This window comes from Ascaphus truei, chromosome 20 (assembly GCF_040206685.1).
Source record: "Ascaphus truei isolate aAscTru1 chromosome 20, aAscTru1.hap1, whole genome shotgun sequence".
Taxonomy (NCBI): domain Eukaryota; kingdom Metazoa; phylum Chordata; class Amphibia; order Anura; family Ascaphidae; genus Ascaphus; species Ascaphus truei.
This window is the reverse complement of record NC_134502.1, coordinates 8,334,998-8,407,086: the sequence shown is the minus strand read 5'-3', so window position 1 is coordinate 8,407,086 and position 72,089 is coordinate 8,334,998. Positions and strand designations below refer to the sequence as shown.

General features: G+C 48.5%; 1 protein-coding gene across 2 annotated transcripts; it reads left to right on the top strand.

Moving 5' to 3' along the window:
* The first annotated feature begins 34,260 nt into the window (after nucleotides 1-34,260).
* LOC142471291 (uncharacterized) lies at nucleotides 34,261-49,046 on the top strand. 2 transcript variants are annotated; one of them, XR_012789387.1, is made up of 2 exons: nucleotides 34,261-34,746; nucleotides 35,565-35,755. XR_012789387.1 is itself a non-coding variant. In XM_075578124.1 (2 exons), exons 1-2 carry the CDS (start codon nucleotides 34,707-34,709, stop codon nucleotides 48,325-48,327), a joined length of 1,176 nt encoding a protein of 391 aa, XP_075434239.1. In that variant the 5' UTR covers nucleotides 34,261-34,706; the 3' UTR covers nucleotides 48,328-49,046. The 2 variants fall into 2 exon arrangements, 1 of the variants encoding a protein (XP_075434239.1); XM_075578124.1 differs by lacking the exon at nucleotides 35,565-35,755 and adding an exon at nucleotides 47,192-49,046.
* The last annotated feature ends 23,043 nt before the right edge of the window (nucleotides 49,047-72,089 follow it).

Below are 72,089 nucleotides of genomic sequence, written 5' to 3'. Positions count from 1 at the left end.
GGTGGCACAATCAGTCCCTGCATCAGCACCGGTGGCTCAATCACTCCCTGCGTCAGCACAGATTACTCAATTGGTCCCTGCTTCAGCACAGGTTTCTCAACTAGTCCCTGCTTCAGCACAGGTGGCTCAATGGGTTACTGCTTCAGCAAAGGTGGCTCAATCAGTCCCTGCTTCAGGGCAGGTGGCTCAATCAATCCCTGATTCAGCACAGGTGGCTCAATGGGTCCCTGCTTCAGTACAGGTGGCTCAATGAGTCCCTGCTTCAGCACAGGTGGCGCAATCAGCACCGATGGCTCAGTCTCTGCTTCAGCACACACAACTCAATTGGTCCCTGCTTCAGAACAGGTGGTTCAATCGGTTACTGCTTCAGCACGGGTGGCTCCATCGGTCCCAGCTTCAGTACAGTACTTGCTTCAGCACAGGTGGCTTAATCCATCCCTGCTTCAGCACAGGTTGCTCAATCGGCTCCTGCTTCAGTACAGATGACTCAATTGGTCCCTGCTTAAACACAGGTGGCTCAGTCTCTGCTTCAGCACAGGTTGCTCAATCGGTTCCTGCTTCAGCACAGGTGGCTCAATTGGTCCCAGCTTCAGTACAGTCCTTGCTTCAGCACAGGTGGCTCAATCCATCCCTGCTTCAGCACAGGTTGCTCAATCGGCCCCTGCTTCCACACAGATGACTCAATTGGACCCTGCTTCAGCACGCACAGGTAGCTCAATCAGTCCCTGCATCGGCACAGGTGTCTCAGAGGCTCTCGGTTTCGCATGGTTGCGAGGGGGGGTTGGGTAGGAGCGTTAATGCTGGTATTGCCCAGCAGTGTTTTTACAGTCCCAGAGCATAGTTTGCATCATGCGGGCATACATCCGGTTATCATATGCGTGGGCAGCATGCAGGTGGAGGGTATACAATTGTGTACTGTACGTTGGGCTACGGATGTTAGAGGGAGGTATACGCGCAGGGTGTTAGCATGCGTTGACTATACAATTGTTATCATAGGTGTCGTACAATGTGGCAGCATGTTTAGGGCAGCTTGTTTTGGGCAGCATGTTTTGGTCAGCATATTTTGGGCAGCATATTTGGCACCGGGTGGGCATGGGGGTTATACAGTTGGTTTACACCAGGTTGCATGGGGATATAGGCTGCGGTGGAGCAGAGGTCGCACCATGTGGTATGGGGGACACGGTTGTTTAGCTTAAGTTTGGGGACATGGGGTGGATATGGTTGCGAACGTATTCGGTGGTTAGCCGCGGACTGCGGCATGGCTAACGGTAATGTACTACAATGGTGGTTTTATATAGCTGTATATATATATATATATATATATATAGGCATAGGCATAGTGATGCCAGAGCCGGCAGGGGTGTATGTATATGCGTGCATATGTATATAACAAAACAGAGGTAGTTATATGGGTAGACGTATGTTATGTAGGTAGATATGTGCGTGTATATATAGATATGGGGAGTTAGTTATTATATACAGGAGTCAGGCGAGATAGTTATTATATACGCACTGCAGGTGAGACGGTGGTTAGGCCTGGTGAGGGTATGTTACTTTTGCGGCACCAGGCACACAGGCTGGGTTATCACTGGCCGCACCATGAGTGGCATGGCTCGCATGTGCCAGGGGGTTATGCACGTACTCGGTGGCTAGCTTTGATTGCATCAGGTTTTTTCATGGGCATTGTACAGTATACGGTTTGCAGCTAGCGATCCCCAGTCATATGGTCCAGCACATGTCGTAGCTTACACCCTGGTTATTCGGATGCCCTTTTTGTCCAGCACAGGGCCGCATGGCCCAGGTATAGTACAGGTACTCCCACTTCCTGTCCAGCACAGGGCTGCATGGCCCAGGTATAGTACAGGTACTCCCACTTCCTGTCCAGAAAAGGGCTGCATGGCCCAAGCATTGTACGGTTAATCCCACTTCCTGTCCAGCACAGGGCCGCATGGCCCAGGAATGGTACTGGTACTCCCACTTCCTGTCTAGCACAGGGCCGCATGGCCCAGGTATGGTACTGGTACTCCCACTTCCTGTCTAGCACAGGGCCGCATGGCCCAGGTATGGTACTGGTACTCCCACTTCCTGTCTAGCACAGGGCCGCATGGCCCAGGTATGGCACGGGTACTCCCACTTCCTGTCCAGCAAAGGGCTGCATGGCCCAAGCATTGTACGGTTAATCCCACTTCCTGTCCAGCACAGGGCCGCATGGCCCAGGAATGGTACTGGTACTCCCACTTCCTGTCTAGCACAGGGCCGCATGGCCCAGGTATGGTACTGGTACTCCCACTTCCTGTCCAGCAAAGGATGACCAGATTTTAAAAATGAAAAACTGGGACATTTAAAAAAATTTTTTTTTTATATATAACAGTTTATTTATTGTAGTACACTTATACTTTACTACCATTAGAGTGTGTGTGTGTGTGTGTGTATGTACACCTCACTAATCTAACAAAAAAACCCAGATGTGAATGATTCTGAACCCCTAAACCAGTGTCAGGATGCCCCCTCTTCACAATTTCTAAAGCAGCAATCCCGCCTGGGATCTTTCCTGATCCGCAGTGCCTCAAGGTACTATACTGGAGGGGAGGTGTTCCCTACCTGTCTTCTGAGGTCTCCCGTGTGAAATTTGAGTCAGATCTGGAAGAAAGCAGGGTAGGTTACTTCGGTGTAGGTATACGGCAGTTAAGATAAGACAGAGGGCGAGGGAGACAGGGAGAGAGGGAGGGTGGGCGAGAGAGACAGGGAGGGTGAGGGAGGGAGACAGGGAGGGTGAGGGAGGGAGACAGGGAGGGTGAGGGAGGGAGACAAGGAGGGTGAGGGAGGGAGACAGGGAGGGTGAGGGAGGGAGAGACAGGGAGGGTGAGGGAGGGTGAGAGGGAGGGTGAGGGAGGGAGAGACAGGGAGGGTGAGGGAGATTGAGACAGGGAGGGTGAGGGAGAGTGAGACGGAGGGTGAGGGAGAGGGAGACAGGGAGGGTGAGGGAGAGTGAGACAGGGTGGGAGACAGGGTGGGAGACAGGATGAGACAGGGTGGGAGGGTGGGAGACAGGGTGGGAGGGAGGGAGACAGGGTGAGACAGGGTGGGAGGGAGGGAGACAGGGTGAGACAGGGTGGGAGGGAGGTAGACAGGGTGAGACAGGGTGGGAGGGAGGGAGACAGGGTGAGACAGGGTGGGAAGGAGGGAGACAGGGTGAGACAGGGTGAGGGAAGGAGGGAGACAGGGTGAGACAGGGTGGGAGGGAGGGAGACAGGGTGGGAGGGTGGGAGACAGGGTGGGAGGGAGGGAGACAGGGTGAGACAGGGTGGGAGGGAGGGAGACAGGGTGGGAGGGAGGGAGGGAGACAGGGTGGGAGGGAGACAGGGTGGGAGACAGGGTTTTACAGGGTGGGAGACAGGGAGACAGGGAGACAGGGAGACAGGGAGGGACACAGGGAGACAGGGTGGGAGGGAGGGAGAGAGGGAGGGAGGGAGGGTGGGAGGGAGGGAGACAGGGTGGGAGAGGGTGAGACAGGGTGGGAGAGGGTGAGACAGGGTGGGAGAGGGTGAGACAGGGTGGGAGGGAGGGAGACAGGGAGTGAGAGAGACCCACACCCACTGACACACACACACACACTGATACACACACACACACACACACACACTGATACACACACACACACAGATACACACACAGATACACACACAGATACACACACACACAGACACACACACACACACACACACACACACACACACACACACACTGATACACATACACACACACACACTGATACACATACACACCGCCCGCCAGCCCCTGCACCGCCCGCGACCGCGCAGCAACCACTGCCCGCCCCGGAGCCCATCTCCCACACCAAGGGGACAGGGGGAAGTGAGCGCCGGGGGGCAAAGCTGTGAGCGACGGGGGACAAAGCTGTGAGCGACGGGGGACAAAGCTGTGAGCACCGGGGGGGCAAAGGTGGGAGCGCCGAGGGGCAAAGGTGGGAGCGCCGGGGGGGCAAAGGTGGGAGCGCCGAGGGGCAAAGGTGGGAGCGCCGGGGGGCAAAGGTGGGAGCGCCGGGGGGCAAAGGTGGGAGCGCCGGGGGGCAAAGGTGGGAGCGCCGGGGGGCAAAGGTGGGAGCGCCGGGGGGCAAAGGTGGGAGCGCCGATGGGCAAAGGTGGGAGCGCCGGGGGGGCAATGGTGGGAGCGCCGGGGGGGGCAATGGTGGGAGCGCCGGGGGGCAAAGGTACAAGGTGGTACAAAGGTAGGCGCAATCCCCGCTACCACCTCCTATTACCCCCCCCTGGCTGTTACCCGGGACAGAAGGGGGACACTCACCGCACACAGAGGAGCCGGGAGCGGGAAGACACGTGTGCTCTGCACAAAGCGGAAGTCCCGCCCCCGGCTTCCTCTGACCTGCCTGCAACCAATCCCCTGCGGGCCGGCCGGCATTCTAAGTCCCGCCCCCGGCATCATCATTCATCCAATCCCATGCGGGCCGGCCGGCATTCTAAGTCCCGCCCCCGGCATTCTCCTTCATTCAGTCCCCCTGGCAGCATTCACACACACACATAGAAAATACATACCGGCCGCCGCATTCTCCTCACCGCCGCTGCCCCGCAAAACCGGGACCAGGGACAAAAACCGGGACGGAGCTAAAATCGGGACAGGGCAGAAAAAACCGGGACTGTCCCGGCAAAACCGGGACGAATGGTCACCCTACCCAGGTATGGTACTGGTACTCCCACTTCCTGTCCAGAACAGGGCCGGATGGCCCAGGTATGGTACTGGTACTCCCACTTACTGTCCAGCACAGGGCCGCATGGCCCAGGTATGGTACGGGTACTCCCACTTCCTGTCCAGCACAGGGCCGCATGGTCCAGGTATGGCACGGGTACTCCCACTTCCTGTCCAGCAAAGGGCCGCATGGCCCAAGCATTGTACAGTTAATCCCACTTCCTGTCCAGCACAGGGCCGCATGGCCCAGGTATGGTACTGGTACTCCCACTTCCTGTCCAGCACAGGGCCGCATGGCCCAGGTATGGTACTGGTACTCCTACTTCCTGTCCATCAAAGGGCCGCAGGGCCCAGGTTTGGTACGGGTACTCCCACTTCCTGTCCAGCAAAGGGCCGCATGGCCCAGGTATGGTACGGGTACTCCCACTTCCTGTCCAGCACAGGGCCGCATGGCCCAGGTATGGTACTCCCACTTCCTGTCCAGCACAGGTCCGCATGGCAAATGTACAGCACAGGTCCGCATGGCCCAGGTAAGGTACTGGTACTCCCAATTCCGGTTCTGGGTAAGCACTGTCAGGCATGCACAGGGAAGATGGGCTGGTTATGGTACGCACTCTGTCAGACAGGGCGCATGGCAGTTGGTACGGGTACTCCCACTTCCTGTCCAGCACAGGGCCGCATGGCCCAGGAATGGTACGGGTACTCCCACTTCCTGTCCAGCACAGGGCCGCATGGCCCAAGCATTGTACGGGTAATCCCACTTCTTGCCTAGCACATGGCCAAAATATTACCCATCCCCCCTCCCTCCCCCACAAAAGAAGGGGTTACACCTGCTATCAAGTTGTTCCGTGTATCAATGATAACATTATCATTTCATGTTTCTTTCAGTCAGTTTTTGTACTTTGTTCAAGTAACATTTCGGTTTTCGTCCGGATTGGAACCACCTCCGCCGACCGCTCTATATTCCCTACACTCACACGACAACCCCATAGACGGAACACATCCTTTATTCACTCAAAGTTGGAAGCACAATCCCACGTCGCATAGCGCATCCATAAGAATGTCTTTCATAGACAAAATCATGCAGCTGCAGGCGGATGCGCGAAGCAAGGAAGAAGGCTGGTTCTAGAGGCAGCTGTTAACGCTTATGCGAGGAGCAGGGGACGGACAAGGTCATGTGAACGGACAAGGTCATGTGAGCAGACAAGGCCATGTGAGCGGACAAGGTCATGTGAGCAGACAAGGCCATGTGAGCGGAAAGGACAAGGTCATGTGAGCGGACAAGGCCATGTGAGCGGACAAGGCCATGTGAGCGGACAAGGCCATGTGAGCGGGCAGGAGTGGTGGAGCAGACAAGGCCATGTGAGCGGGCAGGAGTGGTGGAGCGGACAAGGCCATGTGAGCGGGCAGGAGCGGTGGAGCAGACAAGGCCATGTGAGCGGGCAGGAGTGGTGGAGCGGACAAGGTGGGCATGCTCCCACATGCGAGGACGCATGGCCCTCATCAAGTGATGAGGACACCCCCAGCCAGGTAGTGCGCCATGCGGCAGGACAAGGAAACGGAAGGGAGACACCGCAATGGCAGGACATAAGTCCGCAAGCAGGACGCCGACTCACTTCAATGGTGCCAGGAGGCATGACGACGCTGAGGTTTCTAAGACCATCGCCCGTCACGGAGGGGCCGGCGGGCAGGCTTCCCCATTCTGTAATTTCAGGCAACAGGGAGGCGGCGTCCTCTTCAGGGTCGGCTCAGCTGCATGCGGCTGAGGCGCGGATACCATCACCACACAGGGTCGATGATTGCGCGTCGACAGCACGTGGACAGGCGAGATCCTCTAACAGACGGTGGGGCGAGGAGTCGGCCTGTGCGGTTCCCGATAGTTGGCCCGCAACTCAGGTCAACCCACAGACAGGCAAAAAAGTGGCCAAAGAAAGGTAAGCGGCCAGCGACACCTGACAAAGGGGTAGCCAACGGGAGTTCCCCGCGCAAGAGGCTAGCCGTGTCAACACCTCCTTGTGTGGTAGTGGGCGAATCCCCCTTGTGTACGGGATCACAGCTCATGGAAGCAGCATTGTCGTCCATAAGGTAAGCCCTATCCCCATTAGTGGCGCACCTCGACGCACGGTCAAGGGCGGCAGCGGGCTCAGGGGGTTACATTGGAGCGACAGCACCTGCGCCGGTAGAGTCGCCAGCGGCAGTCGTAACGCCAGCGATAAGCTAGTCTTGGCAACGCTAATCGCGTCAACAACAGCGATAGCTCCGTCAATAGCGACAGTCATAACGCCAGCAGAAAGGGCGGCGCCAGTTGAAGCGACACCAATAGCGCCAGCAGTAGCAATGACGTCAGCCGTGGGTCCCCCGTAGGCCGTTAGCAACACAGCGCAAGGGACGTTAGGGCAGGTGGAATCACCATCTTTCCCTTCCTCAGGCGGCATCTGCTTCAGAAGAGCCGGCCGAGGATAAGTGGATGCCCAATGCGGCATATAAGGTCTCTTACACATCCAAACCTAGCTCAGTGGGCATGCATTTGCTTAAAGAGGTAATGGACAAGATTTGGGCCGGGGAATATATGGAGATACTATCTCTGCTTCCAGGTTACGGGGAACGGGGAAGCTTTGGCTAAGTCTACAAAGAAGGGGGAAGCGGGGAAGGAGGACGTGGAAAAAAGGCATTTCCCACACACCTTTCGCAATTGGTCAAAGGCCTTTGTTATCCTGGCCGGGGTAATTAGTGAGAAGGAACCGCAGGCGTGCGCCTCACTCTTTACATATGACATGATCGAGGAAGCGCACCACGTTTACGGGGGAACGGGTTGGTGGACATATGACGAGCGCTTTAGGCAGTCATTAGGGGCCCAAGAGGACACGATAGCGTGGAACGTCAAGGATGTCGACCTTTATTTGCAGTTCGTGTCTGGGGGCGGGGTCTGTTCGAGGGAACGGCGCCGGAGGTAGGGGCGCTTGGCGGAATAATGTACCAGGGGGTGGCAAGTCACCACGCAGCAACCCAGACGTCTGTTGGCCGTTTTACCAGTCCAACTGCACGTTTGACAACTGCTGTTTCCAGCACATCTGCGCCTTTTGCAGCGGCCGCCACATCCAGGCGAAGTGCTTTAAGAGGGGTGTTTGCAGGGGGAGGGACGCGGTATGGACGTTTGGATGCGAGGGCGGTGACGCCAATTTGGCACCGTGGCTAGCAAGGTACACCAATGGGGAAGCAGCTCAGCTACTTTTAGCTGGGTTCAAAGAGGGGTTTAGAATCCTGTTTGAGTATCAAGCGGGATCAGAAGTGATACAAAAAGAGGATGGGGGAGCACAGTTTTAGGAAAAAAGGTAGTTAGTGGTGTGTCCAATATGGACTGATGGTGAATGTAGTGGAAGACACCTCTGTTTGAGGCGGCAGTCTATATAGCGGACTCCATATATTGGAGGTGTGCAGACAGTATTGTGTGTATGTGGGTGGGGAAAATAAAAGAATAAATAAAAAACTTACACGGCCTTGTGTAAGTTCTATCCCATCAAGGTTTCTTTGGATTGGTTTTCTTCCTTATGGGGTGTTTTCGTCTGCGGTCGTCGCTTCTCTCTTCTTTGTTCCTTCGGCTTCCTTTGTTCAATCGGTTTCTCCCTCCAGGGGTTTTATCCTCGTGTAAATGAAAAGATGATTAGATCAATACATATATGTAGCAGCTGTAGTGTAAGGGAGGGTAATGAAACAATAGAACAGTAAACCGTTGCAATGCAATGGTGTAAATAAAACACTCACACGGGCCAATGTGAGTGACCGCTTATCAAGGTATCTTGATGTTTCCTGATTAGGGGATTAATACAAAGTGTCAGATCAGAAGTGAGGCGGAACTTGAAATCGGTCAGGACACACGGTAACATAGCTAGGGAGAAAGTTTGTAAGGAAGTCGAATTGGGGAGGCTGGCTGGCCCCTCGATTCCCCTTCCTTGCCCAATCTCAGGATATCCCCGTTGGGGGTGGTTTTGGGGTTGTCCCCAAGAAAGAGGCGGGTGCGTATAGGTTGATACAACACCTATCCTACCCCGAGGGGTCGTCAGTGAACGACGGTATTGATCGGGAGTTGTGTTCGGTGATGTACGCAAACTTCGATCAAGCAGCAGCGCTCGTGGAAAAGATGGGAGAAGGGGCTCTAATGTCAAAACCCGACATCAAATCAGCCTTCAGGCTCTTGCTAGTTCATCCTGAGTTCTTCCACTTTCTAGGCTGCATGCTCGAGGGCCAATATTATGTAGATTTATGCTTGCCGATGGGATGTGCGCTTTCTTGTTTTTATTTTGAGACATTCAGCACCTTCCTAGAATGGGCGGCGCGAAAAAGGGTACACGCAGCAGGGGCAATGCACTACTTGGATGACTTCCCTTTTGTCGGAACCAGGGGCTCAGTTATGCACTAGGTGGCTGTTCGAATTTTAAGCCTTGGTGCGTGAGTTTGGCGTCCCATTGGCCGACGAAAAGACGGTGCGCCCGACAACCACCCTTATATTTTTGGGCATTGAGATGGACTCGGTGAGGATGGAGTACGGGCTCCCTCCGGAGAAGCTGGCCGCCCTAAGCAATCTTCTCCACGAATTCATGGCCCTCAAGAAAACCTCATTGAGGCATTTCCAGACACTGCTGGGCCACTTAGTATTCGCGGTGCGCGTCATGCCGGCTGGAAGGGTGTTCGCTAGACGCCTCTCCGCAGCAACGGTAGGGGTAAGACGCCCAAACCACTTCATCCGGGTCACCACTGAAATCCGGAAGGATTTGGCGGTGTGGCTGCGTTTTTTTAAGGGACTATAACGGCAGAACCTTGTGGCGAGGGCACCCAGCCAACAACACACAGAGTTACAGTTGTTTACAGACGCTTCAGGTTCAGTCAGTTTTGGGGCTTACGTTAACGGGGCGTGGTGCGTGGATCAGTGGCCACACCGCTAGAGGGAGACAAAGCTCATTATGTACTTAACATTCTTAGAATTGTTTCCCTTGCTCATCGCGGTGCGTCTGTGGGGTCACTTATTCGCGAATAACCAAGTTACCTTCTGGACTGATAACATGCGGGTAGTGGAAGCGGTGAACAATTTTGGTTCACGCTCCCCTCCAGTGCTGTCCCTTCTGCGCAACTTTGTACTTTCATGTCTGCAATTGAACATTGTGTTCAAGGCTCGACATGTTCCGGGTGTTGCGAATAACATGGAATGGAAGGGCTCTGGCGCAACTGCGCTTGACAAACTCCAAACAGCCCCGGATGAATTCAACAAAACGTTATTCGCACAAAAACACACTAGGGCTACACCACGATCTCCCCCTCTACGCATTTCACCCTCTAGTATAGGGCTTCGTCACTCCGAGACGAAGCCCTATACTAGAGGGTGAAACGCGTAGAGGGGGAGATGGTGGTGTAGCCCTAGTGTGTTTTTGTGCGAATAAAGTTTTGTTGAATTCATCCGGGAGCTGTTTGGAGTTTGTCATGCGCAGTTGCGCCGGAGCCCTTCCATTCCTTGTACACTTACAGAAGGCTGCACGCGGAAGCTGATGAACAGAGGAGAGCAGGACCCAGACCGGAGTTGTTATTAGGTAAGGGTTATTTTATTTCCCTCCCACCCCGGTCATTCTAGTGGTCATAATAGCTCCCTCTTTCCCAGCCTAAGTGACTATTTGACACCATAGGTGCCACTACTGACTACCGAAGCGCAGGACAGTTTTTTCTTGGGGTTGCGCATAACATTGCTGATTCTTTATCCCGGCTACAGATGGCGCCGTTTCAGAGACTGGCACCCGAGGCGGACCTGAATGGCAGTCCTTGCCCGGCAGACATGTGGGAACTGGCGACGACCCAGTGACCACGTTAGTGCGATCATCGCTGGCGCCGGGTACGTGGCAGGCCTATTCGGCAGCGTGGCGCGATTACCAAAGTCTGGCGGGGAATTGGGTCTGGACGTTTGCATTGGCCTTCGCAGCATTGCGAGCCGGAGAGCTGGTGTGCGCATCGCGCAAAGGCGCAAAGGCGAGGGAGGCATGCGGTTAGAGGATGTAGTGTTAGGGGAAGGATGGGTAAAACTACATTCAAAGGTCAAAAACAGACCAGCAGGGGAGGGGAGCGTGGATTTCTCTGCTAGGGCTACCAGGGACCACTTTTTGCCCAGTGTCCGCGCTCAAGGAATACTTGGTGTATATATGGCAGACGGGCAGGGTCAAAACTAAATCACTTAGCACTACAGAATGCACAGCTGTCAAATTCTTTTTGGAGTCGTGCAATTTGATAGAACCAACACAAATTGATTTTTTGCTGCGATCCATAGAGTTTACACTAACTCATAACTATTTTTGTTTGAATCTGAATTTTATTTACAGATACTTGGTACCGCAATGGGTACCAAGTTTGCCCCATCTTTTGCCAACTTATATATGGGGTGGTTGGAAAAACTCATCATCGCCGAGATATCTCCTCCACAGTTGATTATGTGGAGGAGATATATAGATGATATTCTCATTATCTGGGATGGCGACGAGATCTCTCTTCTTGACTTTATTTCACAGTTGAATATCAATACGTTTAACCTCCATTTTAGTGGGGAAAACAGTGATACAGCAGTGCATTATTTGGATTTCGAAATTTTCATTGAATCAGAGCAAATCTGTACCAAAACTTACTTTAAGGACACTAATGTAAATTCCTATATCCATCCTTCCAGTTGCCATTTTAAACCTTGGATTGCAAATATACCTTTTAACCAATTTGCACGTTTAAAGAGAAATTGCACCAACGATGGGCAATTTCAAACTCAGGTACTCTTTCTGAAAGAAAGATTCATACAGAAGGGTTATGATAAACATCTGATAGATTGTGCTATTGATAAAGTTAATCTCGTCAAAAGAACTAATCTATTAAAAAATAAGAAAAAAAGAAGATCTAAGAGATCTGACTTTAGGAAGGAAGTCGATACCCAGATTTCACAGGCTGTGACAGAGTCTGTATCTATAACAGAGGAAGTCACACATGCTGGTCCAATACAGAGTGAAAAATTTCCAGTGTTTATCACTCAATTTAATGATAAACATAGGGCCATACAACAGGCCATCGCTAAACACTGGAGGGTTCTATCTTTGGACCCTGTGCTGGGTGCTCAAATCTCGTCCAAACCTAAGATTGTGTATAAAAAAGCTCAAATTTTAAAAGGAATAATAGCCCCTAGCCAACTAAGGTCTATTTCCAGCCATGAGGGCACACTGAGATCTTATTTAGAATTAAAGGGCAATTATAAATGCAGCAAATGCAAGATATGCCCCAACCTGCTGAATAAAAAAGATGTTGTTTCCTTTGCCATAAAACGTAGTTTTAAAATTAATCACTTTATAAATTGTTCCACTACCCATGTGGTTTATGTACTCCAGTGTAAATGTGGGTTACAGTACATTGGCAAAACCAAAAGGTGCATGAAAGTTCGTGTTATGGAACATATGAGAAATATTAAAAATGTGCAAAAATTAATTGATAAACACATGCCCTTAACCCACCTTTTAAAGCATTTCCATGATTGCCATCAGTGTGACCCAAGTGGCATTTCTTTTATGGGCATTGAAGTTATTACTGCTAATCAGCGCTTAGGCAATAGAGAATGACGTTTAACTAGAAGGGAACAATTTTGGATTTATACCATGCAAACTAGATTTCCACATGGTCTTAATGATTATATAGAGTTGGTTCCCTTCCTTAAAGAATAAACCATCAGGTGATGAAACTGGGGTTTCTTGTGTTTCAAAGTTTTAAAGTTTTTATATGTGTATAAATATACGCTTTTATTTTTTAAACATGATATGTACATGATAGTTTTTAGCGAGTGTTCTACGATTGATATTTAGAGGCATAAAAAGTCATTTTTGTGTTATACATAGAACTCAGTTATTTTTATCAGTGTTAATTTGATTTAGAATCAGGTTTTAAATTATTCTTGCACACCATAGGAGATTTCATTGCCATTCACCTGACTACAGCTGCATTAACTTCATTGCTACAGTAAGTGTTAGACTCATTGGCTGCGGCTCTTCACTTAAACTCCAGGGACAGCGTCATCACGTGACCTCATGACGAAGCACTACGTGCGAAACGCGTAGAGGTCACGTGTGGCTGTGGAGTTTTGCAGTCGGAGGGAGCAGGTCTCTACACTTCACTTCCCTCCTTCCAACAGGGTATGTACTCAGACCGGTCCGGACCCCCTCTGTAGTGCTAAGTGATTTAGTTTTGACCTGTTGTTATCCCCCGCTCGTACTGGTGTTTAAACCAGTCATTCTAACACTATTTACTTTCGTTTTGTTTTTATTATATACCCATCAGTAGACCTTGTCTATTGTCGTATCACCCTTTTTTAACAATAAAGTGTTCATTATCCCTCAGTGCGCCTGCCTGTCATTTGTTTTTCTTGCTTGTGAGCTCCCCTTGTGGGAGCTCATCTTTACAGGGGATGTGTGGTGCCCCCGACTAACGGCTGCAAGAGGGACTATTTACAGTGAAATCCCTAGCGCGGAACGTCACTCCTGCTTTTATCAGACGGGCAGGGTCCCCTGCTCCTCCAGGCGGACGGGGTACAGTTATCTAGATTCAAGTACCTGCGGGTTTTCTGCATGTGCCTAAAACACCAGGGTCTAGACGAGTCACAGTACGGGACGCACTCGTTCCGCATTGGGGCGGCAATGGAAGCATTGCGCGCGGGGCTATCAGTAGCAGCGATACAGAAGATAGGGCGGTGGAAGTCTAACAGATACCGGTCCTACATCAGGCCTGCACTATCTGGGATTTAGCGTACTCTCATAAACCTCCACCTCCTTTATGCCTTCGCAGATGCCGCAGACGCATGAATAATCGGGGACTCGCTCATACACTGGGCAGAGAAGCGAGCAGTCAAGCGCCCATACGGGACAAACCTTGGGTTGTGAGCGGAGCAGGCAAAGGTGTTATGGGGGGGAGGTAGGGGGCTGCGGTGGGCTCAGTTGCTCCCGCGGCTAATGGTGATGGGAAGGGATAAGAAGGCGCCACAGATCCTGGTCCTCCACGTCGGGGGCAATGACCTGGCCGCTCGACACTACTTCAAGCTGGTCAACGCGATGAAGCATGACCTAGCGCTCATACTCGCCCATTGGCCAGGAGTACAGATCGTCTGGTCGGACATAGTTTGCAGGGCGGTATGGAGGGATGCACGGGCTCCACGCGCCATTGACCGACGTGGTCGAAATTGAACAAGATGGTGGGGAAATGTGTGACGCTGTGTGGGGGATGGCAGATCAGCCATCCCGAGTTCGACTACAAATCAATCGGCCCGATGGCGTACACTTATCTGAGATAGGGGCAGACTTGTTCAACAACGATTTGCAGGAGGGGTTGGAGAAGGTCCTAGCGCTTGTCCTTGCCAGATGGGCTCGCCTGGGGGTAGAAGTGAATGGGCGGGGTCAAGCAACGTGACTCCCGGGAACCCACTCGCGACAACGGTCGGCTCTTTGGGACTCGGCCGGGTACGGGGGCAGCAGGGCAAGGCCTGGCTGACCCCCTGACATTAACACATTAAGTGAGCACTCTGGCAGGGACTAGCGCTTACTCCATTATTGTTTAATAAACAAAGCCGCTGCCTTTTATACCTCCAAACCGAGTCTGTTGTTACTTGTCCGTTATATGAGGGTACCCGAGGGGGGGGGAACCCTCACAGCCTCCCTGGTCATGTGATGTTACATACGTCTCAGCCTTACTCCTATCCCGACTCTGAGGTCGCTCTTTAGCTCAAACAGAGAGAGAGGAGAGGGAAATGTTATTTAAATGATGCGTAACTGTGAGGATACACCAATCCAGCTCTATAACAGCCCCGTGTTTCAGTGTCTGGGTGGGAGGAACGCCAAGGTTAGGTATAACTTAAAGGAACAAAAAAAAGAGGCACCGGGGTGTGGGGTGATCAATTATTTTAGCACCAAAGTGGCCACGATGGTGATTGAGAGATCAAGTGATGCGGTGGGTGCAAAAACTGTGAATTAGGGAATTTACGATGGGAAAAATGAAGGACATATTCGCCCCAGGTTAAAACAGAACGTTTGCCGATTGCCGTAAAAAAGATATCTATCTCTGTATACAAAAAAAATAATAAAATAGATTAAAAAAAAAAATGTTATAGGGCAGACATGTATTGGTCCAAAATAAGCAGAGTGACCACTAAAGCTATGAATAGTAAGTAGAACTATAGCTTAGGTAAAGTCGAAGTAGTAGACGGTCACTCTGACGCGTTTCATCCCGACATGGGACTTTGATAAAGTCCCATGTCGGGATGAAACGCATCAGTGTTCCTGTCTTTAATGTTCAGCATTCTGTTTCAATAAGGCTGACTTTATACTCTAAAGCTTGGCACAGTTCAAGGGAGCAGTGACCATCTACTACTTCGACTTTACCTATATCTATACTGGATGGAGCACGCAGGGGTCTCACAATTTTAGCAAGGAGGACATTTATTCACCATTCCAGCGCAAGCGGAGGCGCCATCCGTTTGAATCCTGGGACGCGCCAGAGCGCATTGCATGCTGGGATACAGCCGGGGTGCAGCCATCCATCAGCATTGAGTCGGTGTCTTCACCACTGACGAGCACGGACCGGCTGCGGGGGTAGCGAGGACACTGGTAGGGTAAGGGCAGCAGTCTGTGTAATTTACTTTGAGCTTACAAGCGGCGTGCCTGCGGACATGTCACCTTGTACCTCTAGCACTCGATCTGCATTCTAGCCCCCGTACCGGTATTCAGTCCCCATACGCTACCCTTTATCTATCATTCATTACCTTAATATACTTGCAGTGAGACCCCTTCCCTTGTGGACTTTGGCATTGGTTGCAGGTCTTGCCAATTACCTACACATGGTTTTGTTAGCATCGGATTCATTGGGGTTTATTCCCCATTTTTTCCATATTCAGAACTATAGCTTAGAGTATAAAGGTGGGGTAGTAACCTCAATGAGAAATAGCAATACCAAACCGCTATATTACATACACACACACACACAGTAAACCAAGTCAGTGCACCACCCTGAGGAAGGTCCCGTAACGATGGAATTTTGGGACTCTTACACCTAAAGGCCTCAATACTGACTTTGATTCAGCTTGTTTTTTAGGTAAATATATAACAGCAGAACAAAGTTCTATAGAAACGGTGCTAAAACAAAAATGGGTAACCAGTTGCATAAACAATAGATATTGATAAGCTGCTTGTAGAGAAAGAATAATCAAAGCGACATTGAGTTTCTCAGACACGTGATAACCACAGGTGTATGGCTCACATTAAAGGAGGTGTAAATGAATGTCCCGGTTGATAGTACGCGGAAGAGTAGAAGCGCTGTGTGTAGCGTGAAACACGTAAGACTAGAAGCGCTGTGTGTAGCGTGAAACACGTAAGAGTAGAAGCGCTGTGTGTAGCGTGAAACGCTTAAGAGTAGAAGCGTGTGTGTAGCGTGAAACGCGTGAGTAGAAGCGCTGTGTGTAGCGTGCAACGCGTAAGAGTAGAAGCGCTGTGTGTAGCGTGAAACGCGTAAGAGTAGAAGCGCTGTGTGTAGCGTGCAACGCGTAAGAGTAGAAGCACTGTGTGTAGCGTGAAACGCGGAAGAGTAGGTTTTTTATTCCGTCTGCACCATGTCGTCAATTTTTCATTAAAGACCCTTTTACTAGTACTACGCTGTAGCCCCGGACATGTATTTTTTGCACGGCTGTGCTCCGTTCTTCCTTCCTTCACCGGATCACTTGTTTTATAGGTAATTGACCATTGTAACCCTGTGATTTTAGTCCTTACCTGTATATTCCCCCTCAGCTCTCTCACCTCTTTTAATCATGAGTTTTATATTGCGTTTGAATAATTTTAGCCCCTGTAGTGGGTTTTAGTTTAATTGTGTCCTGTAAATCCATGATCTCCTATGTTTTAGGCCATTTGATAGTATTAGGTATGGGTGTCCAGTTCTCTGTTCCTATGTCCCTTTTGGGGACTCCCATATGTCTCAGTTTTAGGGACTCTTTCAATTGAGGTTCTTAGGCCATGAATAGCTGCCTCAGGAATGATCATTATTAAGTCCAGTGGGTCTCTCCCACCCTCTCTTATTGCCGTCCTTGTGTATGTATTGGGACAGTTTATAGTCTTAGGCGTGTGTTATTTGTAACAGTTTTTGTTACTTCATTAGACTTATTTTATCAGGGTACGCCTTTGGGTTTTATCGATAGGTGTTCCCTTTAGATTTCCCTCCCCCCCTCATCACAGAGATTCCCTCTCCCCCTTCATCACAGAGATCCCCCCCCCCCGCAGTCACAGAGATTCCCCTCCCCAATCACAGAGATCACCCCCCAGTCACCCATCAGAGATCCCCCACCCCACAGTCAGAGATTTCCCCCCTCACGCAGTCACAGAGATTCCCCGCTCCCCCCCCGTCACAGAGATTCTCCCCTTCCCCCCCCCCGTCACAGAGATTCTCCCCCTCCCCCCCCCGTCACAGAGATTCTCCCCCCCCCTCCCCCCCCCGTCACAGAGATTCCCCCCTCCCCCCAGAGATCCCACCCTCAGTCACAGATATTCCCTCCACCCAATCACAGATTCCCCCCTCCCCCCTCATCCCAGAGACCCCCCCTCAGTCACAGAGATTCCCCTCCCAATCACATCAGAGATCCCCCCCCCGCAGTCAGAGATTTCCCCCCCCCCCAATCACAGAGATTCCCCCTCCCAGAGATCCCCCCTGATTAGCACTCCCGTGCTGTCAGTTTCCATGGTAACGGCGCTAGAGGCTTTTGCATGTCTCTCTCCTGTTTGATCTCACTGAGCCGCCGTACTGGGGGTGTCACTGCTGTGATTTTGTTACGGGGGGGGGGGGAAATATTACCAAGGGGACCGGAAGTGGGCAGAGCAGACAGGAAGTGCCCCCCCGGAGTTATCACTGGGTGAGTCTCTGTAACAGGAAGGATAATATAATATGAGGTGGGGGCCGGTCACACGTGGGATGAGGTTGGGGGGGACAGTGGGGGCCGGTCACCCGTGGGATGAGGTGTGGGGGCCGGTCACACGTGGATGACGTTGGGGGGGACAGTGGGAGCCGGTCACACGTGGGATGAGGTGTGGGGGCCGGTCACACGTGGATGACGTTGGGGGGGACAGTGGGAGCCGGTCACACGTGGGTTGAGGTGGGAACGACGACAGTAGGAGCCGGTCACACCTGATGCGAGTTGTCCCGCTGCCAAGACAGTTTTTTTGGGGTGAGGGGGCTTGCTCTATATGAGCGGGAGCAGTAAAGTCCGTTATCCTTGTGTGTGTGGTTTTGTGCTATGCGGGGTCTCTGCGTGTGTGAGGTGTGTGTGTGTGTGAGAGTCTGTGTGTGTGTGTGAGAGAGAGAGATGCTGGGTGTGTGATATGCTGCGTGCGTGTGAGATACTGTGCGGGTGTGATGCTGTGAGTGAGATGCTGTTTGGGTGGGTGTGTGATATGTTTTGTGGGTGGGCGTGTGATATGCAGGGTGGGTGTTGGGTGAGATGCTGTGCGAGTGAGATGCATGTGTGTGTGATGCTTCGGGAGTAAAGTCCGCTATCCTTGTGTGTTTTGTTTGTGCTATGCGAGTTCTGTAGGTGTGTCAGATGGTTTGTGATATGGTGTGTGTAATGCTGTGTGCGTGTATGATGCTGTATGTGAGATGCTGTGCGTGCGTGTTTGTGTGAGATGCTGGGCGGGTGAGTGTGATGCTGTGTGAGATGCTGGGGGGGGGGGTTGGTGGGTGTTGGGTGAGTGGAGATGCTGTGCATGTGAGATGCTGGGCGTGTTTGTGTGAGATGCTGGGCGGGTTGGTGTGTGTGGGTGTGAGATGCTGGTTGGGTGTTGGGTGAGTGTGTGCGAGATACTGTGCGTGATACTGTGCGTGTGTGTGATATGCTGGGCGGGTGTGAGATGCTGAGTGGGTGTTGTTGGGTGAGTGGGAGATGCTGTGTGTTTATGTATGCAAGGTGCTACTCTAGGAGCAGCCGATGGAGCGCCTGTCCCTTGGGAGCTCCACAAGGAGGGAAAGGAGAAAATCTGCAGCGCGTCCCCCAACAAAATGGAAGTCTTGAGGGCTGTTAAGGTTGAATGGGCATGGGTGGGAGAGGAGGGGCCAGCGACGTCATAAAAGGGGCGGGGAGAGACATGGAGAAGCTCGCGATTGGGCGCAAGGGGAGACAGTCACCGAAAAAAATGAAACAGTGACTACCAAATTTTTGGCAGCACTGTCGCTTTGTCGCCGTCGCGTGCATTATAAGCGCATGTGACGGCGACAATGCATTTGTTTTGCTGCAACGGTAGTATAAGCACAGCCTAATACACCAAACTCAGCCTGGGATCAGAGGCCTGGGATGCAAGGGTAGTCGGGTCCGGTTCCGAGGTCGAGGCAGGCAACAGGCAAAGGGTAGGCAGCTCTGAGGTCGAGACAGGCAGCAGGCAAAGGGCAGTCAGGTCCGGTTCGGAGGTCGCAGCAGGCAAAGGGTAGTCGAGGTCGAGGCAGGCAGCAGGCAAAGGGTAGTCAGGTCCAAGGTCGAGACAGGCAGCAGGCAAAGGGTAGTTAGATTCAGTTCCAAAGGTCAAGACAGGCAGCAAGCAAATCAAAGGCAACAGAGAGCTCAGACAGAACAAGGTATCCAGTACTTGACTACTTTGCACGTGCAAAGACAAGTTGCCACTGCTTGCTATTTAAAGGCCAGCGGCAGCTGCTGGCAATGAGCCAGAGAGAGGCTTACTTCCTGTCAGGGGGGAGAGGGGGTGTGTTTGTCCGTGTGTCCGACCTGTCGGCACCAGAGGGCAGGATTTGCCAGGAAGCAAGATGGCCTTGCTTGCTTCAGTGTGCTTGAAGTCACTTCATGTTGGTGAGTGAGGGCAGGATTTGCCAGGAAGCAAGATGGCCTTGCTTCAGTGTGCTTGAAGTCACTTCATGTTGGTGACTGAGGGCAAGATTTGCCAGGAAGGGAGATGGTCCAGATTGCTTCATTGCAGTGGCCATCTTAGGTAACAAACAGATCCCTTATAGCGTTTTGTGCGCGATCGCATTTTATCAAGGATAAAGCTCTGAACCCAAATCCAGCACACACACACCCTGTAAGCTCAGAACCCAAACCCAGCACTGCTAAAGCTCTAATGCAGGCCCTCATTCTCTCCCTTCTCGATTATTGTAACCCACTGCTGTCCGACCTTCCTGCCTCTCACCAGTCTCCACTACAATTTAACCTAAATGCTGCTGAAATTCAAGGGCCACCTTGCACCCGACTTCTTACACCATATGTAGGTGATTCGTGCAGAGGGTAAAACAGGAAATGTATATTAGGGAAAAAATATAGGCTTTTCATTAGCAGAAAATCTAGCTTATGTTTCACCAAAATAAACATGAATACAAAAAGGATGGGGGAGCACAGTTGTGGGAAACAGGCAGTGTAATGTATCTAGTAATTCACCCTTAATAGGATATAGCGGTTAGACCCTGAGCAAGCGTAATGGCTCAGGTGGCTGATAACCAATCTTAAAGGGTAAACATACATAAATTGTGTATGTGTGGGAAAAGGGTAAAAATAATATAATATAACTTACACGGCCCTGTGTAAGCTCAGTCGCTTCAAGGTTTCTTTGGGAGTCCAGTTGATCTTGCAATGATGCTTTTCTCTCTGTAATGTGCGTTCTTCTTGTCGTGTATACTGCTTACTTCGTTGGTTCAATGTTCCGCTCCAGGGGGATTTCCTCTCATATAAACAAAAAAGAGGATAGGATTAAGTCATATGTATATAAAACGTAGATGAGGGGGAGGATGGGGTACAAATAGATCATTGAAATAAAACAGTATAGTTTAGCACTCACACGGGCTAATGTGAGTGTATTCTTATCTTGGTATCTTGTTTCTGCCCATTAGGGATGTAACCCAATTGGTAGCAGATGGTGATACAGGTGTGGGGACAAAGATATAAAGTGTATATACAACACAATACTCACACGGGCCAGTGTGAGTACACACTCCTAGCGATTTCTTTGTGCTTCTAGTCCTCGTGTAGCTGAAGCTGAAGATGGGTTAGGCAACAGAATATAAGACACTATGGTCTGGAGGGTAAAAAACTAACTTTATTAAAAAACGAAATAAAAGTATAAAAGCAGAAACCAAAGGCTTCTGTGGGGAAGTAAAAGCAAGGGGTGGTAGGGTGGTGTATAGTAGTAGTGGGTCTCGCCTTCCGCGTCCGGATGGGGAGCTACAACTACACCCAACTACACCTCTGCCGCGCGCAACATGAAAGATGGCGACGTCCAGTCGCATTAGAGACATGAGAACGGGACCGCACCCCGATCAGGATTGGATAATGTTTCCATAAAAAGGACAAGGAACAGTTGGTCCTGATCCACAGAGCCTGAGGAAGTCCAGTTCCGGACGAAACGCGTTGCTCTTATTGAATCAGAGACATTTCACAGCACACCACAGAGGAGGCAGAGGTGTAGTTGTAGCTCCCCATCCGGACGCGGAAGGCGAGACCCCCTACTACTATACACCACCCTACCACCCCTTGCTTTTACTTCCCCACAGAAGCCTTTGGTTTCTGCTTTTATACTTTTATTTCTTGTTTTTTAATAAAGTTAGTTTTTTACCCTCCAGACCATAGTGTCTTATATTCTGTTGCCAAACCCATCTTCAGCTTCAGCTACACGAGGACTAGAAGCACAAAGAAATCGCTAGGAGTGTGTACTCACACTGGCCCGTGTGAGTATTGTGTTGTATATACACTTTATATCTTTGTCCCCACACCTGTATCACCATCTGCTACCAATTGGGTTACATCACTAATGGGCAGAAACAAGATACCAAGATAAGAATACACTCACATTAGCCCGTGTCAGTGCTAAACTATACTGTTTTATTTCAATGATCTATTTATACCCCATCCTCCCCCTCATCTACGTTTTATATACATATGACTTAATCCTATCCTCTTTTTTGTTTATATGAGGAAATCCCCCTGGAGCGGAACATTGAACCAACGAAGTAAGCAGTATACACGACAAGAAGAAGAACGCACATCGCAGAGAGAAAAGCATCATTGCAAGATCAACTGGACTCCCAAAGAAACCTCGGAGCTTACACAAGGCCGTGTAAGTTATATTATATTATTTTTACCCTTTTCCCACACATACACAATTTATGTATGTTTACCCTTTAAGATTGGTTATCAGCTACCTGAGCCATTACGCTTGCGCAGGGTCTAACCGCTATATCCTATTAAGGGTGAATTACTAGATACATTACACTGCCTGTTTCCCACAACTGTGCTCCCCCATCCTTTTTGTATTCATTGCCTATAAGGGTCCTGGATAGATCCTGCTGGGGTTCGGAGTCACAGGAGGACATCATTTGAAAACCACTCTCAGGCAGTATCATACCCCCCCTTTTTTCTACATCTCCGTACATACGACAAGCTCCAAAGAGATAGCGCCCGGGTTTCTCTCCAAACAACCAAAATAAACATACATAGCGCCATGTGGAGTGCTGACTAACACAAGAACTTATTCCCTATCTGTGGGTTGCAGGCTCAGCCCCTTACCAACAATAACACACATTCAGTGTGAGGTCAGTTTTACCTGTGGGCCTCCTTGCTGGAATAAGGGGGCGAGAAGTACATGTGCAGGGCGGTCTCTCTGTCAGTGGGGCAGGGTGGTCTCTGTCAGTGGGGCAGGGCGGTCTCTTCAGTGGGGCAGGGCGGTCTCTTCAGTGGGGCAGGGCGGTCTCTCTTCAGCGGGACAGGGCTGTCTCTCTTCAGCAGGGCTGGCCGGTTGCTTCCTGGATCAGAGATTCCTGAGCACCACAAAGCTTTAGACTTATAAATGGTCTCTAATGAGCCAGCTGAGCTAATTAAGAGAGCCTGCCCTGATATTAACCTGCTCAGTGCTGGGCTCAAGCTCTGTACACAGGTTTCCCGGCAAAGCTATTAGGGAAGGCACCCTGTCACAGGGTTATTGTGTGACAGTATGTAACTGTGCTCTGTATATATTGTATTCTCTCCTGTAACCTCCTGCTGTCCGGCCTTCCTGTCCCTCTCCTGTCTCCCCTACAATCTGTAACTGTGCTCTGTATATATTGTATTCTCTCCCCTCTCATGTAACCTCCTGCTGTCCGGCCTTCCTGCCTCTCTCCTGCTTAAAACCCTCTCCTGGCTTCCTATCAAATCCTGCATCTCACACTCACTTTAATACACTGCTCTATCCCTCCTTACATCTCACCCTAATATCTCACTATGCACTCCTCTACTCCTCCTTACATCTCACCCTAATATCTCCCTATACACTTCTCTGCCCCTCCTTACATCTCACCCTAATATCTCACTATACACTCCTCTGCTCCTCCTTACATCTCTCCCTAATATCTCACTATACACTCCTCTGCTCCTCCTTACATCTCACCCTAATATCTCACTATACCCTCCTCTGCCCCTCCTTACATCTCAATCTCATATCTCACTATACACTCCTCTGCCCCTCCTTACATCTCACCCTAATATCTCACTATACACTCCTCTGCTCCTCCTTACATCTCACCCTAATATCTCACTATACACTCCTTTGCCCCTCCTTACATCTCACCCTAATATCTCACTATACCCTCCTCTTCCCCTCTTTACATCTCACCCTAATATTTCACCATACCCTCTTTACATCTCTCACTATACACCGCACTTCTGTAATTCCCTTCCCCTCAATATCCAACTAGCACCCTCTATATCCACCTTTTTAGACTAATTTTAACAACTTCCTCTGTAACGAAGCATATGAGTAGCTCCGTGACTGATACTATACATCTCATACACCGACCGTGGCCCCTTGCAGACACACTTACCAGAACACCTTCCTACTGTCTCTGTACGTTCTTCCTACTTACCACTTAGATTGTAAGCTCTTCGGGGCAGGGACTCATTTTCCTAATGTTACTTTTATGTCTGAAGCGCTTCTTCCCTGTAGGCGGACGGTCACGGAGCGAGACTGATTATAGTGAAATTAAATAAGCCTTTTATTGCGCCTGTTTCCTTAACATCAGGAAACCATCCAAACAAGGGGTAAACAAAGCTTCTATTCACTTGGGAGTATTTCTAGTGAAATACCATGCAGTTCACAACTCCCTTAGGCCTCGGCCATGTTTACTGCTTGCTGGCGGAAGCGTGCTGACGCGTGCTCCCGCTCAGCACTGAGCCCCTACAGCCGCAATTACAGCGGCTTTAGTAGGGGCTCGCCTGCGCTTCAGCAAGCGCGGGGAAGCGCAGGTCTTAGGGGAATTTAAAATTCCCCCGCTTGCCGGTGCGACAGGCCGGTCACGTGAGCGGTTCGCCCAATGAGGGCAAACCAGCTCCGTGACGTCACTGGCCCGCCCCCGGCCAGTGACGCGCCCGCCCCCGGCCTGACCCCTGACGGTCTGTCCCCCTTCTGCCCCGATCCCTGTCTCCCTTCTGCCCCGATCCCTGTCTCCCTTCTGCCCCGATCCCTGTCTCCCTTCTGCCCTGATCCCTGTCCCCCTTCTGCCCCGATCCCTGTCCCCCTTCTGCCCCGATCGCTGTCCCCCTTCTGCCCCGATCCCTGTCTCCCTTCTGCCCCGATCCCTGTCTCCCTTCTGCCCCGATCCCTGTCTCCCTTCTGCCCCGATCGCTGTCCCCCTTCTACCCCCATCCCTGTCTCCCTTCTGCCCCATACCTGTCTCCCTTCTGCCACGATCCCTGTCTCTCTTCTGCCCCGATCCCTGTTCCCCTTCTGCCCCGATCGCTGTCGCCCTTCTGCCCCGATCGCTGTCCCCCTTCTGCCCCGGTCCCTGTCCCCCTTCTGCCCCGATCCCTGTCCCCCTTCTGCCCCGATCCCTGTCCCCCTTCTGCCCCGATCCCTGTCCCCCTTCTGCCCCGATCCATGTCTCCCTTCTGCCCCGATCCATGTCTCCTGTGTGTGTGTGTGTGTGTGTATGTATATGTGTGTGTGTGCATTGTGTGTGTATGTGTATGTGTATGCATGTGTGTGTGTGTGTGCATGTGTGTTTGTGCATGTGCGTGTGTGTGTGTGTATGTATATGTGTGTGCATGTGTGTGTGTACAGTGTGTGTGTGTATGCATGTGTGTGTGTATGCATGTGTGTGTGTGTATGAATGTGTGTGTGTGTGTATGTGTATGCATGTGTGTGTGTGTGTGCCTTTGTGTGTGTGTGTGTATGTGTGTATGCATGTGTATATGTATGCATGTGTGCGTGTGCGTGCGTGTGTGTGTGTGCGTGTGTGCGTGCGTGCGTGCGTGAATATATTTATCAAAGTTGCACAATGTTAATAAAAAATTTAGTCTCACAACATGTCTTTTTTTTAATTTTTAAAATATTATATAATATACACACACACACACACACACGTTCCCCAGTGACACACAAACACACAGACCACTTCAAAGTGACACACACACACACTGACAGCTACCAAGTCACACACACACACAGTGATACCCGCCTCCCAAGCGCGCTTGCTGCCTCCTCTGTCAGGACAGCAAAAAGCTCCTGGTAGAGCGAGCGGCAGCAAGCGAGAGCGAGCAGCAGCACCTAAGAGCTTACTATGTCCCAGGCCTTAGATAAGCTTGTCTCCCAGCCCCAAACATATAGCGTGAAATGAACAGATATAAAAAGTCTTGTAAATAAAAGTCTTATCTGTTCCTTGTGGTTTGGAGGGAAAATCTTCTCTGTCCCTGGTTGCTACCTTTTCTTCAGGGTTTGTCAGCATTCATGTTTAGAAGTTTCCCCTGTGTCTTGAAAGCAGCTCTGCTGTTTCTTCTGGCAGGGCTCAAGACAAGTGTCTCCAAGTTCAGCTCAGGTGTGAGCTAAGGAGTCTCACTTCCTGTCTCAAAAGACAGGCTTTTCTAAGCAATCTAATCAGGCAGGTGGTGTTTGTTAATTGACTACCAGCAGTTAACCGCCACACTGCTGGATTAGAGGCACATTACCTGAACAGGGATAACTACCCTGTTACATACCTCCCCTGTTTGTGGGAAGCTCGGGCTTGCCACGGCCAAAGCCCATCCTTCCACTCTCATTCTAGATATCTCTGTGACTTGAATGAGAGTGGATGGAGGAAGAGAACCCTCAGTCCCGCTGGGATTGGAGCCCTTTCTCCAGTTTATTCGTGTCTCCTCCTGAATGTGCTTGAGATCAGCACTCCTCAGTCGCTCGAGGAGGACTTTTTCTAAGTATAGTCTTTTTGCTACGTGCGCGGTCATGAGATTTCCCTCGCGTCGGGTGCTTGTCTTATTGTAGGCATACTGTATGGCAGCAGTTGCAGAGCGTTTCAAAACAGCCCTTTGAGTTTTCCGCTCTTGAAGATGTCTCTCTGCCCTTTTCCCACTCAATGGGGTTGCTAGTTCAGCCTCTTTGGGGTTAAGTTGCAATTCCACACCCACTTCCAGAGAATGTCCCATCTTTTCAGCTTCATCAGCTAAGGATTCTTCTGGTTTTGATTCAGCACGTGTACCTTCTTTTGTTGCCTGTTGGGTGGCTGAAGGTTTTGCTAGTGCTTGTTTAGGTGGTTCAAATTTTGCAACCTTGTCTTTCAGATGAGCGGTATTCCCAGCTCTCACTGTACCCTTTTTTTCATGGGTTTTTGAGGCTGTGGGATACTGACGCTTAGTCAGGGTCAATACTTGTCCTTGTAAGACTGTAATCTCATCCGCGAGAGATCCCTGTTTTTTGAGTGCGTCTTGCAAGTCTCTTCTCAGGGAATTTATCTGCACGCTTTGCTTTCTCTGAGCTTGCTTCCACATTTTTATTGCATTGTGAAGCACTATGAATTTCTTTGCTCGGGCCACAGTTACTTGTTTTAGTTTCTGGACCTTCTTGTGCTCCCTTTTGTGCTGGGTCACCTGGGTTCTAAGCTTGGCCTCTAGCGATGCTTTGGTGATGCTCAGGGTAGCCTTCAGTTTCTCATGCTGCTTTGCGGGGACATAATGGGTCATCAGACGTTCCTGCAGCACTTGAATTTCTTTAACAGCCTGCAGATTTTCTTCCTGCAGAGTTCGCTGCTTCTCCTCGGCCTTCTCGAGGTGCGTATGAAGACCTTGCAGTTGGTTCTGCAGTCGGTGCTCTGCTTCAAACTTCTCAGCTTCCAAAAGTCTATTTATTTCATTAAGCTCGTGTAGCTTTTCATTCTTTTGCTTGACTTCGTCTGTCAACTGAAAATTTTCTTCTTTTAGTTTTAAGTTTTCTCTTTTTAGTCTTGAATTTTCTCCTTTTTCAGTCTCTGTACTATTCAGGGCCTCTTTGCAGTCCTCCTTATATTTACGCACATCGGCTTTGAGAATGACAGTCTCCTGGCGTGAGGCTTCCTTCTCTAGGTTGAGGGTCTGAAGCTCCTTCTGAGAGACTTTGAGATCTGTATCAAGATTTACAATAGTTTCTTTAAATATGTCCAGCTCCTCAGTGAGACTGTGTAGTTCCTTTCTGGAAACTTCCAGATCTGTGTGGCAGCTGTTGGTCTCATGATGTGAGGCATCCAGTGCTCTGCGGAGTGTCTGAAACTCTTTCTGAGATACGTCCACCTCTGTCCGGACATTGTTGACCTCCTGTTGTGAGGCATTCAGCTCTATGCGAAGAGTGTGAACCTCTTGCTGAAAGACTGTCATCTGCTTTAGTGCCTCCTCATACTTCCGCTTCAGCTTAGTCATCATTTTATCAGATTGACTCTGCTTTTCATCCATGGCGGAAATAGTAGCATTTGCAGTATCTAGCTCAGTCTTGAGATCGTCCAATTCTGTCCTGGCTGCAGAGTACATTGCGAGCACATGTTCCTGTAGCTTCACGTTATTTTTCAGTAGCTCCGCGTAACCATCTTTCTTTTGTTTCAATTGTTCACGGAGTATATCACAGTCATGCCTGGCATTTTTCAGGGCATCCTCAGGTCTGGTCAAGGAATCAACACTCACTGGTTCCGGCTCCGCTTCCCTGGGATGGTTGGTTGAGGGTTCCTCACTGTTGGCACTGGACAAACACTTCTTTGGTGTACACGACTTCTGCCTTGGGCCCTCTGGATATTCGGTTAACCGCGGGACAAATTCTCTATTTTCTCTAGGCTGCAGGGCAACTCGGCCCCCCTTTTCCTTCACAGGATCTGCGGATGTGTCTGTTCCTTCCACGGTAAGTGAAGAACCGCTTTTCTTTTTCCGCCTTTTTGATTTGGATGACACCGTCCCTTCAGGGATACTGGGGTCTCCATCTTCATTTGAAATTTTAGCAGCGTCACTGGATCCACCCGGCTTTTCTTGCAACTGTAATAGCTGATGGAAATATTCGGTGATCCACTGCTCCTGCTCTTTCTCCTGCTGATCATATGCGTCATCAAAGGGAGCGGTCTTTTCGGTTCGTGCCGAGTTCAGGCACCCCCACCATTCTTGGGTTGTTTTGTGGGTGTGACTCGGTTCGGGTTCCCTGTAAGAGATGTCTTCCTCTTTATTGGACTGGAAGGGCCACTCTTCCGTGAGGTAGGGTTCATTACAGGAACGCTGCATCTTGTCCTCCATTTTTAGGCTATCAGGTGTAATTTTCTTCCTGACCTCAGGAAGCGCTATTGCAGCTGTTGCCACTGTATTTGTTAGAACCCCCAATTGTGGTAGTCCTACAGGTGGGCATATTTTGCTTTTAGAGGTCGTAGCTCTCACAGGCATCTCTGTAGACTTTTTCTTTCTTGGGTAAGTTTTACAATATCAGCAGTACTGTGCATGCATTTTCTCTTATCAGGTATACAAGATGTGCAGTTGCTAGGTAAAAACGTCTATTTGCTTTACACCATTTACTTGCTAGGTGCAATCTCTCTGCTTCAGCCAAATAATGTGATTTTCTGTTTGAGTTCAGTCTCAACTTTGGGTATTATGACATTCACTCTTCACACTTTGGGATACCTTTTACACAGTTCAGCAATTCCTTTTTTTCTAGTAGGCAATTTTACCCTCAGCACTTGTTTACTGAAAATTCCCCTGCTTCAGCACAGTCTTGCATCAATTTTCACATTTTTCTGCATATACTCCATTCACAACTGGTAGTCCTATGCGGTGTGGCAGCCTTTACTTGCAGAATCAGTACCGCTCATGGGTCACCATCTGTATTCACTGCTTCAGCTAAACATTTGAAAATAACAAACGACTATCCCTTTAAGGGCTAACTCACTTCTTGAACCCTGACTATGGCTGGAAGGCAAACCCCCTATTTCAATGACCATATTACACTTTATTGTGATAGGCAAATAAGGTTGTACCTGCTTCAGCAGTCTCTCTCCTCTTGGGATTGGGGAAAAGAGTCCATCTGTGGTTTTGTAAGTTTCAGTGCAGTGGTGTGTATCACTTTAACTCTGATCTCTGCTGCATGAGATTTTTTTTTTTAAAGTTGCTCAGACTGTTTGTAGGCAAAAAGCATAAAAAATATTTCACAGAACAAATATCCGGTCCTTTCTAACTTCAAAGACCACCTCTCGTCCCACTTCGGACACCATATGTAGGCGGACGCTCACAGAGGTATGCAAGGGAGACTGATTATAGTGAAATTAAATAAGCCTTTTATTGCGCCTGTTTCCTTAACATCAGGAAACCATCCAAACAAGGGTAAACAAAGCTATTCACTTGGGAGTATTTCTAGTGAAATACTATGCAGTTCACAACTCCCTTAGATAAGCATGTCTCCCAGCCCCAAACATATAGCATGAAATGAACAGATATAAAAAGTCTTGTAAATAAAATCTTATCTGTTCCTTGTCGTTTGGAGGGAAAATCTTCTCTGTCCCTGGTTGCTACCTTTTCTTCAGGGTTTGTCAGCATTCAGGTTTAGAAGTTTCCCCTGTGTCTTGAAAGCAGCTCTGCTGTTTCTTCTGGCAGGGCTCAAGACAAGTGTCTCCAAGTTCAGCTCAGGTGTGAGCTAAGGAGTCTCACTTCCTGTCTCAAAAGACAGGCTTTTCTAAGCAATCTAATCAGGCAGGTGGTGTTTGTTAATTGACTACCAGCAGTTAACCACCACACTGCTGGATTAGAGGCACATTACCTGAACAGGGATAACTCCCCTGTTACATTCCCATTATATGTTATTGTAATATATCACGTGTATTACTGCTGTGAAGCGCTATGTACATACATAGCGCTATATAAATAAAGTTATACATACAGAAATGTAACAACAGAAACAACACAGCAACCAGAGTAACTGGCAGGTGTATTAAAAAACACATAAACATATCACAAACCTACATTAAAGATATTAATGTGAGCTTCATATAGTCCCAGTGAGAGCACGAAGGTCCAAACCTGTGATTCTGATATGACCCAGGGCACCAGGTCCCAGGGCACGCGGCTCGCAGCACTCGGGAGGTGTGGGGATCACAGAAGAATCACAGGAAAAAGCTCAACAGCTGATCTACCATTGAGGCGTCCTACACACGGCAGTGCGCAGATGCCAAGATGGAAAGACTCGCACATCCAGCCTCTGAACAGCTGATCTACTTTTGAGGCGTCCTACACGCGGCAGCGCGCGCAGACGTTAAGGCTGCGGCCCCAGTGCCTCCGCTGCACGTGCGCCCGCGAGGCTTGTGGCACGTGCAGCCGTTTCCCCAGTCTGCAGTGAGCTACAGGGGGAGAGGGAATAGAGTGATGGGGGCGCGGTCATGACGTCATGGCGGGGCTTAGCGCTCTGTCGCGCGTCCTGCTCTCAATTCTATTGAGAACAGGAGAAACTTGGTGCAGCGCTGCCCCCCCCCCCCTCGCAGCGGGCCCGGCGCCATTGAGGGGAGAGCTTTCGTCCCTGCAGCGTCTGCCACAGCGGGCGCTGTAGTAGCCAGCGGGAACCTGGCCTAAGATGGAAAGACTCGCACATCCAGCCTCTGAACAGCTGATCTACCGTTGAGGCGTGCTACACGCGGCAGCGAGCGGACGCTAACATGGAAAGACTCACACATCCAGCCTCTGAACAGCTGAGCTGCTCAACAGCTGATTGGGAGATTCCAGCGTCTCTTCACTAACGCATGCGTGATGACTATTCAACTGACAGTGCCGACCTCAATGCGTTTCGCACGTAAAAAGATTTTTTAGTAAAAGTATGCACTGTTGTCATCTGAAATTAGTAAAGTAAAATGAGGGCAACACAAAAATTACACCCAAGGCAAATAGTATTGTGTGTGACTAAATACACACTTCCTATACATAAATGATTGCCAGTAATGGTTTGATCAAATAGTTCCAAAAATGTAATATAATAAATGTAATAGAACAATGTATTAATGGAAATGTATAGAAAATGGGAGAAATGGCGTTACAAAATAACTAATTGAAATTAAATGCACTGATGCACTGTGACAGTTGTAAACCCACCCGGCTTTGTCCCATCCTAAAACTCGGCTGTACAGTTATTTAGCAAATAATGCTTATGTAACACCCCCCCACCGCAGCTAAAGGAGAAGGGGGGTGTGATGGGAGGGGATAACCAGGCTATCAAATAAAGGTTAGGCCTGCTGGTTATCCCTGAACCCGTGGGGTTCCTGGTACCGCCATAAGCCAGGTACCAGGGATAATACATGCTGGAAAATAAAATTACCCTGTTTTTTTCCTATTTCATGTTCCCTTAATCCTAGAACTGTGACATTTCTTGTGTGTCAGTTTTAGGGGGGATATTTGGGTGGAAATACAATTATTTTGGTTGCAGGAGTTGGGGGGCCAAAGTTGCTGATAGTCATTTAATTCTCCCCAGCGAGCAGGCATGATTTGCCGGTGGTACGCATGGTGAATTACATCAGGGTTTCCCTGTGTCCCCCAGACACCTGGATTTGGTGCCCAAATATCCCCAAGGTATTTCCTTTATAAGTATAAGGTCCCCCAAAGTATATTCTGTATTGAAGTGTACTTTATATCGTGTTTTGCGTTTACTATAAGGTTCTATACAGACAGCCTAGGCATATGGTTAAGGTGCCAGCTAGTATGCATAGAGTACCTAGATGAAGGAGGAGACCGGATATTGAGATTCAGGGTGCTAAGTGGATGGGGCAGGGCGGAGTACTGGTTCTGGAGAACAGAGACCCCCTGGGGGGAAACCTTCTTGTCTGCTGGACGCAGTGGCGCCTGCCCAATGGGAGGCAATGGGCTGGCTAAGGAAAAGATGGGCATCGTAGGTACTTTTCCTATTGGCCAGAACAAATGTCCCGTCCCGGGGCGTCCCGAGCCGATTCAACACACCCCCTGCCTCTGACCTCATCAGCCAGATGAGCCCTGCTCTGATTGGCTGCTGAGAATTCTCCCACGCTCTGAGTGGCTGAAAGGCTCTGTCCATGTTAAAACATAGGTCAAAGTAGTCTCTAAAAGGGGCTGCTGTAGATCAGAGCTCTCTCTCGGTCTTTTCAGACTTATAGCTAGTCTTGGGACTGGTCCATTGAAGCGCCGGTAAGGTTTCCCAGGGGCATTGCGATGCCAGGGTCTCCTAGCCAAGCTGAGGACTGATTCTGAGGAGTGAAGTTACGTGTTCCAGGCGTATTCCAGCTCCGTGGAGGGAACAAGGTCAGCCTTTGCTGAAGCAGGCACCTTGCACATTGGAAAGCCTAGTTTTTACCCCCAGACCCAAAGTAATAGTGTATATTATTTGTATTTTGTATTTCTGTGTGTTTCCGAGGTCTTATCCAAATAAACCTCATTTTATTCCATTACTGTGTTTTGCCTATTGACTGATCCCTTTAAATATAAATGTGTTAAAAGTCTTGTGCTACCGTGACAGGGTGTCACGCCAGAAATATAACACTCCCAATTGTGTTACTGTATGTGTAAGTAGAGAGATACTTGTGGGTGTGCAGCAGGTTACCTTGTTCTTCTCAGAAGGTCTGTGCAGGCTCTTGGCAAGGAATACAATGAAAGAAAAGGGCACCAGGAACGTATAAAACGTTATTAACAGATGACTTCTTCCCTGAGAGATGCGCACACAGCATTCCCCAAACAGGCACTTACTTTTCCTTTGTTCAATGTCACGGATAAGGCCTGGCTCACCCTGGATACATGTGGCTGCTCCCACTGGGACTCGGCAGGGTGCCTGTGACGGTGAGGGGGTAACCAGGCTCACTAATAAAGGTTATGCCCACTTGGTTGCCCCTGAGCTGTGTTTGGGGGTCCTAGAGTGTCAGCTCTTGGACCTGCCTGTTGTACATGTACTGCTATGCCATGTATGTAAAATGTGCAACCATAAAGATAAGGGGGCACAGGGGGAAGGTATCTCCAGAACAGTACCGGGGTCCCCAGTCTCAGGGGGATGCCCAGTGCATGCCCAGATAACCCTAACCCTGGTATAAGGGGTTCAGGGGGTTCTCAAGTCAGGTATAAGACTGTGAGGCTTTTATTAAAAGTCTATACGTTTGCAGAGTGTACGGGATGTGGCTAGTGGGGTAACACAGCTCAGGGTTTCACTCTATCTCTCACACCAATAGACTTAGGACATTTTAATAGGAAAATGTATAAAGTATATTTGATTAAATCTGGTATTTTTAACAATATGTTATACTTATACATTGTAACATAAGCTGGGTCCTTTTACTGCAGGACTCCACAGGGGGCTGATGGGCCACCTGGGTGTGGTGCCAGTAAGTCTGCCCTAAGTCCATAGATAAAAGTGACACCTGTTGTCAGGAGTGTGAACAACCATCAGTGCAGGATGGCTGAGTTAAGTGTCCAAGTCCTGGGCTGATTACAGGCTCTTCCAGCCAGTAGTCACCTCCCTAGACTGAGAGGCACCAGGCCTCTGCATGACAAGTAGGTAAGATGGCGATTTTCGCACAGGCCCCTTTGCTTTGTTGAAGCTCAGGTGCCAGACGTCGCAAGATTGGCAAACATGTGAATGGCTAGCAGTAAAGTTCCCACGCTTGTGGGTTGGCAGTAATGCTGTGGGACTGACCTTGCAAATGTTATACAAAAAGTTAATAGCCAGCCCAGGAAAGGGATCCCAAGACATATCCAAGTTCTGACTCCAAGCCCAAAGAAGCCTTGCGGAGCTAGCAAGGAAGCGGCTGCAGGACGGCAGAGCAGAATATTTTCTAAGTCCTACTTTCAGCACCATTTCCAATGGGCTTGTTAAAGACTTTATTTCAGTCAAAGAAGTTTAGTTTTTCAGCCCCAAACCCCAGAAAGTGTGTTGTTTTCTCCTGTATTATTGTAATTCACTGTGTGTATGTCTGTTTCCAAGAAATAAACGCAATTTATTTAACATTTTAATTTTGCTCAATGATATGATCCCAGGATAAAAGGTGTAAGTACCTGGTCTCCTGTGACAGTGCCCTCACGTTTGAGGAATCCCACCCTATCACCCTAACATAGCTTCTGCTCCCCCATATGGAACACAGCTGGGAACCTATCCCTTTTGGCAGCTATGGGGTGATACTCTAAGGCAGGGGTGTGCAAACCTTGCCCCCTGTGCCCCCTCCCTGCTCACCCCCGCCCTCTTACCTTGTCTCCGGAGTCAAATGACCCCCCCCCCCCCATCTTGTCTCGCTGTAACACTCAGCGTACAGTTATTGTGCAAATAATCCGTACATATCCTGTATGTCCTGAATCATTAGGTGAGAATAGCATTAATTGTCACAATGTTATCCTCTCCCTCACACAACTAACACTATTAAGGCATCAAGAACAGGAAATATAATAATCACAGTGTATAATATAACAAGTTTATCAAAGTGACAAAATAGCAAAAAATAACCTTATTTATAGCGCCCTAAAGAACTGAGCAGCCCCTGGTAAACACGTCTATTGGGAGGGAAACCCCTGAGAAGCTGCTGTCAGGGGGCAGAGCTAAGTGTGGCCAATTCCAATGTTCTGATTGGTCAGGGATCTTCACCAGAGCTCCCTATTGGACAGAGGAGGTGGAGGAGGGACCAGGACACAGCAGGTCATGGTATTAAAGGCAGGAGCTGATACAGTTCTTATCAGTCTGTGATCATCTTTCTACAACATGTCCCTTTGTCTTCCAGCTCCTGAACCAGCTCCAGATGGTGAGTATTTAGCTAAATATATATCACTTTATACAATTCATACTTTGATGTTGTATTTATATTGAGCAAGGTTGATGGATAATGATTTCAGTCCATTTTAATGGCCTTTTAGGTAACCAATAATTGACAATACTTTCCTACTATAATCTTCCAGCAAGTACAAAATGATGGGCGTTTCACATAAATGAACAGGATTATTTTATCAGCAATGTACAAATTAGCATCAAAAATGCTAAACGAGAAGACAAAAGTGCACAGAAATTGTGCCGTTTTATATCTTATTTTTCTATTCATTTTTCTCTGTAAACTGTTTTTTCATATTTTTATGCACAACTTACAATGGATCATTATGTAGTAATAATAAGCTTTTATACAGACTGATTCTATTGTTGATACAGTACTACTTTATATTTTAGCTTCACATTATAACTTTTTAATAACATACTGTAGCAGATACTCCCCTAATAGTAGGACAGATAATGTAATGTAGCAGGGAATATACTAGTGTACTGATTGCAGAGTCTGAGTGATGCCACAAGACATACTGTATTAGCCCGAATATAGTACGACCTCGCACATAATACGACCCTAAAGTTTTTAAGGTGTTCTACATGAAAAATAAAAAGTGTTGGGCTGCGCATTTAATATGAGTACAGTTTTCGGAAGGACATTTTTTGGAATAAAACATTGCACTATATTCGGACCAATACAATACTTTATTGAACAGTAAGAGGCTCTCAGAAATGCCAGCAGCTGCTCTGATGATTTTGTTCCTCCTGACAAACAAACAACAACAATTGGAGAATTCGCTGTTTCAGGAACCAGTTGAGTTTGATAAAGTTGCAATTTACTTCTCCAAGGACGAGTGGGATTATTTAACAGAAGAACAGAAGGAACTTTACAAGGATGTGATGATGGAGAATTACCAGGCTCTATGTTTCCAAATCTATGGGGATCGAAGATATCATGCAAAAACAAAAGGAAAATATATAGTGCAACACAGTATATACAGAGTAACTAATGTGACAAAGAAAAGGGCTCCCAAATTCCTACTCATAATAGAGCAGATAAAGAAAGCAGTGTGTCAGCCCGTGCTTGTAGTGTCCCTGGATGGCACAAGGAATACAGCACTGGTAGCAGAGATAAATGGAGTATCAGCCAGTGCCCAACTAGCACAGGGTGAGATGGGTAGACAGTCTCGGCATTCTCGGAGAGAAAGAAAACAGACCATGCTGCAGGTCAAAAAACAATTTATTGCAATAAAAACACAATTGGAGGCTTACAATAAAGAGAAGAAGGCATGATAACAGCAAGCAAGGTGTGGGTGAGTAGCGATCTCACCGCTGGTAAACGGCTTTACCATACAACGACGAAACGCGTAGAGTGTGGCTTTGAGGCATTCAACGTCTCTCTTGCGGAGAATCGGAGGCATTCCCGAGGTGTTCCCCACGTATGCGGATGTGACGTGATAACGGAAAGGACCCCAGACAGATGCGGAGGCTAGTATCGGCGTGCTAGACGGAGCAACAGAGCGGTGAGATCGCTACTCACCCACACCTTGCTTGCTGTTATCATTCCTGCCTTCTCTTTATTGTAAGCATCCAATTGTGTGTTTTTATTGCGATAAATTGTTTTTTGACCTGCACCATGGTCTGTTCTCTTTCTTTCCGATAATGCTGAGACTGTCTAACCATCTCACCCAGTGCTAGTTGGGCACTAGCTGATACACCATTTATCTCTGCTAGCAGTGCTGTATTCCTTGTGCCATCAAGGGACACTACAAGCACGGGCTGACACACTGCTCTCTTTATCTGCTCTATGGGGAGTAGGAATTTGGGAGCCCTTTTCTTGGTCATATTAGTTACTGCAGGGTTTCCCAAACTTTTTTTTTCCGTGACCCGGTTATTTTTGAACTTCTCCTTCGTGACCCACTAAAAATGTTATCGCCTATACTGGCCTATAGGGCCTGCACAGGCACACACAGCCACTGATACACACACACACAGCCACTGATACACACACACACACACAGCCACTGACAGACACGCAGCCACTGACACATGCAGCCACTGACACACACAAGCAGCCACTGACACACACAAGCAGCCACTGGCACACACACGCAGCCACACAGAGACACTGCTACAAACACTCACACTAATACACACACTGATACACACACACACACTGATACACACACACACACACACACACACACACACACTGATACACACACTGATACACACAGAGAAACTGCTACACACACAGAGACACTGCTACACACACACACAAACACACAGACACTGATACACACACACATACACTGATACTGAGACACACACATACACTGATACACACACACACTGACACACACACACTGATACAGATACACACACACACACACACAGCCACTGATACACACACACTCTGATACACAGACACACACACACACTCGCTCTCCCCTATACGCACACAGACACAAACAGTGAATTACAGGCAACAACGGATGTGAGTGACTGGAGGGGGGGCAGGGACACTTGAGTGGGGGGGAGGTTTGGGGGCCAGGGACACTTGAGTGGGGGGGAGGTTTGGGGGCCAGGGACACTTGAGTGGGGGGGGGGGTTTGGGGTCAGGGACACTTGCGTGGGGGGGGAGGTTTGGGGGCCAGGGACACTTGAGTGGGGGGGAGGTTTGGGGGCCAGGGACACTTGAATGGGGGGAGGTTTGGGGGCCAGGGACACTTGAGTGGGGGGTAGGTTTGGGGGCCAGGGACACTTGAGTGGGGGGGAGGTTTGGGGGCCAGGGACACTTGAGTGGGGGGGAGGTTTGGGGGCCAGGGACACTTGAGTGGGGGGAGGTTTGGGGGCCAGGGACACTTGAGTGGGGGGGAGGTTTGGGGGCCAGGGACACTTGAGTGGGGGTGAGGTTTGAGGTCCAGGGACACTTGAGTGGGGGGGAGGTTTGGGGGCCAGGGAAACTTGGGTGGGTGGGAGAGGGGGCCAGGGAAACTTGGGTGGGTGGGAGAGGGGGCCAGGGACACTTGGTTGGGTGGGAGGGGGGGCCAGGGACACTTGGGTGGGTGGGGGGCCAGGGACACTTGGGTGGGTGGGAGGGGGGCCAGGAACACTTGGGTGGGTGGGAGGGGGGCCAGGGACACTTGGGTGGGAGGCAGTGACTTGGTGGGGTGACTTACCTTGCCGCCGGATGCTTTCCCCTGTTGCCCCCGATATCCCCTGCTGCCCGGGACGGGAGGTGGGCTTGGGGGCACGGGAGGTGGGCTCGGGAGGGGGTGCCACGGGAGGTGAGCTCGGGAAGCTGGCCGCCAGGGGAAGCGGGCTGCAGTAGGAGCTTGTACTTCCCCCTCCGTCCCACGTAACGTGCGGGCCGCAGAGGAGCTGGTACTTCCTCCTCCGTCCCACGTTGGGAGCGGGGGGGAGGAAGGGAGCGGGCCCTGCGCAAGCGCTCGGGACCGCGGGGGGAATCGCCGCCATTTTATTTAACTTGAGCGGGGGGGACGGGAGACACCGTGCGGCCAGCCTTGCTGCGACCTGGCAATTTTGGTGCCGTGGCCCAGTGCCGGGTCGCGACCCACCATTTGGGAAACACTGAGTTACTGTATATACTGTGTTGCAGTATATATTTTGTTTTTGCATGATATCTTCGCTCCCCTGAGATTTGGAATCCTGCATACATCCAGACTTTTGAAACAGTCTGCTCTAGAGGGTTGAGAGAAGCTGGTCTGCTTTATGGTTATATATTATATATTTTATATTACTATTTTTCACTGATTGTGTTCACTTGTTATATCACACTTTTATATTCACTTAGATTGTGATCACTGGACAAATAGTCATTCATTGGTTTGATTCACTGAGCACTGATGTTACGCCGGTGCTGCCCGCAGACCAGACCTGTCCCTTATACTGAGGCGGGGACGTATATGTGCACGCACCCGCAGCAGAAGGAACGTGTCCGGAGTGTGGTGTTTTGGGGTTGCCTGGCCAGGTGGTAATAGCTGTAGCAATACTTGCCGGTACCGGGAGTAGAGAAGTAGTAGTTGCCGTTATCCAAGGTCAGGGATGGGAGAGGTCCGGAAGGTCGGGGTCCAGGAGCGGGAGAAGCTGCGTCATTTGGGGGAGCCGGGGTCGAGAGCCAAAGGGAGTAGTCCACCAAACTGAGTCGTAACCTGAACAACAAGACAATCAAGAGAGCCAGAATAGACATCCATAAGAGACACTATGTCGAGCGATGTGAGAGAGGTAGGACAGGTACTATATACTGTGGCTGACCAATGGGAAGCGGAGGCAGGCCTGGAGGAGCCCGAGGAGCTGTCCAGGATTGGTTCCCATGAAAGGCCTCAGGGTCGGCCTCAGGACGATCCTTCCATGGTTTGGATGGAAACTTTTTTCGAAAGCGTTTAAGAAGTCCTGGTGCGTGAATGTCATTAAGAGGTACCCAAGACCTTTCTTCGGGTCCGAAGCCCTTCCAATGGACCAAGAAATGGACTTTACCTCTATAGAGACGGGAATCTAGAATGGCTTGGACCTCGTACTCTTCGTTGCCCTGTATGATCACTGGATCAGGTTTAAGAGTGTGGTCCGGCAAGAGAGGACTAGAGATGAATGGTTTGAGAAGTGATATATGAAAAACATTAGGAATTCTCATGCTTGGAAGTAGTTGAAGGCGGAAAGCCACAGGGTTAGCCTGCTCCATGATAGGAAATGGACCCAGAAACCTAGGTGCCAATTTTGGGGAAGGGGTTTTGAGGTGGATATTTTTGGTAGACAACCAAACCTTATCCCCTGGCTTGTAACTGGGCGCAGGTCGGCGATGACGGTCAGCCTGGATTTTCAAAGTCAGGGAGGCATTTTGAAGTGCCGATTGAATTTTAACCCAAGAGTCCTGTAGGCGGGAGATGTGTTCATCTACGGCTGGTACTCCAGAGGAGGCATTGGAAATAGGCAGGCGAGCCGGGTGGAATCCGTAATTAATAAAGAAAGGCGTCTCACGAGTGGATTCATTCCTGGAGGAATTAAAGGCATACTCAGCCCAGGGAAGTAATTCCGACCAGTCATCCTGGGAGTTAGAGACGAAGCACCTTAAATATTTCTCGAGGGATTGATTAACCCTCTCGGTCTGCCCTTTAGATTGAGGGTGATTTCCAGAAGAGCTACACACAAAGGAAACTCCCGCACCGCCACAATGTGAACCACGTTGAGGTGCTTACTAGGTAAAGGGTTTAGAGTATACAGAAGAAAAGGAACCTAATATATTAGCACTCAGTCAAACTAAATGTATAATGATATTGTTAAAATACTTTATTGGCAAACCATGAATAAAAAAATGGGCTTTCAAATAAAAATGTGTCAAACAGCACGTGACTGTGATCATTTGTAACTTAACTAAAGGTAGTTAAGTAGTGTGTACATATGGAGATCCTTGATAGATATTTAGGATCTGATGCTATGTATATAGCCTCCTAAGGATATGGAGATAAGTCTGTGATGTAACCACCACACATATGACATCATATGTGTGGTGGTTACATCACGGACTTATCTCCATATCTACACACTACTTAACTACCTTTAGTTAAGTTACAAATGATCACAGTCACGTGCTGTTTGACACATTTTTATTTTAAAGCCCATTTTTTTATTCATTGTTTGCCAATAAAGTATGTTAACAATATCATTATACATTTAGTTTGACTGAGTTCTAATATATTAGGTTCCTTTTCTTCTGTATACTGATTTCCAGAAGAAGAAGAAGAAATGCCCAGTCTCTTGGTGAAGGTCTTCCAGAATCTGGAAACAAATTGAGAACCTCTGTCTGATACGATGGATGTGGGAAAACCATGGATCTGGAAAATTTCCCTGGAAAAATATCGACTAGGGCGGGTGAGGAGGGTAATCCTTTGAGAGGAAGGAAATGTGCCATCTTGGAAAACCGATCCACCACTACTAGAATGGTGTTTATGCCATTCGACCAAGGCAATTCAACAATAAAGTCCATGGATATGTGAGACCAGGAGCGCTTCGGGATGGCTAAAGGCATAATAAGACCCTGGGGTTTTTGACGAGGTGTCTTATTGCGTGCACATACCGGACAGGCCCGAGTGAATTCAAGGATGGATTTGGCCATATTGGGCCACCAGAAGGTGCGACGGATGAAGTCCAATGTCTTTTTGAATCCCGGATGTCCTGCCGAACGGGAGGTGGGCCCCCAATCCAGAATCTCAGGAATAAACTTGGGCTCTATGTACAAAGTGTCCTTCGGTACCTCGAGATCTCTAGGCAGGTGTTCTTGAGACTTGCTTATCTTTTCAAGATTTTTGAACGCAGCGACCGCAAGGATCGTTTGCTTGGGAAGGATGGACTCGGTAGTCTTTTCTGGTCTTTGTTCTGAAAAATACTGTCTAGAGAGGGCATTCGCCTTGACGTTCTCGGTACCGGGAATGTAGAACAAAATTAAATTAAACCTAGAGAAAAATAATTACCAGCGGGCTTGGCGGGAGCATAAGCGGTGGGCACTCTCGATATACAAAAGGTTTTATGATCCGTGAGAATCTTAAAGGGCTCGTTTGACCCCTCTAGAGCAGGGTTTCGCAAACTTTTTTTTTCCGTGACCCGGTTATTTTTGAACTTCTCCTTCGTGACCCACTAAAAATGTTATCGCCTATACTGGCCTATAGGGCCTGCACAGGCACACACACAGCCACTGATACACACACACACAGCCACTGATACACACACACACACAGCCACTGACAGACACGCAGCCACTGACACATGCAGCCACTGACACACGCAGCCACTGACACACACACGCAGCCACTGATACACACACACGCAGCCACTGACACACACAAGCAGCCACTGGCACACACACGCAGCCACTGACACACAGACGCAGCCACACAGAGACACTGCTACACACACTCACACTAATACACACACTGATACACACACACACTGATACACACACACACTGATATACACACACACACTGATACACACACACACTGATACACACATACACACTGATACACACACACACACTGATGCACACACTGATACACACACTGATACACACACAGAGAAACTGCTACACACACACACAAACACACAGACACTGATACACACACACATACACTGATACTGATACACACACACACTGACACACACATACACTGATACTGATACACACACACTGACACACACACACTGATACAGATACACACACACACACACACAGCCACTGATACACACACACTCTGATACACAGACACACACACTCGCTCTCCCCTATACGCACACAGACACAAACAGTGAATTACAGGCAACAACGGATGTGAGTGACTGGAGGGGGGGCAGGGACACTTGAGTGGGGGGGAGGTTTGGGGGCCAGGGACACTTGAGTGGGGGGGAGGTTTGGGGGCCAGGGACACTTGAGTGGGGGGGGGGGTTTGGGGGCCAGGGACACTTGAGTTGGGGGGAGGTTTGGGGTCCAGGGACACTTGAGTGGTGGGGAGGTTTGGGGGCCAGGGAAACTTGGGTGGGTGGGAGAGGGGGCCAGGGAAACTTGGGTGGGTGGGAGAGGGGGCCAGGGAAACTTGGGTGGGTGGGAGAGGGGGCCAGGGACACTTGGTTGGGTGGGAGGGGGGGCCAGGGACACTTGGGTGGGTGGGAGGGGGGCCAGGGACACTTGGGTGGGTGGGAGGGGGGCCAGTGACACTTGAGTGGGAGGCAGTGACTTGGTGGGGTGACTTACCTTGCCGCCGGATGCTTTCCCCTGTTGCCCCCGATAGCCCCTGCTGCCCGGGACGGGAGGTGGGCTTGGGGGCACGGGAGGTGGGCTCGGGAGGGGGTGCCACGGGAGGTGAGCTCGGGAAGCTGGCCGCCGGGGGAAGCGGGCTGCAGTAGGAGCTTGTACTTCCCCCTCCTTCCCACGTAACGTGCGGGCCGCAGAGGAGCTGGTACTTCCTCCTCCGTCCCACGTTGGGAGCGGGGGGGAGGAAGGGAGCGGGCCCTGCGCAAGCGCGCGGGACCGCGGGGGGAATCGCCGCCATTTTATTTAACTTGAGCGGGGGGGACGGGAGACACCGTGCGGCCAGCCTTGCTGCGACCCGGCAATTTTGGTGCCGTGGCCCAGTGCCGGGTCACGACCCACCATTTGGGAAACGCTGCTCTAGAAGATTCCTCCATTCCTGTAGAGCCAACTTGACGGCCAAAAGTTCCCTATTGCCCATGTCATAGTTCCTCTCAGCTGGAGAAAACTTCTTAGAGAAAAAACCACAGGGGTGGAGTTTATCCTGGGGAGAAAATCTCTGGGATAGAACCGCGCCGGCCCCGCAGTCCGAAGGGTCTACCTCCAGGGTAAATGGAAAATTGGTGTCCAGGTGACGGAGGAAGGGAGCTAAGACAAATGCTTGCTTCAAAGTTTCGAAAGCCGTGACCAAATTGCAGGATCCGCTCCTTTTCGGGTCAGAGCCGTGATCGGGGCGATGGAGGAAAAATTGCGAATAAATTTCCAGTAATAATTGGAAAACCCCAGAAAGCGCTGAATAGACTTGAGGGAATCGAGTTGCGGCCAGTCCGCTACAGCTTTAAGTTTCTCTGGGTCCATGGCAAATCCCCTGTTGGAAATAATATACCCAAGAAAGGAGGTGGAGGCCTGGTGAAAAAGACATTTCTCCAAATTGGCAAACAACCGATTCTCTGAGAGGCGGGAGAGCACGAACTTCGTATGGGTAATATGATTCTGTAGATTTTTTTGAAAAAATAAGAATGTCGTCCAGATAAACAATTACGAAAAGGTTAAGGACATCCCGAAAAATATCATTGATAAAGTCCTGGAAGACCGCAGGGGCGTTGCATAAATCGAAGGGCATCACAAGATATTCGTAGTGGCCGCTACGGCTGTTGAAGGCGGTCTTCCATTCATCGCCTTCACGGATGCGAATGAGATTATATGCCCCGCGAAGGTCTAGCTTAGTAAAGAGGATAGCACCTTGAAGTCTGTCGAAGAGTTCAGAGATGAGTAGGAGAGGGTAACGGTTCTTCACTGTAATGCGATTCAGGCCCCGGTAGTCTATACACTGTCTGAGAGTACCATCTTTTTTCTTAACAAAAAATAATCCGGCCCACGCGGGTGAATTGGAATGCCGTATAAAGCTCCGCTTCAAGTTCTCGCGAATATATTCGTCCACGGCCTTTGTCTCAGGAAGAGAGAGGGGGTAGGACTTGGATTTAGGCAATGTGTATCCAGGCACCAAGTCTATCGGACAATTGTAAGCTCTGTGTGGGAGTAATAACTCGGACTGAGTTTTGCTGAAGACATCCATAAAATCTGCGTATGGGGCAGGCACATCTTCTGTAGGGTTGGATGTGGTAACCAGCAGTTGGGGCGGAAGTACAGCTGGTGGAAAAAATTCCTCCGGACAATGGGATCTGGAGATGTCCAATTGATGTTCGGATTGTGCTTCTGCAGCCACGGTAAGCCAAGGGTGACAGGTGTTCGAGGAGCATGGATAACATCCAAAGCCAGGGTCTCCTTATGGGAATAATAATTATTAATAATAATAATTATTATTATTATTATTGAGGAATGAGAAGAAAGGGTGAGGGGACTGGTCTCCAAGGAGATGAAAGCCGGGTTGAGAGGGCGGCCGTCAATCCCTACCAAGGCAATGGGAGTTTTCTTCTCAATGAGTGGAATCTGGTTCAATTCCGAGAATTCCTAGTCCACGAAGTTTCCTCCTGCGCCGGAATCGATGAATGCCATGGTGGAAGTCTGAAAGGTAGGACCAGAGAGGGAAACGGGAATAGTAAACTTTTTAGGAAGTTCCTTCTTGGACAGGGGGCAGGGAGAATTAGCACCCAGGGAGTGCCCCTTCATACTCACTGGGCTTGGTCGTTCTCCGGACACTTAGGACATTCGCGAATCAGATGCTCAGAGGATCCGCAGTAAAAGCATCGTCCACCGAATCTGCAAAATTGTTGAATAGGAGCCCGAGTGCGTTGAACTCGAGTTGCATCGGTTCCGGGGGCCTCCAGAGCGGGCAGCGGAGAGATGGCAGGTCTCGTGGGTGAAGAGAACCTGGGGGGGGCATGAAAAGGCACAAATCAAAAGTGTTGGCGCTCGGAGCGGCGTACCTGGAGACGTTGGTCCACCCGAATGGCCTGGGAGATCAGTTCCTCCAGAAGTCCTGGCCTGGGTTGTGAGGCGAGCTCGTCCTTTACGGAATTTGTTAGTCCTCGCCAGAAAACTGTGACTAAAGCCTCCTGACTCCACCGAGTCTCAGCTGCTAGGGTCCTGAACTCCAAGGCGTACTGGGCCATGGGCCGACGTCCCTGTGTAAGCTGAAGCAAAGAGTCAGAAGCAGTCTCCTGTCGTGCGGGAGTATCGAAGACCTGACGAAAGTCTCGTCTAAATGCTGTATAATCCCTAATAATTTCGGGGCGTAGTTCCCATATCGGGGAGGCCCAGGCCAGGGCATTTCCCGTGAGTAGGCTGTAGACGTACGCCACCTTCTTACGTCCGGTGGAATACTGCTGCGGAGCCATCTCAAAATGGATCTTACATTGAGAAATTCGTGGCAGGCGTGCGGGTCCCCATCGTACGGCTTGGGTGCCGGGATCTTGGGGCCCGGTGTCGCGGCACCCACTGGTTCCACGGGTGCCGGGGGAGGAACCACAGAGAGTGTCTGTAAGGAGAGAACTTCTATCTGTCAGGTAAGATGAACCAGCTGATCGGTCATGACCTGGATTTGCTGGTACATGGCCGATAACATGCTACCACGTTCAGTCTGATCTGCGTCTTGTGGGCTCGACATAATGTTACGTCGGTGCTGCCCGCAGACCAGACCCGTCCCTTATACTGAGGTGGGGACATATATATGCACGCACCCGCAGCAGGAGGAGCGTGTCCGGAGTGTGGTGTTTTGGGGTTACCTGACCAGGTGGTAATAGCTGTAGCAATACTTGCCGGTACCGGGAGTAGAGAAGTAGTAGTTGCCGTTAGCCAAGGTCAGGGATGGGAGAGGTCCGGAAGTCAGGGTCCAATCTGAGGTCCAGGGGCGTGAGAAGCTGGGTTGTCAAGGGGGAGCCGGGGTCGAGAGCCAAAGGGAGTAGTCCGCCAAGCTGAGTCGTAACCTGAACAACAAGACAATTAAGAGAGCCAGAATAGATATCCACAAGAGATACTTTGTCGAGCGATGTGAGAGAGGTAGGACAGGTACTATATACTGTGGCTGACCAATGGGAAGCGGAGGCAGGCCTGGAGGAGCCCGAGGAGCTGTCCAGTATTGGTTCCCATGAAAGGCAGCCAGGTGGTAAGCTTTAGGGTTAAATGGTGACCAGCGCATGGGCGGGGGGGGGCTAGCTTCACTGCAAGAGCAGTGAATAAATTATCTTGGGTCGGCACGCGCTCTGTAACGGGAGGGGATGTGCGCGCAGGGGCAATGGCAGCCACCCGAGCACCAGCCGCACGCGGAGCAGTGGCCGCCCGACGGAGAGGACGGGGGAGCCCCCCAATCATGGAGGCCGGGCAGGAGCCGAAAGAGGTGAGGGGAGGTCACTCTGCGACCGCCGTGACCCCCGAGTACTCACAACTGATTGGGAAAGGATAAAGCACCATCTAGAGCCTTTTTCTATACTCTCTTGTTTCTAGGTAAGAAAATATTACCCTAATTATGGCAGATAAGATCATAAATATAAAAAAGTAATTTGACTTCTAAAACTACAGGAACTGAATGTATATCTTTATATAGCACCATCCGTGTACATAGCACTGCACAGCAGTAATACACGTGACATAGCAATACAGCAGCTAAAGGGAATAAGAATTTTCTATGGTGGAAACACTTTAAATATAAACGTGTCTCCCCTGACATATACAGTACAGGATGTGTAAATGTGACACCTGAGATTGTATCAATGATTGAGCGTGGAGAAGAGCCATATATAAGGGGTCACCCACAGTATAAGGAGAAGGAAAGTCCTACAGATATCAGCACTGGTGAGTAATAAACACTTTAGTGGTGGGTGCTCTAGGAACAATCATTATATAACATATTTCATAAAAAAGGAAATTTGATCACAAATTAGTACAGTATATCTATTAATAATTTCTAATATCCATTTGTAACTTTACCATTCCCATAATAAAGTGGAAATGTATGTGGTACACACGCTTCCTGATTTTATATTAAAAAAAATATTATATATATCGCTGGTAGGCAATATCCTCACAAATTAAGTTTGTTGCAATTTTGAATGCTTTTCTGCACTGCTAATTGGAAACATTTACTGAATACCCGATTTGTTACACATCTTACCATGTGTATCCTGTATCTTTACATTCTTAAATTAAATCTGACGTTTGAAAATCATTTTTTGTGTTCGATGTTAATGCATTTCTTTACTCAAATGTTTTTACCCAGCTGATGGATTGATGAGCAGGAATTCCCCTGAAGGATATCATAATTTGCTCTGTTCGCCAGATTGTGTAATGGAAGATACCAGTGTTACCCAAATGTATCACAGAGCAAATCACATTAGTCAAGATATACCAAACCAGAGTCTGAGAGAAACTATGAGCATTATCGCTAAGGAATCAACCTCACAGGAAGAAGGAAATCTCCCAGACTCCCACATTTATACAACCAGAGAACATACAGGGACAGAATATGCACCTTCTCCTTTTACAACGTGTAACAAAGGAAACATGAATGCAGGGAACGTTCACAAGAAATTGTCAGTAAAAGAAAAACCATTTGTATGTTCTGAATGTGGGAAATGTTTTCCCTATAACGCTACTCTCATTACACATCAGAGAATACACACAGGAGAAAGACCATTTGTATGCTCTGAATGTGGGAAATGTTTTTCCCAGAAATGTACTCTTGTTAGACATCAGAGAATTCACACAGGAGAAAGACCATTTGTATGTTCTGAATGTGGAAGATGTTTTACCGTGGACTCTGCTCTTGTTAAACATCAGAGACTTCACACAGGAGAAAGACCATTTGTATGCTCTGAATGTGGCAAATGTTTTACCCAGAATTTAGATCTCGTTTCACATCAGAGAACTCACACAGGAGAAAGACCATTTGTATGTTCTGAATGTGGGAAATGTTTTCCCCATAACTCTACTCTTGTTAAACATCAGAGAATTCACACAGGAGAAAGACCATTTGTATGCTCTGAATGTGGGAAATGTTTTATCCAGAATGTAGGTCTCGTTACACATCAGAGAACTCACACAGGAGAAAGACCATTTGTATGTTCTGAATGTGGGAAATGTTTTTCCCTTAACTGTACTCTTGTTAATCATCAGAGAGTTCACTCAGGAGAAAGACCATTTGTATGTTCTGAATGTGGGAAATGTTTTTCCCTTAACTCTACTCTTGTTAATCATCAGAGAATACACACAGGAGAAAGACCATTTGAATGTTCTGAATGTGGGAAATGTTTTACAGATAGCTCTACTTTTGTTAAACATCAGAGACTTCACACAAGAGAAAACAAGACCACCGTAACAATCTATCAGAAACTCTCACAGCCACCACCAGTCTAAGATCTTTCAAAACTAAAGCTGTCTCACATTTTAATCTGGTCTGTAACTGTGACGACCGCCTATAATATATATTATCTCTAACTGTGCATGCAATGTCTTGTATATAATGTATACCCTGTTCACTTATGTAACTATGTATTTGTAACCATGTATTATTTGTCATCATAACTCTATGCCCAGGATATACTTGAAAACGTGAGGTAACTCTCAATGTATTACGTCCTTGTAAAACATTTTATAAATAAATACATTCGTGTGTTCTGAATGCGGGAAATGTTTTGCCAATAAGTCGTGTCTGGTTGTACATCAGCGAGTTCACACAGGAGAAAAAGGAGAAAATGTATACAGCTTACCGTAATTTTATTTTCCTGGAACCATGGCAGTGGGCACTCTTTGGTTAACTCCCCCTTCAGTCTAGTAGGACAGGAAATTGAATCATGCAGGTAGTCCATAAAGGTCCCTCACTCTACTTGCAAGTTAGTCTTTGCATTCTCCCATAGCTGAAAAATATAACTGATAAAGGTTAGGCATACATAGTTACATAGTTGATGAGGTTGATAAAAGACGTACACCCATCAAGTTCAACCTATGCTAAATTTCACAGCAGATACTTTATCATATATATATACTTACTTGTTGATCCAGAGGGCGGCAAACAAAAAAACACAGAGTCACATCATCCAATGATATCTCATAAGGGGAATAATAAATTCCTTCCTGGCTCCAAGAATTGGCAATCGGATTAATCCCTGGATCAACATCCTTCCCATCTATACTTATTTGGTATATCCCTGTATACCTTTCCTATCTAAAAAAATGTCCAACCTTTTTTTGAACAAATCTATTGTATCTGCCATCACAGTCTCTATGGGTAATGAATTCCACATTTTAACTGCCCTTACTGTAAAGAACCCTTTCCTTTGTTACTGGTGAAATCTCCTTTCCTCCAACCTTAAGGGATGGCCTCGAGTCCTTTGTACTGCCCGTGGGATGAATAGTTCTTTTGAAAGCTCCTTGTATTGTCCCGAATATATTTGTATATAGTTATCATATTCCCTCTTAGACACCCCTTTTCTTATGTAAATAAATCTAATTTAGCTAGTCTCTCCTCATAAGTTAGATTATCCATCCCCTTTATTAATTTGGTGGCTCTTCTCTGCACTCTTTCTAGTTCCATAATGTCTTTTCTTAGGATTGGTGCCCAAAATTGTACTCCATATTCAAGGTGTGGTCTAACTAATACTTTGTAAAGGGGCATAATTATGTTTACTTCCCTTCCATCCATTTCCCGTTTAATGCAAGATAAGATCTTGTTTGCCTTTGCAGCTACTGCATGACTTTGGGCACTATTGCTAAGCCTGCTGTCTACAAGCACTCCTAAATCCTTCTCCATCAAGGATTCCCCCAATTTATCCCCATTTAATTTGTAGTTCGCCTTTTTATTCTTGCATAACCTTACATTTATCGGTATTATACCTCATCTGAACAACAAAATACAAGGAGGCACCTTGCTCACCATACACAATGAGAATAAAGGTGGTGCAGAAGGAAGCTAATATACAAGAACACACCAAGTGGCCAAGCGAGGTCAGTGAAAGTCCCTCATAATTGCACTAATTCCTAAGTCCAAAACATTTATCAAAAAGTTCCAGTAAATTAACTGGTACCAATAGTGTTATAATAGTATATAGACCAATAGGAAATAGTAGAGCTAATCTAAAGCTAAACAGACAATCATGACAACTTTAATACAAAATAAAACACGGCGAAATGCATAAAATTACAACTAAAGTACACAAAAAGACTTAAAAGGTCCTCTGATGGGCGCACAAGGAGCAGTAGGGTAATATTCAAAGGTTAATAGGACCTTTATTAGTATCCTCGTAAAATATATGTAAATGGACAAGGGTCCAATTATTATTAACCTGACTGTGTAGCTATACCTTACTAATGTGCAGAAAATATACTGAGCGTAATAGGGAAATCCCTGTTATAAGGAAAGCTAGACACACTGAGTATATAACTCTGCTGGAACATAACTGTAGTGCAAAATACTATAATAGTAATTATCCCTCTGAGTGAGAACCAGCAGAATGTCACTATGTCTGGTATCGCTAATTGGTACGTATAGTGACGTCATCACGTTGACGGTCACGTGGGCGGCGACGGAGCGTGTTTGCAGTTCCCACGATTGGGAGATTTTTCAGAAAGCTACACACATGGCTATACATACTGGGCTCTAACCACTCAGCTACTGTTGCAGCAACATATACCAGATCGTATTCTTCCTGTTTGTTCTTGTTTATGCTGCATTACCTCTGTACACCTATTTATAAGTGTATACTTACCAATTAGCGATACCAGTCATAGTGACATTCTGCTGGTTCTCACTCAGAGGGATAATTACTATTATAGTATTTTGCACTACAGTTATGTTCTAGCAGAGTTATATACTCAGTGTGTCTAGCTTTCCTTATAACAGGGATTTCCCTATTACGCTCAGTGTGTTTTCTGCACATTAGTAAGGTATAGCTACACAGTCAGGTTAATAATAATTGGACCCTTGTCCATTTACATATATTTTACGTGGATACTAATATAGGTCCTATTAACCTTTGAATATTAACCTACTGCTCCTTGTGCGCCCATCAGGGGACCTTTTAAGTCTTTTTGTGTACTTTAGTTGTAATTTTATGCATTTCGCCGTGTTTTATTTTGTATTAAAATTGTTATGATTGTCTGTTTAGCTTTAGATTAGCTCTAGTGGCTACTATTTCATATTGGTCTATATACTATTATAACACTATTGGTACCAGTTAATTTATTGGAACTTTTTGATAAATGTTTTGGACTTAGGAATGAGTGCAATTATGAGGGACTTTCAGTGACCTCGCTTGGCCACTTGGTGTGTTCTTAAACCTCATCTGCCATTTACCTGCCCACGTTTCCAGTCTCTTCAAGTCCTTCTGAAGAGAAATTACATCCTGCTCTGATTCTATTACCTTACATAATTTAGTATCATCAGCAAAGTGTCACGCTGTGCAGCCCGCAGACCAGGTCAGTCCCCTCTACTGAGGTGGGATGTTGAGTATACACACCGACAGCAGAGGGAGCGGGTCCTGGATGTGGTTGTAGCGTCGCCAGGCCTGGGTTAAGATACAGAATATTCGTTGTACTTGCCGAGTTCAGGAGTATAGAAGGTTCCGTAGTAAAATCCATGTCCGAGGGTCTGAGAGATAAGAATCGTGATGGGTAAGCCGAAGTCGGGAGCCAGAGAAGGTAGTCAGACAAGCCGGTACAAATCTGCAGGAGAAAAGACAAAAGGGAGCACGACAAAGTTTCCAGGCTACACAGTAAGCAAGGAGCTATGCAGAGCAAGGAGGAAGTGACAGCAGGGTATTTAAAGCGGTATCCACCAGTCCGGAGGGGGCTTGACGAGAAGCAGCTCCTGAGAGGCTGGGAGTAACAGGGCTCAGCTGAGAGTGCAGGGGGAGTGGCAATGACTCCCGTGCGAGCAGGGGGTGGAGGCAGGCACGGCGCGCGTGTTACAAGTGCCAGGGATAGATGCGCGCTCTGTAACACTGGCGCGAGAATCCAAGAAGGCGGCCATGGCATGAGTAGCGTTAAGTGCCGTGCGGCGGCAAGGGTAGCGACGGGAGGAAGGGGCAGTGGTAGCTGCAGTACTGGTAGTGGGTAAGGAGGGGTCACGTCGCAGGGGACGATTCCTTACAGTACCCCCCCTTCAGGATCGACCTCAGGACGATCCATCCAAGGCTTCTGTGTGGACTTCTTATGGAAGCGATCCAAGAGAGCTGGGGTATGGATGTCTTCCTTTGGTACCCAAGAGCATTCTTCAGGGCCATAACTCTTCCAGTGAACAAGGAATTGTATATTTCCTCTGGATACACGAGAATCCATGATTGTCTGGATTTCGAATTCAGGGTGTCGTTGGACTGTGACTGGTTTGGGTTTATGGGTTTAGCAGGGAACTGTTTACTCTGGACAAATGGCTTAAGCAAGGAAACGTGGAATTAGTTTGGAATCCTCATGGAAGACGGGAGTTGCAGGTGAAACGCCACAGGATTGATTTGTTCCTGAATCAGAAAAGGCCCTAAAAATCGGGGTGCCAATTTCGGGGTCGGACACTTCAACTTGATGTTTTTAGATGAAAGCCAAACTCGGTCCCCTGGCTTGTAATTAGGGGCCTGTTGATGACTGTGGTCTGCCTGAGACTTGAATCTCTGAGCTGCGCTAAGAAGCGCGGACTAGATCTTGATCCATGACTCCTGAAGAGTAGTTACCCGTTCGTCAGCCACCGGCACTGCTACCGGAACATTTGAGAATTGCAGTCGACTTAGGTGAAAACCATAATTCACGATGAACGGGGTTTCGTGCGTGGATTCATTACAAAGTGAATTGGTTGCAAATTCTGCCCAAGGTAGCAGGTCAACCCAATTAACCTGGGAATCGGAAATAAAACACCGTAGGTATTATTTCAGGGTTTGATTCAGTCTCTTAGTTTGTCCATTTGTCTGGGGGTGATAGCCTGACGAGAAGGATAGCACCATGCCAAGCCTCTTGGAGAAAGCACGCCAAAATGTCGAAATAAATTGAGTGCCTTGGTCCGAGACTATGGATGTAGGTATCCCATGGATGCGAAACACTTCTTTGGTGAAGATATCAACTAGGGTGGGCGAGGAGGGAAGTCCTTTGAGTGGAACAAAGTGGGCTTGTTTTGAAAAACAGTCAAAGATGACCAAAATGGTATTCATACCTCTGGAGGGTGGTAAATCCACGATGAAATCCATTGAAATATGTGACCATGGACGTTCAGGTACTGTCAAGGGCATGAGCAAGCCTGAGTGTCTTTGATGAAGAGTCTTGTTTTGTGCGCATACTGGACAAGCCCTGGTAAATTCATGAACAGTCTTTGCCATATTGGGCCACCAAAAAGTACGCTTGATAAGATCCAAAGTTCTGTTGAAGCCGGGATGGCTGGCTGAACGGACGGAGTGGCCCCATTCTAGTATCTTTTGATGAAACCTAGGTGCGGCATAAAGAGCTCCTTCCGGTACCTCTAGACCACTCGGAATTTGTCTTTGAGCTTCAACGATTTTTTCGAGAATATCAAATGTGTTGGCGGAAATTATAAACTTAGAAGGTACGATAGTTTCAGGGTTTTCTTCAGATTTTTCCTCAGGAGAAAATTGTCTGGACAAGGCATCAGCTTTTGTGTTCTTAGAACCGGGAATATGAAACAGAGTATAATTAAATCTTGAGAAAAATAGTGCCCAATGGGTTTGACAAGACCCCAGACTACGTGCATTTTCGATATAAAGAAGATTTTTATGATTGGTCAATATAGAAATAGGTTCGCGGGAACTTTCCAGGAGATGTCGCCATTCCTGTAAGGCCATCTTGATAGCCAAGAGTTCTGTATTGCCAACATCATAGTTCCTTTCAGCGGGAGAGAACTTCTTTGAAAAAAAACCGCATGGATGTAACTTATCTTGAGGGAAGAGTCTCTGGGACAGGATGGCGTCTGCACCACAATCAGACGCATCAACTTCTAAAGTAAAAGGAAGACTAACATCGGGATGTCGCAGAATGGGTGCAGAGACAAAAGCTTGTTTCAGGGTTTCAAAGGACGAGACGGCCTGCGGAGGCCATACAGACGGGTCAGCTCCCTTATTGGTAAGGGCAGTAATGGGAGCCACAGTGGTAGAGAAATTTCGGATGAATTTCCTATAATAATTGGAGAAGCCCAAAAAAATGCTGGATGGCTTTGAGAGAGTTTGGCTGAGGCCAATCCAAAACAGCCTTAAGTTTTTCAGGGTCCATAGAAAATTCTTTATCTGAAATTATATAGCCTAAGAAGGCAGTAGAGGCTTGATGAAAAAGACATTTCTCGAGTTTAGCATAGAGATTATTGACACGAAGGCGAGCGAGAACAAGCCTGGTATGCTGGACATGATCTTGAAGATTTTTAGAAAAAATGAGGATATCGTCCAGATAGACGATTATGAAAGAGTTGAGGACATCACGGAAGACATCATTCATAAAATCCTGAAAAACAGCAGGAGCATTGCATAAGCCAAAAAGGCATTACAAGATACTCGTAATGGCCGCTTCTGGTATTGAAGGCAGTCTTCCATTCATCGCCTTCTCGGATGCGAACAAGATTGTAGGCTCCTCGTAGGTCTAGCTTAGAATTTTTTTTTACCCCTTGAAGCCTATCAAAAAGTTTGAAGATCAGCGGAAGGGGGTACCTATTCTTGACTGTGATGAGATTAAGTCCTCGGTAATCAATGCATGGTCTCAGGGATCCGTCTTTCTTCTTGACAAAAAAGAAACCGGCACCAGCGGGGGACAAAGAATTACGAATGAATCCTTTTTCAAGGCTTTCTTTGATGTATGCTGCCATGGCTTCAGTTTCAGGGAGAGACAAGGGGTAGGACTTACACTTAGGCTGTGTCCATGAATACTGCTTGCGGACGCAGGCGCGCTGAGGCTGAGGTAAAGTTGTTTCTTTCCCTGGCCTTAGACAGTGAGTCATTCGGGGGCGTGTCGGCGGGCGTGCCAGTGACGTCACGGAGCTGGTTCGCCCTCATTGGGCGAACCGCTCATGTGACCGGCCCTGCGCTCCGGCAAGCGCAAAGATTGAAAATTTTCCTAAGACCTACGCTTCCGCGTGCTTGCGGAAGCGTAGGTGAGCCCCTACTAAAGCCGCTCTCATTGTGGCTGTAGGGGCTCAGTGCCGAGCGGAAGTGCACCTCAGCGCGCCTTCGCCCGCAAGCACTATCCATGGACGAGGCCTTAGGAAGAATAGCGCTGGGAACCAGATCAATGGGACAATCATAAGCTCTGTGAGAAGGTAGAACCTCTAATTGTGTCTTGCTTAACACGTCGATGAAATCCGCATATACTTCAGGAAGAGCGGAGTCATTAGCCGGGGGTGTTTCCACTCCCGCGAGGACTGTGGTAGGAGAAATGACCGGCAATGGTGAGGCAATGGTGAGGCGTTTGACTCTGGCTCCCACTGGATTGTCTTGCCATCCCTCCAATCAATGCGTGGGATGTGCTGCAGTAGCCAGGGTAATCCTAGGATAACTGGAACGGCGGGAGAGTGCATTACGTCAAAGGATATGATTTCGGTATGAGTACCGGTAGAAAGGGTGAGAGGAAGACTCTCCAACGTGATGAAGGCAGGTTGCAAAGGACGACCATCAATAGCCTCGAGGCCAATCGGCGACTTCTTAGCGATGAGCGGGATCTTGTTACGAGTAGCAAAATCTTGATCCACAAAGTTACCACCGGATCCTGAATCAAGAAAAGCGGCAGTGGTTATGAGAAAATTCGAGACTGGAAGCATAATTCTCTTTGGGAGTTCCTCTTCAGAGATAGGGTGAGAAGATATTGACCCCAAAATGAGTCCTTCTTGCCACATTGGTCGTGATTGTTTTTTGGGCCTTAAAGGACAAAAACGTACCGTGTGTCCAGGAGATCCACAGTGGTAGCAAAGACCCTCATTCCGGCGGCGAGCCCTTTCGGCAGTCCTGTCGGTATTACGGAACTCTTGACTGGCGATTTGCATGGGTTCTACAGCCTCTGGAGCAGGGCGAATAGACGGAAGGATGTAGGAAGAATAGGATCAGGAGACAAAATTCTGGGGCGCTGGCGTTCATGACGTCGCTGTTGAAGGCGCTGATCTACTCGTATACATTGTGTGATCAATTCCTCCAATTCCTGGGGCCTGGGCTGGACTGCAAGTTCATTCTTTACTGAATCGGCTAATCCTTGCCAAAACATAGCAATAAGGGCTTCTTGGTTCCAATGCGTCTCCGCTGCGACGGTCCGGAATTCCAATGCGTATTTGGCTACGACCCTGAGACAACTGAAAAAGAGAAGCTGCGGCAGTATCTCTGCGGGCGGGAATATCAATACCTGCTGGAATTCTTGGCGGAAGAGCTGGTTATCCTGAGTGAGGTCTGCACGCAACTCCCAGATGGGAGAGGCCCATGCCACGGCGCCCACTGTTAAAAGAGAGTACACATAGGCTACCTTGGTGCGTCCGGTGGGGAACAGACTGGGAGAAATCTCAAACTGTATTTCACATTGGTTCAAAAACCCACGACAGGCTAGAGGGTCACCCGCATATGCTTTAGGCGTAGGAATCCTGAGTTCTGATGGCCGATTGCCACCCTGCGCGGCTGGGAGTGGTGGCGGAATAGGCTGTAGAGAAATCTGGGAAAACTGTTGAATCAGGCCTATGATCTGAGTTCCCAAAGTTTGATTGTATTGCGCAAGTATCCCGATTAGTTGGCCCACCTCAGTCAGGTCTGTTTCTGTTGGGCTCTGCATAATGTCACGCTGTGAAGCCCGAAGACCAGGCCAGTCCCCTGTACTGAGGTGGGATGTTGAGTATACACACCGACAGCAGAGGGAGCGGGTCCGGGATGTGGTTGTAGCGTGGCCAGGTCTGGGTTAAGATACAGAATCGTCGTTGTACTTGCCGAGTTCAGTATAGAAAGTTCCGTAGTAAAATCCGTTTCCGTGTCCGAGGGTCTGAGAGGTAAGAATCGTGATGGGTAAGCCGAAGTCGGGAGCCAGAGAAGGTAGTCAGACAAGCCGGTACAAATCTGCAGGAGAAAAGACAAAAGGGAGCATGACACTGTTTCCAGGCTACACAGTAAGCAAGGAGCTATGCAGAGCAAGGAGGAAGTGACAGCAAGGTATTTAAAGCGGTATGCACTAGTCCGGAGGGGGCTTGACGAGAAGCAGCTCCTGAGAGGCTGGGAGTAACAGGGCTCAGCTGAGAGTGCAGGGGGAGTGGCAATGACTCCCGTGCGAGCAGGGGGCGGAGGCAGGCATGGCGCGCGTGTTACAAGTGCTAGGAATAGATGCGCGCTCTGTAGCACCGGCGCGAGAATCCAAGATGGCGGCCGCGGCGTGAGTAGCGGTAAGTGCCGATCGGCTGCAAGGGTAGCGACGGGGGGCAGGGGCAGCGGCAGATGCAGTACTGGTAGTGGGTAAGGAGGGGTCACGTCGCAGGGGACGTGGCCCCCGATTCCTTACACAAAGATGGAGACTTTGCTCTCGATGCCAATCTCAAGATCATTAATAAACAAGTTAAAAAGCAGGGGTCCCAGCACCAATCCCTGAGGTACTCCACATACGAATTTAGCCGAACCTTAAAAAGTTACCAGTTTTCAATCCAGGTGCATATATTATGACAGAGTCAAATTTTCTTTATTTTGTACACCAACCTCTTGTATGAAACTGTATCAAAAGCCTTTGCAAAATCTAAGTAGACCACATTAACTGCATTACTCTGGTCTAAATTCCTACTTACCTCCTCAAAGAAACAAATAAGGTTAGTTTGGCATGATCTATCCTTCATAAATCCATGCTGACTATTACTAATAATTTTGTTTTCCATTAGGTATTCCTGAATATTATCCCGTATTAAACCTTCAAGTAGTTTCACCACTATTGAAGTCAAGCTTACAGGTCTGTAATTCCCTGGTTGTGATCTAGCTCCCTTTTTAAATATAGGCACCACATCTGCTTTACGCCAATCTTGTGGTACTGAGCCTGTGGAAATAGAGTCCTTAAATATTAAATATAATGGTGGAAGTCGTCCCTTACTCTGCCTTGGGCTGTGATACGTATGTAAGTCGTCCCTTACTCTGCCTTGTGCTGTGATGCCTGTGTAGCCAGGTCCCCCTGTCCCGCGACCCCCCCCCCCCCTCCTCTTACCTCCGCTGCCGAGGGTCACGCACAGACCCGCCGGCACTTCTGGAGGGTGGGGGCCAGTACAGGGAGCGCTTTCGGCGTCTCCGAGTCCCCGGCGGCTCCCGAGCAGGGCGCCGTCATCTTCCATGTAGTTGCGCATGCGCAACGGGTCGTAATAGCCGGCGGCCACTACAGAGGTTGGCGCATGCGCAGAGGAAGTGCGCGCGAGGCCCCCGCAAAGGAGAATAGCTCCCAAGAATAGTCAGCCCCCAGGGTGCACAGGGGCGGAGTCAGGTGACGCCAGGTAGCCAATGGGGCTGTAGGATCTGCAAGGGAGATTGGATACATTTCACGGGCTTGGAGCACGCTAGGCAGTTGGTGACCGGAGCAGCTAAGGGAAGGAGGTAGGGTGCAGGAGTCAGTGACTCCCTTCACTAGGCCAGCAGCCCCCTAGGCCCCAGATAAGCCCTGAGTCACCAGTAGCTGAGTGTTAAAGGGACAGGCCGTAGGTTAGGGACCCTGCCCCATTAGCCATTTGGTCGTTAGGGACACAGTGGACGCTGCGGTTCCTGCTGAGAGACTTGGGCTTAAGTCTTCGGTATTAAAGAGAGCTGGACTATCTTCAGGGTGGGATCGCCCCTGACGGATCACCACGTGGGTGGATCCTGGATGTCGTGCAGGAACTCGTCTGACCCTTTGTGAAGTCCCGTTGCAGGCCCGAGCACGGGTAACCCTTATCAACAAGTGCACCAACGATCCTATTAGCTTCACTAGTGACTGCGCAGTCACACATATCCTCTCTCTGTAAGAGTGCGGGACATTGTGTGGGGATTATTGGACACGGGGTGGGATCACCCAGTGAAAGGGGGGGGCGCGTCCTGCGAGACGCAGTAGTAGTGTCTCCTCTAGGGAGGGACACCTGTTGATGTTATATGCATAAGTACGTTCCTATACTCACAAGTAAAGTTATTAGTTGTTTTACATGCTGTTGTGTGATATATATTGTCCTGCGAGGATCACTTCCCCCTCTGGTGGGAGCCATCGCAGGTGGAGGCGCTGCACCGAGTACAAGGTTACTCCTATTATTATTATACGTGCCCCAGGCTTCCTGTGGCAGAGGCTTAGGCCCCCTGTGAGCCTACAGGTAAAGCACCACACCTGGTAACATTGGGTTCCCCGCACACTTATACCATATGCTCTTGGGTGGGGTGGAATACCCATTACATTTGGAGGCGCTGCTGAGATTCAGACCTGGGGTGCCCTATTCAAACCAGTATCATAAGAGATCAGCAACATGGTGATTCCCTCACGTCAAGAGGTCCATGCGTGGGCCATCTCCGTTCTGGAGCCCCCTAGTTACATCATGGCTGTAGGAACGTTCCAGCATTAGTAGCAGAGACTGACATCCGGGACTCGCTGAGGGAGCTCATAGGGTCAAATAAAGTATGGTACCGGGGCAGGGTGTTCGACCCTATTTTTTATTGGAGCGCCATACTATTCACTGTGGGGCGGGACATATGCCAAGAGACGGCCCTGAACACTTTAGTAGCCCCCGAGTGCCCGCAAGAAGGCTACCCCCTTATATACTCGGACATACCAGTAATACGGGAAATGTTTTCACCAAGGGCCCCTCCTCAGGCTCCAGATGAACCGTCCACCAGTACTTGGACGCCAACTGCACCAGTGTCAAGTACCCCAAACCGGGTTGACCGTCCCCCACCCAAAGTCTCCTTTACCCCAAGCGCTCTCACGGGAGCCACTAGTTGGGCTGACAGTCCGCCCTCTCCACCAGACCCGCGAGGCGAACTCCCGGCCTATCAGAGAGAGGGTAACTAATGAAGGTTCCGCAATGGGGGTGACTACCCCAATTCGTAGAAGCCATCACCATGGCCTCCCAGTCTCAAAGCTACCAGAAACTCCAAGCCTTCTCGGGAGTACCTCCAATATCTCAGGGGGCGGAAGGGATAGACCTTTGGAGGGAGAACGCATTAAAAGTCATAGAGGAATGGTCGTGCACTGACACAGTAAAACGGCAGCGTATCATGGAGTGTCTCAGGCCTCCTGCTTCTACCATTGTAACCATCCACAGTGACCAACATCCAGAGTCGACAGCGTTGGAGATGGTGGAATTCCTGCTGGAAGCGTACGGACTGGCAGAAGATAAAGGAGCGATCTGGACGAAGTACTACAATCTCTATCAGAAGGAGGGAGAGGCCTTTATACACCGACTGCAACTGGTCTTGGGACTCCTACTCAATCGTAAGCTGATTCCTGCCTCAGGGATGGATGAAGCGCTTCGTGAACAGTACCTGCGGGGATCAAGCACCACTCATCCCATAGCTAATATGCTCCGCAGCCAAATAACAGACGGGAGTCCCCCTACGTTCACCGGGTTGCTGCGCCAGGTGAAAATTGAAGAGGCACATGCGTTGTTACACTCCCCCGCAAAACCCAAGAGCCCCTCCGTCTCAAAGGGAAAGTGTTCTATAGAAAAGAACCCCGTCCAAGGTGTACAAGCCAAAACCCGCCGACAGACCACCTTCCCCGTTCAAGGTTCGTCCAGAACGCCGCGAGGTTGTGTGCTATAACTGCGGAATGAAGGGCCACTTTTCCAGTAACTGTCCGGAGAGGGAGGAAAACTCTCCCTATAGAGGAAAACCAGCCCGATCAATGGTCTGCCGCGTACAAATGGCTGCATCTGACCCAGAACCCCCTCTTCCTGGAACCGAAGAGGCCCCTTCTGAATCCGGCCCCAGGGATGACGCCTCACCAAGGGAAACTTACAGTCAAGTAGGCCGCGTGGCCATCGTACCTGTTGTACTGGAAGGGATCTATGCATCGGCCCTACTGGACACGGGATCCCAAGTGACCATTATATACCGCAAGTTCTATGTCCAGCACCTTAGACACTGCCCCCTGAGGTCGGCCGAACATATGAAGGTAAGGGGGTTAAGTAATGAAGATTACCCCATTGATGGGATTGTAAGGGTCCAACTGGAAATACTCCAACTGGACACCGGCAAGAAACACCCCATGCATGTAGCGGCAATGGTATGCCCGGAGCCCCAAGACCAGTGCAAGTATCCGATCATCTTGGGGACCAACACTGATATAGTACAAGCTGTAATCAGAGCATACCTGAAAGAGACCAACAAGTTACCGCTGGCCAATTCGCTCCTAGATCCTGTCTTAAGAGAAGAGTGCAACCGCGTATATGCCTTGGTGCGTCACGGGGATCTCTACAACCGTCAACGCGGACTGATGACAATATTACCAGGGGGAGTGCAACGAATGGCCGTCTGGTGCTGTTATCCCGAGCGAGATGAGAACAATCAGCTTTTCTCTCTGGAGAGTACCCCTGAGGACGAAGTTCAGACGGTAGTGGACGACAAAAATTCCTCTACGAACCTACGTGTATGTGCAGAACATCTCCCCCTTCCTGATGGAGCTTGATGCCGGACAGAGTCTGGGTTGCATATATTCGGTCAGCCCTGTGGAAACAACGCCCCAGGTGAATGCGGCGGCAGTGAATTAGAGCGGTTAGTCGAGCTAGACTTCAACTTCGGCGAGTCGACATTGCCCACTGAGTGGAAAGAGTGGCTGACAACCCAGTTGAATAAACAACAGACTGTGTTCTCCACGAGTGAGATGGATGTGGGGTGCAGTCGCAGCGCCCAACATGCCATTCGACTGAGTGATGCCACCGCGTTCCGGGAACGCTCTCGTCGTATCGCCCCGCGGGATGTGGACGATGTGAGGAACGTCATACAGGAAATGGAGACCGCTGGGATTTTGACGGAGTCTCGGAGCCCCTACGCATCACCCATAGTGGTGGTAAGGAATAAGAACGGATCCATACGACTGTGTGTCGACTATCGAACCCTGAACAATCGTACGATACTGGACCAGTACAACCTTCCTCGCATTGAAGAGATCCTGAATGCTCTGAACGGAATCCAATGGTTCAGCGTGCTCGATCTACGATACGGGTACTATCAGGTACCTATGAATGCAGAGGATCAGGAGAAAACAGCCTTCGTCTGTCCCCTGGGGTTCAACCAATTTACACGTATGCCCCAAGGTATATGTTGGGCCCCTGCTACCTTCCAACGACTGATGGAGAAGACTATCGGGGACATGAACCCTCGGGAGTGTCTCGACTACCTGGACGACATCATTGGCTTCGGAAGAACTCTGGAAGAGCATGAAGAAAGGCTGCTTAAAGTGATAGACCGTTTAGGGAAGGAAGGGTTGAAATTGTCCCGAGACAAGTGCCGGTTTTGTCTCCCCTCAGTGACCTACGTGGGGCACATTGTGTCTGCTCAAGGGAGCGCCACCGACCCAGCCAAAGTAGAAGCGGTCGTGAACTGGCCGCGTCCCAAGAATGTCAGAGAACTACAATCCTTCCTGGGTTCTGTGGGTATTACCGTCGCTTCTTGAAGGGTACTCTAGTAGAGCTAAACCCCTGAACAATCTGGTGAAGATATACACCGAAGAGACCGGGAGGAAGGCCGTATCAGCCCGCCAACCGTTTGGGGATAAGTAGACGTCTGAGTGTGAACAGGCCTTCCTGAAATTGAAGAAATGTCTGACCGAAGCGCCGGTGCTTGCGTATGCTGATCCCGAACAACCATACGTTCTACATGTGGATGCCAGTGTCAATGGACTGGGTGCCGTTCTGCACCAGAAGCACCCCGAGGGCCTTCGGCCTGTAACCTACATCAGCCGCAGTCTGACACCCAGTGAACAGAGATACCCAGTCCACAAGTTGGAGTTCCTGACTCTCAAGTGGGCTATCACCGAGAAGCTCCACGATTACCTTTACGGGGTTACATTTGAGGTAAGGACGGTGTAGGCGGACGCTCACAGAGGTATGCAAGGGAGACTGATTATAGTGAAATTAAATAAGCCTTTTATTGCGCCTTTTCCTTAACATCAGGAAACCATCCAAACAAGGGGTAAACAAAGCTTCTATTCACTTGGGAGTATTTCTAGTGAAATACTATGCAGTTCACAACTCCCTTAGATAAGCATGTCTCCCAGCCTCAAACATATAGCATGAGATGAACAGATATAAAAAGTCTTGTATATGAAAGTCTTATCTGTTTGTAGTGGTTTGGTGGGAAAATCTTCTCTGTCCCTGGTTCAGCTCCCTTTTCCTCAGGGTGTGTCAGCATTCAGGTTTAGAATTTTCCCCTGTGTCTTGAAAGCAGCTCTGCTGTTTCTTCTGGCAGGGCTCAAGACTGTTTGTCATCAAGTTCAGCTCAGGTGTGAGCTAAGGAGTCTCTCTTCCTGTCTCAAAAGACAGGCTTTTCTAAGCCATCTATTCAGGCAGGTGGTGTTTGTTAATTGACTACCAGCAGTTAACCACCGCACTGCTGGATTAGAGGTACATTACCTGAACAGGGATAACTCCCCTGTTACATACCTCCCCTGTTTGTGGGAAGCTCGGGCTTGCCACGGCCAAAGCCCATCCTTCCACTCTCATTCTAGATATCTCTGTGACTTGAATGAGAGTGAATGGAGGAAGAGAACCCTCAGTCCTGCTGGGATTGGAGCCCTTTCTCCAGTTTATTCGTGTCTCCTCCTGAAGGTGCTTGAGATCAGCACTCCTCAGTCGCTCGAGGAGGACTTTTTCTAAGTATAGTCTTTTTGCTACGTGCGCAGTCATGAGATTTCCCTCGCGTCGGGTGCTCGTCTTATTGTAGGCATACTGTATGGCAGCAGTTGCAGAGCGTTTCAAAACAGCCCTTTGTGTTTTCCGCTCTTGAAGCTGTCTCTCTGCCCTTTTCCCACTCAATGGGGTTGCTAGTTCAGCCTCTTTGGGGTTAAGTTGCAACTCCACACCCACTTCCAGAGAATGTCCCATCTTTTCAGCTTCATCAGCTAAGGATTCTTCTGGTTTTGATTCAGCACGTGTACCTTCTTTTGTTGCCTGTTGGGTGGCTGAAGGTTTTGCTAGTGCTTGTTTAGGTGGTTCAAATTTTGCAACCTTGTCTTTCAGATGAGCGGTATTCCCAGCTCTCACTGTACCCTTTTTTTCATGGGTTTTTGAGGCTGTGGGATACTGATGCTTAGTCAGGGTCAATACTTGTCCTTGTAGGACTGTAATCTCATCCGCGAGAGATCCCTGTTTTTTGAGTGCGTCTTGCAAGTCTCTTCTCAGGGAATTTATCTGCACGCTTTGCTTTCTCTGAGCTTGCTTCCACATTTTTATTGCATTGTGAAGCACTATGAATTTCTTTGCTCGGGCCACAGTTACTTGTTTTAGTTTCCGGACCTTCTTGAGCTCCCTTTTGTGCTGGGTCACCTGGGTTCTAAGCTTGGCCTCTAGAGATGCTCTGGTGACGCTCAGGGTAGCCTTCAGTTTCTCATGCTGCTTTGTGGGGATATACTGGGTCATCAGACATTCCTGCAGCACTTGAATTTCTTTAACAGCCTGCAGATTTTCTTCCTGCAGAGTTCGCTGCTTCTCCTCGGCCTTCTCGAGGTGCGTACGCAGACCTTGCAGTTGGTTCTGCAATCGGTGCTCTGCTTCAAACTTCTCACCTTCCAAAAGTCTATTTATTTCCTTAAGCTCGTGTAGCTTTTTATTCTTTTCCTTGACTTCGTCTGTCAACTGAAAATGTTCTTCTTTCAGTTTTAAGTTTTCTCTTTTTAATCTTGAATTTTCTCCTTTTTCAGTCTCTGTACTATTCAGGGCCTCTTTTCAGTCCTCCTTCCATTTACGCACATCTGCTTTGAGAATGACAGTCTCCTGGCGTGAGACTTCCTTCTCTAGGTTGAGGGTCTGAAGCTCCTTCTGAGAGACTTTGAGATCTGTATCAAGATTGACAATAGTTTCTTTAGATATGTCCAGCTCCTCAGTGAGACTGTGTAGTTCCTTTCTGGAAACTTCTAGATCTGTGCGGCAGCTGTTGGTCTCATGATGTGAGGCATCCAGTGCTCTTCGGAGTGTCTGAACCTCTTTCTGAGATACATCCACCTCTGTCCGGACACTGTTGACCTCCTGTTGTGAGGTATTCAGCTCTATGCGAAGAGTGTGAACCTCTTGCTGGAAGACTGTCATCTGCTTCAGTGCCTCCTCATACTTCCGCTTCAGCTTAGCCATCATTTTATCAGATTGGCTCTGCTTTTCATCCATGGCGGAAATAGTAGCGTTTGCAGTATCTAGCTCAGTCTTGAGATCGTCCAATTCTGGACTGGCTGCAGAGTACATTGCGAGCACATATTCCTGTAGCTTCACGTTATTTTTCAGTAGCTCCGCGTAATCATCTTTCTTTTGTTTCAATTGTTCACGGAGCATATCACCATCATGCCTGGCATTTTTCAGGGCATCTTCAGGGCTGGTCAAGGGATCGTCACTCACTGGTTCCGGCTCCACTTCCCTGGGATGGTTGGTTGAGGGTTCCTCACTGTTGGCACCGGACAGACACTTCTTTGGGGTACACGACATCTGCCTTGGGCCCTCTGGATATTCGGTTATCCGCGGGACGAATTCTCAATTTTCTCTAGACTGCAGGGCATCTCGGTCCCCCTTTTTCTCCACAGGATCTGCGGACGTGTCTGTTCCTTCCACGGTACATGGAAGAACCGCTTTTCTTTTTCTTTTTTTGCCTATTTGTTTTGGATGACACCGTCCCTTCAGGGATACTGGGGTCTCCATCTTCATTTGAAATTTTAGCAGCGTCACTGGATTCACCCGGCTTTTCTTGCAACTGTAATAGCTGACGGAAATATTCGGTGATCCACTGCTTCCGCTCTTTCTCCTGCTGATCATATTCGTCATCAAAGGGAGCGGTCTTTTCGGTTCGTGCCGAGTTCAGGCACCCCCACCATTCTTGGGGTGTTTTGTGGGTGTGACTCGGTTCGGGTTCCCCGTAAGAGATTTCTTCCTTTTTATTGGACTGGAAGGGCCACTCTTCCGTGGGGTAGGGTTCATTACAAGAACGCTGCATCTTGTCCTCCAATTTTTAGGCTATCAGGTGTAATTTTCTTCCTGACCTCAGTAGGCGCTATTGCAGCTGTTGCCACTGTATTTGCTAGATCCCCCAATTGTGGTAGTCCTACAGGTGGGCATATTTTGCTTGTAGAGGTCGTACCTCTCACAGGCATCTCTGTAGACTTTTTCTTTCTTGGGTAAGTTTTACAATATCAGCAGTACTGTGCATGCATTTTCTCTCATCAGGTATACAAGATGTGCAGTTGCTAGGTAAAAACGTCTATTTGCTTTACGCCATTTACTTGCTAGGTGTAATCTCTCATTAGGTATGCTGAATGTGTAGAGTCTAGGTAAAAACTTCTGTTTGCTTTACACCATTTACTTGCTAGGTGCAATCTCTCTGCTTCAGCCAAATAATGTGATTTTCTGCTTGAGTTCAGTCTCAACTTCGGGTATTATGACATTCACTCTTCACACTTTGGGATACCTTTTACACAGTTAAGCAATTCCTTTTTTTTCTAGTAGGCAATTTTACCCTCAGCACTTGTTTACTGAAAATTCCCCTGCTTCAGCACAGTCTTGCATCAATTTTCACATTTTTCTGCATATACTCCATTCACAACTGGTAGTCCTATGTGGTGTGGCAGCCTTTACTTGCAGAATCAGTACCGCTCATGGGTCACATCTGTATTCACTGCTTCAGCTAAACATTTGAAAATATCAAACGCCTATCCCTTTAAGTATAAACTCACTTCTTGAACCCTGACTATGGCTGGAAGGCAAACCCCCTATTTCAATGACCATATTACACTTTATTGTGATAGGCAAATAAGGTTTTACCTGCTTCAGCAGTCTCTCCTCTTTGGATTGGGGAAAAGAGTCCATCTGTGGTTTTGTAAGTTTCAGTGCAGTAGTGTGTATCACTTTAAATCTGATCTCTGCTGCATGAGATTTTTTTTAAGTTGCTCAGACTGTTTGTAGGCAAAAAGCATAAAAAAAATTCACAGAAAAAATCTCTCGTCCCACTTCTGACACCATATGTAGGTGGACGCTCACAGAGGTATGCAAGGGAGACTGATTATAGTGAAATTAAATAAGCCTTTTATTGCGCCTTTTCCTTAACATCAGGAAACCATCCAAGCAAGGGGTAAACAAAGCTTCTGTTCACTTGGAAGTATTTCTAGTGAAATACTATGCAGTTCACAACTCCCTTAGATAAGCATGTCTCCCAGACCCAAACATATAGCATGAGATGAACAGATATAAAAAGTCTTGTATATGAAAGTCTTATCTGTTTGTAGTGGTTTGGAGGGGAAATCTTCTCTGTCCCGGGTTCAGCTCCCTTTTCCTCATGGTGTGTCAGCATTCAGGTTTAGAAGTTTCCCCTGTGTCTTGAAAGCAGCTTTGCTGTTTCTTCTGGCAGGGCTCAAGACTGTTTGTCTCCAAGTTCAGCTCAGGTGTGAGCTAAGGAGTCTCACTTCCTGTCTCAAAAGACAGGCTTTTCTAAGCCATCTAATAAGGCAGGTGGTGTTTGTTAATTGACTACCAGCAGTTAACCACCACACTGCTGGCTTAGAGGTACATTACCTGAACAGTGCTAACTCCCCTGTTACAGACGGATAACAATCCCCTCACGTACATCAATACCTCGGCCAAATTGGATGCAGCAGGACACCGATGGCTGGCAGCTCTAAACAATTACCGCTTCTCCCTGAAGTATAAGCCGGGACCCTTGAATGTCGGGGCTGACGCCCTCTCTCGACGGCCAGGACTAAGTGCTACTCAAGATGATGAGGAATGGGAAGAACTCCCAGGACCCAGGGTGCGAGCTATGTGTAGCACTGCCGCCATCGTCAACGACCAAGTGGCCTCAGAATTAAGGGTTGCAGATTCATTGGGATGCCAGTCGCAGGCTGTCCCAGCCGCCTACTGCGATCCAAAAGGGATGAACGTAACGCATGACAAAGTGCTACGGTGGAAAGATTTGGTAAACTACCAAATACGAGATCCTGTCTTTAGTATCATTAGGCAAGCCGTTGAAAAGTAGATCCAGCCCTTCTGAAGCGTGCTCCAAATGACTTGGTGGCCTTGCTCATGCGGGAAGGGGACAAATTCGAAATAGACAACTGCTTACTCTATCGGGTGGTGCAATACCACAACCACCTGGATAGGCGACAACTAGTCCTCCCTAAGAACTTGCAATACATGGTGTTGAAGTCCCTACATGATGAGCATATACATCTCGGTGTAGAAAAGACCGTTGGGTTGGTCAGAGACTGCTTTTTCTGGCCCAATATGCGAGAGGCCGTAGAACGCCACTGTCGCCGTTGTACTAGGTGTACAGTGGCGACACCCTTTATTCTAACTCGACTAGCTCCGCGAATTTCAGATTATCCCGGTTATGTGCGGTTTTGTGTCGTTTTCGCCCGGAGTGAATTGCGTTATTTTCGCGCCCGTGATTTAAGCATTTTATTCTCGCTGTCTGCAATACTGCAATGCCGTGTAAAAACTCATGGGGGCGTTTGCGAACTGTTGTCTAATACCTTCTGCTCATTCTGACTTAGCCGCGCTGGTTTGAAACGGCTTTCTCCGCCATTACAGTCAATGATAGGACCCTCCTCGCCGGTGTGACCCTTTCTCGTCGCCATTACTGGTCGGACCCTGTTGGGGTCAAGTGAGGGGGTTCCTAACATCTATAGGCAAAATGAATTTTATTTCTAGGTGCCCTAGAACAGAAGTTCCCACGCCAATTGGCCGTGAACTTGACCAAGGCCCTAGTTCCCACGCCAATTGCGCGATTACCCTGACTCCGTTCTGTTGCCACGAGAGGGTCGCTATTTGCCATGCAATCCTGCCTGAACTAGGACTACATGGTGACCGAATCTGGGCCCTCTAGGTTGAACAGAACCAGAGTTATGGGTTTCAGGTTTCTGCTCATTCTGACTTAGCTGTTTCAAAGCAGCGCGGCTTTTTCCACCATTACAGTCAATGATAGGACCCTCCTCGCCGGCGTGACCCTTTCTCGCCGCCATTACTGGTCGGATCCTGTTGGGGTCAAGTGAGGGGGTTCCTAACATCTATAGGCAAAATGAATTTTATTTCTAGGTGCCCTAGAACAGAAGTTCCCACGCCAATTGGCCGTGAACTTGACCAAGGCCCTAGTTCCCACGCCAATTGCGCGATTACCCTGACTCCGTTCTGTTGCCACGAGAGGGTCGCTATTTGCCATGCAATCCTGCCTGAACTAGGACTACATGGTGACCGAATCTGAGCCCTCTAGGTTGAACAGAACCAGAGTTATGGGTTCCAGGTTTCTGCTCATTCTGACTTAGCTGTTTCAAAGCAGCGCGGCTTTCTCCACCATTACAGTCAATGATAGGACCCTCCTCGCCGGCGTGACCCTTTCTCGCCGCCATTACTGGTCGGACCCTGTTGGGGTCAAGTGAGGGGGTTCCTAACATCTATAGGCAAAATGAATTTTATTTCTAGGTGCCCTAGAACAGAAGTTCCCAAGCCAATTGCCCTAGTTCCCACGCCAATTGCGCGATCATTGCTCTTTTTTGACAATGTTGCCGATCTTGCGGCTTTGCGGTCTGGCAGTAAAAAAACAGTGCAGTTACACTGTCAAAGGAGCAAATGGAAACAATGTAAGACAAATCAACATGTTCTTTTATTGGTGGAGTCAGTACAAAAACATTTATTTACAAATACTGTACAATGTTGAAACATTTTAAGTGCACAGCAATTCAAAACATTGACAGGTGTATGGTTTACTGCTACAGTACATGTGTGAAAACATTTGTCAGTCAGTATGGTTTACAGTCACATGTTTTAAATACAATACAGTACATTCTTTAATATCTTTAAAATATAAATATATAAATATAATTTAAAATAATCCGTTCTGTGGGTCTGAGCGGGTTGAAATTGCACCAGTACAGTCCTAGAGGGCAGGAACAGGGCAGGTTTTCAGGGCAACCTTGAAAACCGTGCCTGTTTACGGCCCTCAGGGACTGGAGTCGTGCATGTCCTGTGTAAAAAAATACACAACAACGCTTTGCTCATTTTCTGCAGTTACTGTAGTCATTGTGTTTTTAATCCGTCCCTAGCCAAGCGTCAATCGGCTGACTGCGCCTGCGTGTACTCTAATCATTTTAAAGATGGGAGCTTGCTGCTTTCAGCGCATGAGTCACCCTACCCTACCAACCCCCTCTCTCCACAGAGTCGTTAATCTTGTTAATATTGCCATTGTGTTCTTAATCCGTCCATAGCCGAGCTACAAAGCCTCAGTGCGACTGCTTGTAATCACACCACCCCCCCCCCAACCTTTAGAGGCTTTGTTTACGGTAACGCTTTGGAAAATCCCCTCTCGAATTTGAAATGTAAATCTGATGTGCACAGCATTGTGAGAATTGAGAGTAAAAAAACCATTAACTGATTCATGTTGTTTTGTCATTCATTCTTATACTGTCGGGGGGGGGGGTGGTTGTTGTCAATGATTATGATTAGCAGGAAAGTGAATAAATATTTATTTTATTTTGTCAGGACCCAAAAAATACAAATATAAAAATAATCATGAATTATACATAATGCAGTCTTTATTAAGTTATTTTGGCAGATGGAAATTGGATAACCATTTAGAAAACATTTGTAAAACATGGGGAAACATGAATAATGCACATTTATAAGAATATTATTTAATAATATATACTGTAATGTACTGTATAATATATATACTGTATACTGTATATACTGTATAGTAATATTATTTTTTCCGTCTTTATCTTTTCCTCATTCTGTCTACAGTTCAGTAGTTTATTGAGAGAGGAGAGGTTTTGTGTACATCATTACTGCTGTTTATATACTGTACATTTTACTGTACAAACAGATTAGACTGGACACAAAAACCCACCTCTCCCCAGGCCAGGCCACCCTTTTTTCCTGAAACGACAAGAAAACAAAAAATTAGTGCAGTTACTGTACTGTATGTGCGTACTGTATTATGGCATTGTTGATGTGTAGAATTACTGTAGGTGGCTGGTGCTGCTTTTGCTGGAAAGAAAAAAAAATGAGCAGTTAGTAGGCAGTTACTGTAGTACTGTCAAACTACTGTAGTCTACTGTATACTGGAACTACTGTATACTCTGACTACTGTTAAATACTATGTACTGTAACCTGATGGCTGGTGCTGCTCTCTCTGTAAAGAAAAAACTAACTACTGTATACTCTGACTATCTGGAAAGAAAAAATCTGTGCCATACTTACCTGTATCATACTGTACTTACAATACTATAGCACAGTACTACTTTCCTGATGCTTACCCATTACGCGCGATGACAATGGGCAACACAGTGGCAATATGGTCTATATATTTATTGCAGCGTTCCACGATGAGTACATCGTTCCAAAAACTCATTATGCCTTTCAACAACTCGTCCTTTTTGGCGGGTTTCGCCACTTTCCGGATATGGTCCTTCAGCTGATGCCAGACCATTTCGATCAGATTGAAGTCTGGCGATCTGTCATTGGAAAAAAAGGACAATTGGTTTAAGAGCTAAAAACAGTGGGGAATAAAAATGGAACACGGTCTACTGCACTTACTCCGCTGGCGTCTTCACGCAGTTGATGCCGCACTCAAGGATATGCGCCGTTGACGCGGTGTGCTTCGGATCGTTGTCCTGGTAGAAGCGGTGACCATTGGGGAACTCGCGTGTGATGTATTGCACATCTCGGGCACAATGTTGTCTTGGAAGAAAGCTTTATTCATGATTCCTATAGCAAGAAAAGAAAAGTGCTCAAAAAACTGCACAATAGTACAGTACAGTGCATACATTAAGGCTACACTAGTAAAGTACAGTGCATTAGGCGACATTATATTTGATAAATTTTACCTTCAAAGATGACAATGCAACCCGGTCCACGCCTAAAGATGACACCCCACACATGCAGCTTCACAGGGTGGTTTGGCCGCGGCTTCAAAGATATGCGGCCTTTTTTGTGGAATGCAAAGCTTGCAAATCTCTCCAGTGACACAGTAGACTCATCAGTGAAGATGCAATCCTGGAAAGTCTCCCCACTGTCGATC

Excerpts from the sequence above, each read along its gene's own strand:
- LOC142471291 (XM_075578124.1), top strand. The coding sequence starts at position 34,707 with ATGTCCCTTTGTCTTCCAGCTCCTGAACCAGCTCCAGATG. Across the intron at positions 34,747-47,191 it reads TCCTGAACCAGCTCCAGATG|CTGATGGATTGATGAGCAGG; the intron begins GTGAGTATTTAG and ends GTTTTTACCCAG.